Source organism: Lepidochelys olivacea (genome assembly GCF_965140295.1).
Source record: "Lepidochelys olivacea isolate rLepOli2 genome assembly, chromosome: 14".
Lineage (NCBI taxonomy): Eukaryota > Metazoa > Chordata > Testudines > Cheloniidae > Lepidochelys > Lepidochelys olivacea.
In genome coordinates this window covers 10741052-10811230 of record NC_140424.1, presented here as the reverse complement: position 1 = coordinate 10811230, position 70179 = coordinate 10741052, and the positions used below count along the sequence as shown (strand labels likewise).

At 41.7% G+C, this 70179-nt stretch overlaps 1 protein-coding gene across 3 annotated transcripts; it reads right to left on the bottom strand.

Annotated features, from left to right (window-relative positions):
- Positions 1-10963: 10963 nt before the first annotated feature.
- MMD (monocyte to macrophage differentiation associated) lies at positions 10964-41081 on the bottom strand. Of its 3 annotated transcripts, none has more exons than XM_084647111.1 (8): positions 40868-41081; positions 39695-39759; positions 24258-24339; positions 18981-19141; positions 17627-17701; positions 16723-16824; positions 15211-15280; positions 10964-13531 (listed from the first exon to the last, which is right to left on the bottom strand). In XM_084647111.1, the coding sequence occupies exons 1-8, from the start codon at positions 40982-40984 to the stop codon at positions 13331-13333; spliced, it is 873 nt and encodes a 290-aa protein (XP_084503237.1). In that variant the 5' UTR covers positions 40985-41081; the 3' UTR covers positions 10964-13330. The 3 variants fall into 3 exon arrangements, with proteins under 3 accessions (XP_084503237.1, XP_084503238.1, XP_084503239.1); XM_084647112.1 differs by lacking the exons at positions 39695-39759; positions 40868-41081 and adding exons at positions 26451-26530; positions 27158-27175; XM_084647113.1 differs by lacking the exon at positions 39695-39759 and having other exon boundaries at positions 40868-41053.
- Positions 41082-70179: the final 29098 nt, after the last annotated feature.

The window sequence follows — 70179 nt, the reverse complement described above, 5'->3', positions numbered from 1 at the left end:
GCTGCTTTTGTCCCTGTTCACCAACAGGAGTCAATAGTGAGTCAGCTCCCTACTTAAGGGCTTCAGGCCCCAGGAGTTACACATGGACAGCCAGTAGATTGCACTTGAACAAGATAGTAATGGCCCATAGCCAATCTGAATGCAGTGTAGTGACTGTATGGTGATGTCACAATAGCCCTATGCTCATTATGAAAATACCTCCACTCTGACTACTTGCTCACAGAACTCCCTAGCCACATGCCCACAATAGACAGGGCTCACTCCCCATTCCCTTCTAACTCTTTGACCATTTGCCAAATAGTGAGTCGTCGTCCCCATGTGCACACATGTCTGTTGCAGATAATAGTAGTTTACCTTAGTCTGGCATGAGTGAAGAGTGAGTGGGAGTCGAAGGGCTTGGCCCCTATATGAAGCCATTTGCCTCATGAAGTTTCTCTTTTTGTTTTCTAATATTCCTGGTAGTTGGTGCCCTCTTGTGGCAAATGGTGGCTCTGCTGTGATTATAATATATATCACTAACAGCAGTCTGGCCTGGGCTCTCCTTCAAGCTAGAGGGGATCAAGGTGAAGGAGGTTAGCCTTGGGGCTATTTCCCCATGACCGTTCTTTTATATGGTACTTCTCTAGCAGAACAGGCTGTTGGACCAACCACAACCCCTCGGGATCGTGCAGGGTAGGGAGGGGGGATGATAGATGAGCAGGGAGGCCACAGTTCTCCTACAGTGACCATACGTCCCAGTTTTACTGGAGCAGGCCCAGTTATTCATATAGCATGCCCAGAACTTCTTCTGGGACTCCTGGAGTATCCGGGGTTTTCATTTCATCAGTCAAACTGTTCTGGGTTTTTTGTACCTGCAAAATATTGATTCAAGACGTGTCACTATACAAGATGGTCAGGAAGGAAGCGTTGCCTCGGAGTTGGGGTACTAGCCTAGAGATGTGGGTTCAATTCCCTGCTCCACTGTGAGGTTCCGTGTGTGACCCTGGTCAAGTCACTCTGTGCCTCTGTCCACCATTGGTAAAATGAGGATAACAATATCTCACAGAGGTGTAGTAGGATTTAAATGCACTGGAGATTGTGAGGTGCTCAGAAACTACAGCAATTCGGACGCCAGGAGTACCTGGGTACCTAGGAACAAGCAGTCCATTAGAAGGCATGTTCAGGGTGCTGATCAGCCTTTGGGGTGAAGAGAAAAGTCAAATGAGCGCTGGTACGTTTTGGAGCTGTTCTTTCACTGTCAGTGAAGGTTACGGACACTTGTTTAGAGTTCTGTGATAGACGCAGTTACTGGAAGAAATCCCACACACTGAGAAACAGGCCCATGTTGCTGCTGAATCAGAAGCATGTTTAGGAAGAGGAGAGGGCTAGGGTAGCTGAAGGGGATGATGTCTAATGCCCATTTGTTAACTGTAGTGGTTGCTAGGGCCCAGTGGAAAGGAGCCAGATGTTCCCAAAGGCGCGAGCAGACTCCAGATGGGCTCCTGTGTGACTCCTGAGGCTCCATCAAATCGGCTGCCTCTGGCATACCCAAAGATGTGAATGATGGGCATCCCTTGGAGAACCTGGGCTTCTTTCTTTGAGAGTACTCTTGTTGTGAGCCTTGGGAGTAGGACAGTGTTCTCTCCTTGGGCTGATACTTGTGTGATTTTCTTAGCGGGCTGGTGTCTAAATCGCTTAGGACTTGAGGGGTATGGTACTGTCCTTGAGGGAAAAGCTTTGTCTGTCATCTGGCTGAAGAACTCAATTACCTCAAAGGGCAAGTCCACCAGTGCCCCTTGAGCATGTTGTCAGCTATTCTGAAAGCTTGGCAGCTGATTGCAGAACATTTCTGAATAAACACAACATTAGGCTTCCCATCTGCAATATAACTTCCCACAGCCCTTTTTCATTCTTTTATTCTTTCGTTTTTTCTTTCTACAGTGACTGACAATCCTGCTGTGCCGGACAGGATTCTTGCTACGTTTCAGAACTGCTGAGCTGAATTTTTACTAGAACTGGGAACCATAACTTCAGCTGTAGATGCCTGAGCACATTGGGGGATGTTAGTATTTGGATCCTTTGCTTCTTAAACTTCCCTTAAAAATCTGTGCCACCAACGGTATGGCTTTACCAGAATTTTGAGTGTACTAACAATGTTGCAGTGTCAGCCCTTTAATGTCCCAGAGGCAAAGTAATGAACTCTTAAGGCAGCGGGGGGGGGGGGGGATGTGCCTTAAAGAGGTCTGTATGGATTAAGGTGGGGGGACACTGATGCAATAGGGAGAGGAAGGTAGCAGTTACTCTGTTACGGCTGTTACTCTGAAACCTCAGGTAGCAGTGACGCTGCCCGAGCTGTACCTATTGTGTGGATTAAGCACTCGCACTGGAATAAAGGCCACTGCTCGTGTGTTTATGTATATAGACCTCAATCCTGTAAATGCTTAACAGAAGCTGTCAGATTCGAGCTGTCGGTCAAGCATTTTGCAGGAGTCCAGAACTGACTGAAAATGCACAAAATATAATGAAGGAATAAATGAATACTTTGGCATTGCATCCATCATCTCTGAAAGAAACATCGGGAAAAATCCTTCAGACAAGAGAACAGAGCTGTAAATCTCTGGAGAGGCTGATAGTGGCCTCATTCTTCCTTAATAAAGGATAACACACATTATTACAATCTTGGACCTGGTTATATTTATAGTTTAACTCCTGTTCTTATCAAGCCACACAATCATGCGTAGAGGAGTTCATTCATCCACTTGATTTATAACTGGAATATGAGCCATATTTTGGCACATGCCATTTTCCAGTTGTGAACTGCTTTGGTACAAGTCCATGAGCGCCATCACCTGGACAGGATCCAGCCAAACATCTGATATCCAGGAAGCTTGGAAATTCCAAAAAATAGTGCTAGAAATTCCCTGTCACACTCCTCCCCGCGCAGAAGAGATATACCCTCAGAATGTGTATAGGATATGGCCATTATTGATTGCGCCAACAGATTCCCCTCAATCCAAGGACATACTTTGCATACTCTGGCTGACTGACAGTTAGTCTTGCAAGCCCTTAGGAACATTTGAAAATCCTATGCGATAACATAGCTATGCGCTGAAGAGTGAGGAAGGACGTTGAAGGAGAACAAAATGGATTGGCACACTGGAAGGGCTCATGGTCATGAACAATGAAACAAACAAACAACCCAGGTAGAGCCCAAGTCTGTGTCTTTTCAAATATAAGTACATTAATGATGCTGGTGTTTCTTTCTTTTTTCTCGATGGGCAATTTTAGTCAAAGACACCGAACATGGGTCAAAAGTTAACTCTCTCTTTGGATTCTTATATGGCTCATTAGTCTAGTATCTGAGTGCACATTGTAACTAATGACTCTTTGCACTCATTTGTATTGTACACTCTGTGCACATATGGTTCATTGTTTGTATCATAGCTAGATGGATACTTGTATCTGTCTCATACATCAACCTTCTAAAACAAGGGATAATGTAAGAACTACTTAAATAAGTATCATCTGTGCATATATGTATAGTATGTATTTTTCTATTGATGTAGAGAGACTAATTAGAACCGTATCACAGTTTGAACACGTACAAAAGATTTCTACAGCACCTATTCATGACTGTGTTTTGGAACCTTATTCTTATCTATACATTGTAAATTTACACAGTACCTGCAGGACATGTGTTTTGCAAAATGGTACTTAAAATAGCACTTGCCTAACATCTTTTTGTTAGAAAGGAGGCTTGCTTTTATGGCTGGAACACAGGGTACCCATCTAAATTTCATATGTATAGTTCATGCTTTAAATGCTGCGTGATGTGTGTGAGAAATATGTGAGATTTATCCATCTCGCTGTCTGTCTATAATATGGGAACACACAAAGTTAGACGTTTACGTGTGTGAATGTGGGTACACTACAATCCATTTAGATAACTAGAGAGGAAGCTATACATAAATAAATACTGGTATACCTGCATAGATATATATGTAAACGTCTTTGTGTGTATAGATATATGGGTGGACTGACAGAGATGAGAGTTTCGTGTATATATCTCACCTCACATCAAAGTATTATATATGTATTTAGTGAGATTATCTCCAGTGATCTAACCCTGGCAGCAAACGTTTTCAAACACAAGGGGTCATACTAGAGCTAATAAGTATCATCTTGATCCTTCAGTTGAACATGTAACCTGTCACTCCCCCACCAATTATTATCGTATTAAGCTTCAGCAGGAAGGAAGACACGCAGAGAGGACGTTTTAGCTCAGATGTTCATGTTACTACTACAGGTGGTTGGACATGTGTGTTCGAAAACACTGAGACCACAGTATGGTGGCTGAGGAGACAACACCCGCCTAACTAATAACTCTGCAAAGCTTGCCAGGGTTGACAGCACAGCAGTTCAAGCAACGTAAAGACCAGGAGTGATATGATCTTTTGGAACAGATCAAGGTTTCCATTTCCCTTCTAACTACTTTACCGGCTTGTGCTATGGTATCACCGTGGATCTGCCGTGTTTAAATTCTTCAGTGCCCATGCAGGAGCAAAGAACATATTTGGCCTTGAGGGGCTAACGATCAGTTGGTTTGTATCCTGGTAGACAGTTTTAGTATGACTTGTTAAGGAAGGTGATAGCCAAAGCAATAGCCAAATTTAGCCCTGGATAGTTTCATTGACTTCAGCAGAGTTTCCCTAATGATGGATTTGCCCTTTTATCTGTAATTCAAACCCTATATAACAGCTACTTCACTGTCCTTAATCCACAGTAGTCTCAAGCCAGGTATTTTTATTGCATTATAATGGAGCACTCCATCACTCTCCATTGCTGATGGAACCTGGCTGATGCATTCTGGAACCTGACACAGCACCTACTCTTGAGAACAACAGTGGTACAATCTATCAAAACAAATCACTCTGAACCCATCTGCGGGAAATAGGTAAGCTCAGAGAAATCTGCATTTGTTCCATGAATCTGTATCTTAAAAACAGATCAAGGGGTATAAGCTGGGCACTCCCAAGAAGGTTATGTGGTACTGGAAAAGCTATAGTTGAATTAATTAAAACCGGTGTATTTGGAAAGTTAGCCTGATAGATTCCTGCTTCCAGACTATATGTTCCCACATGAAAAAGCTTCATGCGTTGTGAGTTCAGTTTGCTTGACTGCATATACCCCACCCCCTCCCCATGCAAATAATAAAAAGCAAGGGAAAAAGCAGTTGCTCACCAACCCATCCACACCCCACTCACCAGCAACCCTTCTCAACCTCAGCTCCCTCCCCTTCCACCATCCACAACCCACATATCTCCAACCTCCTCCTGAACAATTAGCATGACACCTTGACTCCAACCATGGTTGCTGGTTACATGGCCCCGAGATTCAGTAATTAATATGGACTTTTGCATGTTTCCCGATTACACAATAGGTGTTTTTGAACTGGTGGGTGTGAGGCATGATGTCAGATGGTATACGGTGATAATGCAATATAGATTCTGCTGTGTTCAGGAAAGGTCTCATAAATGGGTGATCTACATCAGGGATCATGCTCCCGGGGGTAGTAGTTTTTATTTACAGAGCAGAAATCGGCATGTGTGTGCTCACTGGTATTTCAAATCTATGGCTGAGGTCCAGCCAAATTGGGTCTATAGAGACAGGATGGTGTGGTGGTTAGAGCAGGGAGACCTGAGACCTGGGTTTTGTTGCTAACTCTGCCAGTGACTTACTGTATCACCTTGGGCGAGTCATTTAACTTTTCTGGCTGCAGGTTCCTCATCTGTAAACCAGGGCATTGATAGGACTTACACAGCTTTGTAAAAGGTTTCAAGATCCCTGGGGAAAAAGGGTAATTTGCACATTCTTCTTATTTGCACCTGGAAAATAAATCCCTTTGGTTGAGGGCTCCTTGAGCATGTGCAAAGGCAGGGATAGAGCCAAGCACATCAATCCCTTAATAAAAGACCTAGGATTAATCAATAAAAACAGTCAAGGAGTCAAAGTCCAACTCCCATTAGAATCTCTCCACTGACTTCAATGGGAGCTGGATTAGGCTCCTGAGGGTGCATTTTATTAAAGGTACTATTTCATGGTTTACAGAGAGAGTCAATGAATCCCTCCCAGGCATTACAAAATAGGACCATAGGGTACAATCAAATATAAAGGGGATAAAACAAACATATGACAGTGAAATGGGTTATTACAAACACACCAGAAGGCAACTCACCTTTTGATCGAAATAGAAAGGAGTGGTTTGACAAGCTTACCAAAGCCAAGACAATGACAGTTAATAACAACTGCAAGGCAGCCTATTGGAGACAACAAGATAGAAAGAGGCAATTCATGCACAGACAGATGGAACCATGGGAAACTGTCAGCATACATGCCCCTGGAAAGAAAGATGAATATTTCTGGAACTGACTGGGCTATACAATGCGGTAAGTGTGACTATTGAACTGTGACTCAGTGCCAGCTGCCAATTTCTCTCTTTAGAAAGAGAAACAATGCACTGCTTGTATCTGAAGCTAAGAGCCAGATCCCCTCTCCCTGCTGCATGAAATGACTGGCAAAGCTCCCACTGACTTTCTGGGTGCAGGATGTGACCCAAACTGGCACAGAATGGCAAGTATCTGCGTCAGTCGGTGCCTCTCTGTACCACTCTACATTAACTGCCAAAATCTCTCCCACTTTGAGTCACCAGGACAGAGATCCCAGGAGCCTGCAGATGCTCTTGTGCTGAAGAAGACTGACCTTATTTTTAAATGGAAGAAATTATCTTAGACTAATAGGAGATGAGTCCCAGTTTAAATCCATCTTGAAATGGATATTGGGATTGGATTTTGGCTGCAGCTGGCTTCCATATCAATCATGTATTTCTTTACATCTTGCCCCTCCACTTCCTTCCCTCTCACGTCATGGAAACATTTATAACTTTCAAGTCCAAATGCAAAGGATACATTTTAAGAAGGGGCCTTAATCTAGCCTCTAATTTTGCAGCTTTAATTAAATGTGGCCACAGATAGTAGCACTGAAGCAGCTCACTACCCGATTGCTCCCACAAATAGGAAATCTCTACCAGTTTTCACACAAAAATGTGTGAGAGAGAATCAGGCCACCAAGTTTGGCCTTGACTGAGATATAACTCATCTGAGAACAGGTCCAAAATGTTAGTGATAGTGTTTCTAGATTCAAGAGAAGCAATGTTAACATTTGCGAAGAGAGGATATGAAGATGATTGTATAGTCTTTCAGCAGATGGCTATAAAGCTACTGTACATTCTGTAAATACCAGCTGCCTATATTTTAACCCAAGTTTTCCTCAGCTAGACTCATGGATAGCAGAGAAAAAGATGAGACTCCAAACCCTATCCTCTCTCTCTCTCTCTCACACACACACCCACCCACCCACCCCTGGATTTCTGTGAAAGTCAGAATTAGGTTCATTAAATAAACTATGTCAAGCTCCTCAGAGTAATATTCCAAAATTCCCAGCCACTCTTCATAGGGTTAACACATCCAATCCTTTTACATCAGCACAAAGCATAATTATTTTATTTAAACACACATTAGGAGTCCATAGTTTGAAATTAATTTCCAAGCAGGCTGCTGTAAATATCAGGATGTAAGAAGTGGAGCGATGAGGGATTTTTGAAAATTAAATTTTGTCTGCATAAGAACATAAAATTGTGCGAGATCACAGTAAAGTTCAGTCCAACAGTTGCTAACAGCTGATGCTCAAGTGAAAGGTGAAATACTATAATTGCTTATTGACCTCTGCAAATATTAACGTACCCCATCAAACCTGAAATTTGATTATCCTTATCTTAATCCAGCCACAGTGCATGACACAATCTTATGTGGTGTTGAGTTCTACATACAGACACCATGCTAACCAAAGTACTGTTACTGTGTATTTAGATGCATATTGTCTTTATTAAGCTTGACTTAGTACGAGGACAACTTTCTAACACATCTGTTGACGGGGGAGAGAGACAGACACAGTGAACTTTTGCTCTGATTAGCAGTGATTATTTATGAGGTAATTTTATTTATGAAAAAAACCAGAACTCAGCCAAGCAACAACAAAAATGCCCATTTTGCAATATTAGTGAAACAGCTGACTTCAGAAAGGGGCACACATTTAAGGGCACTATTTTTTTTTTTTAAACAAAAGCTAATCTTACTTTATACGAAGGTTTTAGAGTAATAGAATATCAGGGTTAGAAGGGACCTCAGGAGGTCATCTAGTCCAACCCCCTGCTCAAAGCAGGACCAATCCCCAATTTTTGCCCCAGATCCCTAAATGGCCCCCTTAAGGATTGAACTCACAACCCTGGGTTTAGCAGGCCAATGCTCAAACCACTGAAATATTCAGTGAAAACCATGTCCCTGGATTTGTAACATTTCCCTGGAAGTTTGATAACACTAGCCCTTAGCCACTGCAAGGGAATCCAAAACTGAAACTGATCCAATTAATGTTGACTATGTTATTTTCATTTCTCAGGCTAAGTGAAGTGGGCCCCCCCCACCAAAATCCCTAGAAAGGATCATAGTGAAAAATACTATCTAATTTTAATACATATCTGTATTAGTAACATGTAAAGAATTTAGTTTTTGTAAGTTTGTGATTTTTAGTGGAATGACCTTTTAAACTTCCAGAGCAAGAAATTTCAGTAATTTAAGCTTGCACTGTATTACTCACTGTGCCCATGTAGTTTATGATACATTCTAAGATCATCACACTATTTAAAAGCAAGAAGCAGTGCATGATTGTTGGAATAAGCACCATTCTAAATGTTCTTGCTTTTGTGGGTTTGATTCTAGTGTCATTTTAACATCGTGTTGAATAAGCACAAACCTTTCTCCAGCCAAGCTTCCTGTGATCTGGTTTGAACTTCCTGTCTGATAGGAGGCTTGGCTGTCAGTTGACATTGGTAACACTGCTCACGTCAGGGAAGCTGCAAGAAGGTCAGCGTCTGTTATAACATTCTGGCAGATCAAGAGCTTTATACCCTGCCACCTAAACCTGTGCGTCATTGTTCTTAATATTGAACAGGATGCATAAGAAAGCAAGAACTCTTTTTCCAGGAACTAAAGCCTCAGTAATTTAGTGGACTAGAATCAATGGCTTTTTGTTTATATAAAAAAAACTAAGGGGGAGATTTGCAAATCTCTCCCACACAATTTAAGAGCACAAATCCTTTTAACCTGTCTCCTAATTCATTGAGGCACATGTGAAAAGTATTCCCGTAAGCGCATACAGCTCTAGGGTAAAGTCAATGGCAAATCTTCCATGGCTTCACTGGGGCCAGGATTTTACCCCTAAATTTTGTAAGAGGACTCTGGTTTCCTCTGGTTTATCCTTAGTCATCATAATAAGTGTCCTCATTTCACAAAAGAAATATGCAGCAATACTCTCTTGTATTCAAAATAAGCTGATGACAGAGATACATCGCTCAGAGAGAAAGCTAGTTTCTATGCCAATTATCTTGGCAAATACTACATTCAGGTGACTAATGGGAATATCAACTTTGTGCCTGCCTACTAGAGAATAACATCTCAATAGAAACTCAGAAAACTTTTAAAGAAACCACCACTTTCCAGTCTGAGCCCCTTTCCTGAGGCTAGGCCCACAAGACCTAATGTTTGGATTAGCTGACTAAGGTTCCAATCTTGTGAGGAGATGTGTCCTAAACCCGAGTGGAGTTGAGTGCTCATCACCTTGCAGCTCTGGGGCTTATAGGACCACTTAACTTCCCCTCCTAAACAAAAGGAGTGGTTGATTCCAGCTGTGGGAAAGAGAAATACATCGTGAAGTGGTTGCTGGGAGATGAGGGTGGTATGATAGGCCTGAATGTATTTCAAGTAATTGTATGGCATGAGTTACAAGTGATTCATATTTATGCAGTATATAATGTACTACGAATGAGTTACAAACTTATTTAAGATTTTACTGCATGAGGAGAGAGGTTCTTAATAGAGCTAAAGCTGGAACAGTTGCAGGTTAAGTGACCTGCTCCACCCTAAATGAGACTGAAACAGGGATTTAATAAAAAGGCTCCTATATCAAGTAGGAAGGCATTCATCCTGGGCATTCTTCTGGTAACAGGAAATTCTAACTATTTTTAGCTTTAATCTTACTGCACCTCTCACTACTAAAAGCAATTATCTAGCATAGACTAGCATCCTGTATTCCTTTAAAAATAGCAAAGCCGTGAGAAAAGTCGTAGTCAAGCACCTGATGTCAACATGACGGCCACAGTCACAGGATTCCTCTGGAGGTTAAAATAACCTGGACCTAAATAAAGAATCCTGGAGGTGACTCATAGAAAAATGTTCCATACAGAGGTAAAGTAAGACTCCTGTATGCAGCGGTGCCTGAAAAAAATATTAAACATTAATTTTAAACCAAAATTGTGCAAATATCCCCAGTAATTTCATTTAATTCAGTCACTGATTACTATGGTCAAAAAACTTCTAAAAAAAATGTAAAAAGAAAAGGAGTACTTGTGGCACCTTAGAGACTAACCAATTTATTTGAGCGAAAGCTCATGCTCAAATAAATTGGTTAGTCTCTAAGGTGCCACAAGTACTCCTTTTCTTTTTGCGAAGACAGACTAACACGACTGTTACTCTGAAACCTAAAAAAAATGTGTATTATAATTCAAGTACCAGCTTTCAGCATTCAAATTATTGGCTACAAAAAGCAATTTGGTTAATGAATCAAAATGCTGAATACAGAAGACAGTCCAAAGTAGATCCATGTAGCAGGATTATCCATCTGTTGTGTCTTGTCTTACATTGTAAGCTCCTTGGGGCAGGGATGGTCTTCGTACATTTTGGACTAGTGTTTTAGGGTATGTCTACACTACAACCAGAGATAGGATTGCGGCACAAGTTCGCATACCTGCACTGGGCTTTGGCACTCCATTTGGGTACAAAAAACAAAACAAAACAAAAAACCCCACACCATGAAGTTTCCAAATTCACAAAATATTTATTTATTTATTTTACAGTCTAGTACATTCAAATTCATGTAGACTAGAATACAGTAATTCAAAATAGTTTTGGCGAGTTCAAATATTTAAAAAACATTTTCACTATTAAACACTCCAAACAACTGGCCATGAAAATTAACTTAAAAGATAATGGAACAAATCCAAGCTAAAATTCCCATTTTTGACAAAAAAGCAAACTCTTACCTAGATTTTAGTGGTTTAACAGTGCTGCATTTGAACAGATGAACCCACAGAATTGAAAAACATGGAAACAGATGTTAAAAAAAAACACAGGCATCCACATGTTTAAGTCTCATACAAGGGAACGTCTGCCCAGATGTTCCATTTTTATGCTTTTTAGAGATTTGACTAGGGTGCTTTAGTGGTGCCGTTTTCCAGTCATCAGCTAACACTGTATGGCAACTCATTTCCATGTCTTGATTTTTTTTTTTTAAGTGTCCCTTCCTGGAAATTTTATAGAAATGTACAGATTTGATCATATGCGAACAACCCACTGGCAAGTTCAGATGAAATATTAAATAGTACCTTGAAAAACATCCCTATTGTGCTAGTCTATTGTTTGAAGACAGGCAATACCCAGAACAAAATCTGAAAAAGGCAACATGTTTGTTTTTTTTAGTTTTTAAAACACTGACATGAAAAACTGAGTAAATTAGAAAAAAGGATCGAGTCAATCTTAATATAAGACATTGATAATGTAGCGAGACAGATACTATAACTGGAAAACAGCATTACAGTGAGGCTTCTACATCTAGATATTTAATGCACATGTTCTACAATCATGTTTTGCTACATTTTGTTTTCCTGTATAGAAAATAGCAATATGATATGCCCAGTTTTGCTCTTTTTAAGGTCCCAAATTGATGAGAGATATTGTATCAAGTTCTTCAGGCTTTCTTCACTAAAAGGCCAAGTGTGTGAAGACCAGTAACTATAAAATACTCTAAGTTACCAGCAATTGCAATGTACCAGTTTCAGCTGGGATTCTGAAGGGGCCTAAGGGAGTTAGACATCCAACACCCACTCAAAGCCAGGGGTCACTGGTACCCAACTCCACTGAGATCCTTTTGATATCCCAGCCTTAATGTTTCAGCACCAATATATGTTAACTTTTCTGGACAATTACTGATGCTTCCTCATTGTAATTTGGATACTGGGATATTTAATAGCTGGTCACCTGCATTGATACTGCCAAGTTTTGAAAAGTCTGCTCTAATCAATTCAACTGTCTCTATAGATGGCATGTGTGGAGGTGTCTTAAAATGTTTGACTGGTATTAACTACTTGTCTGAAACACTTTGTTTCTTTCATTGATAAGCCAGATGGTAAAGTGGACTATGGGGATATGCTGAACATTAATTGGTTGATATAGACCCTGCTGGTGTGCACTAAAGGCTCCCTTGTGGACTTTAATGTAGTGCTATTTAAAACAGTATTATGTTAAAGTGCATTAGGGAGCCTGTCATGTGCAGCATCTGGGTCTATATGGACCAATTAACGTGTAGCATGTTAGTGCACTTTACAAATCGCACCCTGCAAGCTGAACTACTCCACTATGTAGACAAGCCCTAAGTAACTAAATATACTATAGTGAGCAGCATGTTTTCACGCCCAAGCTTGGCAGAACCACGTTTCGAAATTCATAATTTTTAAAAACTTGTACTTACAACCCCACTGGTAATAAAACTTTTGGAAGAGGTATAATGTTTGCTTATCAGTACAGTATATGGAATGTAACATTTTCTTGCAAGAGTTTGCAATATGAATAACTGCATAGATGACAGTTGTGTGTTTTCATTTCAATAAATGTACTTTTAAAATTTACAAAAAACAATTTAAAATTTCTATAAAAGTCATATTATGCCAAGATGACTGGTGGTAAAACTAGATCTATCCCTCCATGATTTATGTTTATTAAATGGCTAGTGGAAAAATGGTAGAAACCAATTTTAAAACAAAAGAAGTTACAGTTTTGCTATTGCACTGACTTTCACAATTTGAATCACTAATTTAGAAAAATTCATATAGTAAAAACTGTAAAATTAATCTAGAATACAAAAATTCTGGTTAGTAAACATCAGGAACCCAGTTCTACTAATGTGGAATGGACTATCAGTACTGTACTATAGTGCCTTGATTACTTACAGTGCTTACTGTATGAAGGGCAATTCCAGGACACATTATTTAACGTCAGTTCACAGTAAATGTACTCAGAGAACTATCGACTTCAGTGCGGTTTTTCCTGTGCAATTTTTCAATTCCCCAGAATTCCTTACATCAAATAATACTGTTATGGGGGCCTAGTGCAGATTATTTTTTTTTAAATCATAAGTGACGGATAATGTCTGCAGGGCTTCTGTAAAGGTACTTCCAAATGGCATAGTAATGAACTGCAGCTGCAATAGCTACGAACATGTGCCAGATGGCGTGGGCAAATGGAATGATTCCATCGCTCTTGAAGAACACCACTCCCATGCAATAAATTAAGCCTCCCCAGGCAACTTCTTGAAGTCCATCGGTGTTGTTCTGTTAATTAACAAGGAAACCAAAAAAAAGTTAGCCTTCAGAAATTAAAACTGGAACAGAGAGTTAATAAGTCTCTAGGTCTTGTTATTGGGGCTGGGAGAGGGGGTGGGACGGACGACTTATTTAATGACGTTTAAAAGGCCAGACAATATTATTCTGAGACATCACTTTGGAGTACATAGTATATTGATCCTAATTGTGGGTGAGTTTCTATAAACCTTTTCATGTGACAGCTAATATGAACAGAACAAACAGGGCAGCCAATCCTAAATGCTTACGGTTCAGCTTGGAGTTTCAACCTCAGTTTGTCTGAACACTGGCCTGGCCTTGTGATCATTGTAAGATGTTACGCCACACGTGTAAAGTTAGACTGTCACTGTTTCTGCTGCTATAGTTTTGTTTCCGATTCATCACTTCACAGTTCTAGCAGTCTGAACAAGCTGTAATGTACTTAAATGTATTTACAATATAATGGCTATTCTTGATTTTGTGTGTGGTGACATGTTCGACAGGTTACTATTATCAAAGCAATATCAGGTGACATGTTCAGAGTTGAGCAGGTCTGACATTCTACCCAGTTGAGAGTGGAGTACGCACATGGGAGATCACAAACACATAAGGATGAATGTAACGGGCAAAAGAGACATGATTGTATACAGCTTATCTCCGTGAGTTACGGACAACATTCAAGACGATAGAATTTGAAGGCATATTTTATGGCTTGTATTCAGGTTTGCTGCAGGAACAGTGATTATAGTTATGCATGCTGCAAAAAGTTGATAAGCAATTCTGAATATACTTTGACTATTGTGTCTATTGCTATTGTCAAGACATTTGAGCTGAGAATGGGCTATTTTGATCATTTTCAAACTATACTGAACAGACTAGGAGGATGTAATGATTTTTTAAAAAAATACATTTCCCAATGGCATGGTATAATGGTCACTAAATAATAAATTCTTGTAGAGAAGTTAATTAGTTCACTAGGGGTGGTTCTGAGTAGTGGCATCTGTGATTCAATCTTTAAATACATTATATCCATTAATCTGGAGATGCCTCTAATAGGAAGAGTCAGACTATTCTCCAGCCTTCTTCTAAGGCAAGTCCTTTTTAAAAGAGGGAAGGAGTAACCTATTTGTAGATTTTGGGCCAGAATGGGGTGGGGGGAAAACCAACCAAAAAAACCTTACAAACAGTCAGTGAATAAGCCAAACAGGACTACAGGAAGTCTTATGCCACATTTCTAAATTAAAAGCTTCCTTCTGAATGTCCAAGGGATAAGGAAGCAAGTATTAAACGGAGTCATAAATATTACAATTCAAACACTTTGCTTTGAAATACGTGGTGTTTGGATGTATGGAACTGAAATGCAATATTTGATTCTTTCTGGCTCTAGTGAAATAGAAGTACTATCCCTACATGATTCTTTTAAGCTTTTTTTTTTTTTTTTAAAGAAACTGAATCTACATAATGGATGGAATTTCATTGCCTTATCGCTTAAGGACCATTAAACCCAAACAGATGGCTAAACACTTTCAGTGCTTCTACAACTAGCATTTATAACAGTGTGTTGAACTGAAATTAACAGCTATACAGACAAAATGGAACTTCACTGGAACTCCCTTTTAAACTACTTAAAAAAGGAAAGGTATTTATTACATTAACAGCATATTCCTTACCATGGATATCACTACCAGAGCAGGAGAAAATCCCATTGCTAAATAGAAAAGGAGTTCAACAATCTTATACCTAAAGGAATAATTTAAGGAAAGGTACAAGATGAATTTTTAATGCACATTTAATATTTCCTTAAAAGACAAAACAGCTAATGCAGGGGTGGCCAACCTGAGCCTGAGAAGGAGCCAGAATTTACCAATGGACATTGCCAAAGAGCCACAGTAATACGTCAGCAGCCCCCCATCTGCTCCCCCACCCCAGCTCCCAGTGCCTCCTGCCCACCAGCAGCCCTGCCGATCAGCGCCTCCCCCTCCCTCCCTGCACCTCCCGATCAGCTGTTTCCTGGCATGCAGGAGGCTCTGGGGAGGAGCGAGGGCACGGCAGGCTGAGGGGAGGGGGCGGGAAGGGGTGGAGTGGGGGCAGGGCCTGTGGCAGAGCCAGGGCTTGAGCCGTGAGCCCCCCCCCGGCACAGTGGCAAGTTGGCACCGTAGCTCCAGCCCTGGAGTCGGTGCCTGTACCAGGAGCCGCAGATTAACGTCCGAAGAGCCGCAGGTTGGCCACCCCTGAGCTAATGTATGACCTTTTAAACTAACAGATGCACATCAACCACCTAAAGACTTTGTATACAGATAGATCACACTGAGGTTTTATTTACTTAACAGAGGGCTGATATTTTTCTAATTAAGGGAAAGAGGATGACACTATGCTAGAAACATTGCCGATACACTTTCTATATATGGCTAAATATATCAATTTTTCTCCATACTTTTGAGATGTACCTGTAACTACAACTGAGTCTCCCACCAAGTGGGTCAATGCATATGGTTTCAACCCTTCTTTCTTACTAGGTGGGGAAAGACTTATGAAGATTAGTCGCTCGCTCCTTGGGAATGAGGTATGCAATGAGAGGCAGTCACATAGGCTCAAGAAAACAGTAGCGTAAACTAAATAGACTGCCCTCTTCAAATAGCTCAACAGGGGTGTTGTAGAAATTTCCTGGGTTAGTAACCTCTCTATTTGCAACTTAATATTGCACTGTAATCCTATAAGGAATACTGTATCAATTAACTAGCATAGTATAATATGGAAGCAATGAAGACATCTTTATTATCCAGACATTTCCTTCAACTCCCATCAACAGATTTAATAGGACAGTAAAGACAAACTACTGAATGAAGTCAATAAAGATGATACTACTCTCCTTGCCTACTTTCCACCAGCAAGATTTATGTATTTATTGGGCTGTGTCTTAGTTTTCCACAGAAGACATATAATAGCATTTATAAATTTGTTCTAAATGTGAGCTATACAAGTTACTGTACATTTATGTGTGATAAAGTGGGTGCAAATATCTGTTCACAAGACATAAGCTTGCATCCTTCTATTTATGTATTTCTGCTATTTTGAAGTTCTTAAGTCAATATGCAAGACAAGCTGACATTTTATTACAGGAGTATTTAAAAAGCAGCAAGTTCAAATGCAGTTTAAAGTTTAATGCAAATTAGAATTCTTACTTTTCATGGTAGAGAAATACATAAATGGTTCCTCCAGCTGCCATTAGCCAGATAAACCAACGCATATGAGATGCCAGAGGTCCAAGCTCACGAAGATTTAACCTGAAAATGTGAAGATTACAATAGACAACAGAAGTGATGACTGAATGGAACTTACTGACATACAAAGATTTTTCTTTACTTTAAAACATGGGCTACACTTTATTTAGAACATGGGAAGGGGAAATAATCTTAGGACTTCTTGGAGAGGTAAGAAAACTTATTTGAGAACCTAAACTAAGTAGCGTCTAGGTGTGTTGGGACAGATGTGAGGAAGAGAGCGCGCTTTTTTCTATTTCCAAATCCTTTTCTAATATTATCCCTAAAAAGGGATGGTAAGAGTATTTTCCATAACAAGTCTAAGCTGAAGTATAGCATTTGGCTTATGACAGTAGAATAGTGAAAAAGACAACTGTAGTACTTGGATAACTTAGCAATTGCTCATTCAAAAGGAGTATCACTGTAACCTAGCTCCCTTTCTTCTTCAGTCCAAATTTTAAAACTTAAGGTAAAAATTAGGGGCCCTGTCACATTCCTTACATAACCTGATGTCCTACTGAAGTCAGTTTGAATTTTGGATAAGCAGGAATGAAGGTTATGGCCCATAATTTCTAGTCATGTAGCTCAGAATTCATTCAAAATTACAAAGAAAGTGACAAAACCAGTTTGTTCTTCTTGTAATACAAAAGAGGGAGGAGGCAGCATAGTTAAATCCCAGGGGGATTATGCCATATTTCATTTCCCAATTCAACAATGTTGTCAATCAACTACTTCCCAAAGCCTTTGAAAAAATTATTTGGGAATCATATTGATAATACAGTGTAGGAAGTTTTAATCCCTTGAAAATATACATTTGATTTCTTACCATGGTGCATATGATGCTGCAATAAAGACATAGATCACCATTCTGTCACACATGTGAAAACAATGCTCCATTGTCCTAACAAAGAAAAAACAAGCTGCTAAAATACAAGTTTTGGAAAAACTTCATGATTCCTCTCTGTCAAGAAAAATCAGAAGATTTGTGTTCAACGTGAAAGTTGCCCAATTTTAAATGCTTTCGCGTACACTAGCAAAGCTTCTCGGTGCTCCCTTATTTCAGGGCTGGCTAAGCCTTCAGCCTGCAGCAGCCTCCAGGCTGATCTGTGTTGGGCCAGTTGGCTCAGGCAATAGAGCACAGCAGTGCTCCTGTCCTGTCTTTTCCCCAGCCCTGACCCCATGCTCGGACAAGATAGAGCTTGTGTAGCAGCTCCATGCTACAGTACCCAAGGACAGGCACTATGCAGGGGGAATCCTTAAAGAGGCTGTTTAAGGCAGCTTTGTGACCTCAGAGGAATCATAGCAGGATCAAGAATCTAGCCCTAGTTCGGCTATCAGAGACTAACTTTGAAATAGAACCTTCACCTGGTCAACTGTGTATTAGATTGCAAGCCACTTGGCAGCTGTCTGTGTCTAGCTCAATGTATGGTAGAATGCGAAACATCCAGCCAGCAATCACATTTCTCTATTGAGATAAAATCCACCCCACTTTTAATCTAGCAATTTTTTTCTACAGAATAACGTTGAGTTGCTTATGACATCCATTAACTGCAACAGTTAACGCCAGCATAAATTGTGTGGTTTTGTTGCGTTGCTCTGTCCTGTATGTACATAGTTAAAGTGATTCAGAGTCTTGGGATGGAAGGCAGTATATGCTATTATTTTAATAAAGACATAATCAGGAACATTGAGTGATTCATTATGTTCCGACTATAGAAAGTGATCAGAAATAATGGTAGGTGTAAGATTAGCAGAAGACCAATTTATTTTTGGTTCAGTATCCTATTAAACACTGAGTTTTGTCTTCACAGAAGTCAACTCATATTTGAATATGCAATGCAGGCACACAGAAATGTGACAAAAAGCGACACTTTCTGCAGTATTCTGTGTACTTTAAATAATGCATCTAGTTTTCTCTGGAGTAATTCTTCCCAATGAACAGAGTATACTGTTACTTTAGTGACCCAACCTTGCAAACAAAGGGTCTGCAGTGACAGAATGAAGGTTTCCTGGAGAATCTATTACACAGCACACAAGGTACCCCTCACAATGCTCCGCAAAAGTGGGGGGGGGGGGGAGAGGAGGAAGTGTTCCCTGGTCTGCTTACTCAGGGTAATTGAATCTGACCACTTCAGAAGCAGCATGAAAAACATTACAGCAAGTGAGTGCTCTGTGGATACCTTAAGTGACTCTTTTTCCAGGAAACTATGTGAAACACTGTTGAAACAATGAAGAGTGCACAGAGGCCCATGCCATACATCCATGCAGTTATCTTTTCCCATCGATCATCAGAGAGCCGGTGGAGGAGGGCACTACCCACAATGGCTGGAAAAATGAGGAACTAAGGAAACAATAATAAGAACACTGATGTTATTCTCTATCCCCAGCCACTGTGTAGAATCACCCACCCATTCCTGTAACCAAAAGTAGTATTCTACTGGTCCTGACTATATATTTTTCAGGTGTTACTGGGGGGGAAAAAAAATTAATTTAACCAATGAAATCATGGGTACAGCCTGAAGTGGGAAAACACAGGTCTTTCATGATAAACACTGCATCCTGGAATTTGACAATGATTCACCTTTTAAAAACTCTGTCATGAAAAACAGAATTACAGGATGCAAAGTTCTTCCTTGATCTACACTGTAGATACACTGTACTTTATCCACATGCAAAACTCCCTGTAGCATAAATGGAAATTCTGAGCATGGAGACAATAGAGATCATTCAAGAAAAGTCTGCACTGTGGATTGAAAAAACAAACAGTTTGTAACTTGAAGACCAGAGTTCACAAACCAATTTAAAAGCACAGAACTGGTGCCTGTTTCAAAAAGGAGATAAAAATATAAATGTACTGGATCCTTAAAAACACACAAAGAATGCAACAATTGCATTTCTATAATGCCTTTGCCTTCCATCCACAGACCTCAAGGCCCTTTTACAAAGATTAGAATATGTAAGCTAACTGCATAGCTGTAAAAATATGTTGAGTACTACACTGTTAGTACCACAGCATATGGACCAATGCACGAGACAAAGCCCTGGCTGGGATGATTTAATTGGGGATTGGTCCTGCTTTGAGCAGGGGGTTGGACTAGATGACCTCCTGAGGTCCCTTCCAACCCTGATATTCTATGAGACATGTTTACCTTTTAATTTGAAGTTCACACTGAATGAAACTTAGTCTTCTCCTTTCCCTCCATCCTCAGATTTAATGGAATCCACATAAACCCAAAGAATACTTGAGCCTAGAGGTATACTACTCATAAAACACCTTAAGCACTGGTGGTCACCATTAAAAAGTAAACTTTTATATGAGTAAGAAACAGTGCATTTAAGATACGAGATATTTTTGACAAGGTGGTGTCTAACTTTTATAATGACCACCGTACTTCAAGTTATAGCAGGATGAAGCAAATCAGTTTGTTTTACCATCCCTTCCTTCATGCCTTTAAAGGAGGAATACAGATACAAATCAATGCAGAGCTGCAAGCTATCAAATGTAATTTTATTTCTGCCTTTTTCCTGGCTTTTATTCTGAGCTCCAAATAAAAAATTCCACTCCTGCTATGGAAGAACTACACAGTCTACATTTCTCTTTTCTTCTAAGTGGTCCATTTGCAAAATAGCATGCCTTACCTATATGCCATTAAGTGTATCATGAGAACAACTAACTAAACAAAAGGTGTTTTATTACTTCCAGGGTATTTATGTCAGACCAGAAGTGAAATTCTGCTGTCTGCTTACCTACTGGGAAACAAAATTTTCTACTACATTAATTACACTTGACACAATATAGGTTCTAATAAAAATAAGAGGTATGTATATAAAAATGGACTTCTCATCCATCTTTTAAACAGCAAGATATAGCTTTAGTCTTAGAGCAATGATAAGCAATACAAGTTTTCCACTCAAACTTTTCATAGATATAAAGATTTCCAGGCCAGAGGGGACCACCTATAACACAGGCCATACAACTTCCCCCAAATAATTCCTGGAGCAGATCTTTTAGAAATTTAAAACTTCAAAAATTATGCAACAAGAACAGATACATCTGTTTCAGTGCTTTCCCCTTTTGAGAACTGATACTTTGTGACAGTACCTTTAGGGTTGATATTTACTAACAAACCCAGGGAATGGATCTACTTCGACAGAATCATAGAAATGCTGAGTCATCACATTCTAATGGAACAGTGCTAAACTGCCAGACAATGTCCTATTCTTGGTATTCAAATTTGCTGAAATTTATACTTCGTTCATTGTGAAAGCAAAACTATATAAACAGGAGAGACTGTACCAGGGTGCTAATTCTGTGTGCCAAATCCACCACTTTATAAATAGCCCAACTGAAATAAAATCCAGCATTGAAGTAAATCAATTTAGAAAGTATTTCATTTCTTAGTTCAAGATCAGCAATTACTTTGAGCACCTTAGCCAAAGCATACTTGCTAAATTAGAGGAAGTGAGCACTGAGCTTTGGAGAGGCAAGGTGGGGTCGGGGAAGTGACAGAGTATTTTAGAGGAGATATAGCAGAATTGTTCTTTCAATTTTACTGAGATATTTTAGAATAAATTTGAGAACCTGGTCTGATAGAAAGTAAAGAAAATGACTCTCTGTTAAGGAAAGGACAGGAAGGAGTTAAGATTCATTAACAGCTTATGCAGCTTATTTTTATGGGCTGGGATTTTCAAATGAGCCTGTTGAATGAGGAGCTGAATGTCCATTGAAACTGGCTGGGATTTAGGTACCTAACTCTCTGTTAGACCCTTGGAAAAATCCCATTCATTCAGTTATGAGACAGTCACAGTCACTGCTGGTAGGAATACCTGTGGAAGGAACTGAAAGGTGGCAAATACACTGGGGAAAGTTAATAGCACTTTGCTATTACTACACATAACAGCAACTTTAACTAAGGCCCATAGCAGAATGAATGATGCAGAAATAATAATCCCTAAAGCTGACTGGAGAAGTTTTGATGGAATCATATGCCATTGGAACATGCAGAGCTGTTGAAATCTTGGCACTCTGTGAAATCCAGTCATGTCCCTGGAATTTCCTTTTGGAAGAAAACCAGAAGAAAATGTTTAACAGTGTCAGAGCATTCTGTTTGGACATTTTCAGAATAAAACATTTTGATTTTTTGTTCTGACCAACTTTCCCTTTGGAAGTTTTAAAATTTTGTACCATCTCATATTAGAATGCAAAATAAGCGCATCACAATCAAAACGAAATGTTGTTGAAACAAAACATTTTGATTAACCTGAAACAATTTTTTTAGAAGTTTCTTTCTCACAGCTTCAAATTTTTCAGTTGTTGTTTAAATTTAGAAGGAAGCCAAATTTTAAAAAAAACAAACAAACAAAAAAATCTTGAAATCCTTCGTGAAACATAATTACATCCTCCACACAATTCTAATAAGCTTCTTGCAGCACAAAATGAAACCCACACAACTTATACTTAAGGCAACCACTGAAATCTTCTATATTGCAACATCAACGTTCTGTCTGCTGTCAAACTACAGCAGCACAGTGTAAACTTCCCATCAATTTTCTCAGTTTACTAGGGTGGTATATAGACACTACTTTGCCTCAACTCCTTCCACATTTCACACTGTTTACGTAGCACCGTTTTGCTCTTTATACGGTAGCTACGTTAGAGCACTTTGGCTTATGCACGAAGTTACGCCAAGTTGTGTGTTAAGTTACTACCCTTTTTGTTGCACAGGCCACGGCAACATAATGTAAAGTTATTCTCTTGCCTAAGGTGTCCATGGGAGAGGCAAAAGTTTGCAAAACCCCAATGCTTGCTCTGTGTATGCAGACAAGTGGAAAGACAATGTAAAGCAGGAGGAACCATGTGGAACCCAAGTATTCACAGGGAAACATGCAGCAGTCCCGGCTTCAACAATGAAGATCTTGAGGCATTCGATTTGATTGCCTGCCCCTGTACATGGCTTTCAGAGATGACTTCTCCACTGGCAGTGCAGCATGATCAATGACAATGCTACATTGTTTACACACCGAACATTGTTTCTCTCCAGCCAACTGTTAGGGAGTACAGAGGGAAACAGGGCCCTCACTCCTTTAGTTCTTTCACAGCCTACACCTTTGAGGACCCTCCCTCTCATCCTCCAAGGAGCTGGCAAACTCTCCACTGCTCCCTTCTGGGAATACTTGCAGTCCTTTGCTCCCTACTGCATGATGCAGCATTGGGGCATATAGACCATGACTCATATTTTGAAATACAGAAAGAAGAGAGCCCCTTATATGAAAGCAAGAGGGAAGAGACTTTTTAAATTGTTGTAAAGACAAGTTGTTTACACTTTGTTAGTTTTACTTTACTATAGTACAGCACATGCTCTCTACACAGATATAAAAAACCTTGTATTTTGGATAGTTTCAGACTGACCCCTCCATCCCCATATGAAATGGAGTTTACTTTATAGCAATTTAACTGTAAATTCCTCCCAGCTTCACTCATCTGCACTGTTTCTTTTCCATTCCTGCAGCTACCTAAAGAGCAGTGCTGAGTGTTGCTATATTCATCCACTAGCTGCCCTTCCTGCATCTCACAGTTAGTGCACTCACCTGTGGAAGTGGCAGATCCAAATACAAGTCCCTGCTCCAAATCAAAAAGTGTGTGGCTTTGAACCTGGGCCTCCCACATCCCAGGTGAATGTACTAACTACTGGGCTAGAGGATTAAAGGGGGCTCCACCACCACCCGCAGGTTGAACAGCAATCAAGTTCCCTTGTAAATCCTGCCTGAACTTTTTTTTTTTTTTGGGCCAAAACTATTTGACAAATTAGTATCAAATTCATAAACAGTTTTAGTTGACCCGAGATTGCATTTTTTGGTGAATAAACTAGTCACTCAAAGTATTGTGTCCAGGGTAAGATGTGGATATTTATATATGATTGTTTAGAGTTTACACTCACCTTAATTATTAGTGTCTCTAAAAATGTCTAGACTCTAAGCAATTTAGAAAAAGAGAAGATTTATCATTGCAAAGCTGTTCAGTTTTATTTCTATCCTAAACGCAGCCCTGTATTTAAAGGCTCAAAAGTTTTTAAACAGTTAAATCTTCCTTGTTCTTCCTGTACTGAAAAATAATCCATCTAAAAGGATTATAGCAATCATCAGGCTAGCAGAGATCCATTTTCATGATGCTTTAGTCATCCTTTGATTGGGCAGAATGAAAATAGACGGGTCAAAACCTTTAACCTGCACGACATTTCCAAAATAGGACTCCTTGGATCCTTCTGCGCTCCCAGAACATAATGTTTATGATCACTACTTGTATTTACTACTACTTTCTAGTAGTTGTGTACTATAAGATTGATTTTAGAAGTTGCAAACATAATATACTGAGGAATTCAAAGCTAAAAATAAACTTAGGGTTCCAATACCATAAAGGGTTTCACTGAAAGAACTGGTAAAATAATGAATTTACTTACTGCATGTGTATAACAGTTAGCAGCATGTTCATAGCAAGTGGGTTTGTAGCGGCTGTTTGCTGGAGCTGGGTGGTTCATGAACCTGTTCAGATAATCATGGAATACTTTTAGAAAAATTAACACACTACCACACACAATAGCACCTAACTTAAATCTGTTAACATGTTAAAAATATAAGCAAAGTGATGTTTAAAATATCTGTAAGAAAAACAATCTTGAAGGTAGAATATACAATTGAAAGCTGACCTAATGAAGGAACTCATTAAATAATTTTTTTCTGTGTCTCAGTCTATAGAAGACCAATCCCCTACACATGGGGAACACTTAATTTAGTAGTAGTTGTATGCAAGATCAGACCTTTTTATTTAAACAAGCCATGGGAAAAATTTACTGTTTCTTTTCTGTTTTCTTTAAACATACACATGATGTGGCGGCTCTGAGGAATGGCCACGACTCAAGGGAATACATGTTAAAATAGGAGTAATCCTGTAACCAAGATTTCTTTTATCTAAAGTTGTAACAGTTTTCTCTAATTCTATGTAGATACAGGAGACTAACCCTTTGGATTAGGACAGCTGAGATACTGGTGTTTCTGTTCCTGTAAGGGGCCTCAGCATTTGCCTTGAGTGTGCCTAGTCTTTTAACCTAGTGTTTTAGCTAAGATCAAAACTTTGGGTCTGCCATCCAAGTCTAAGTGTATGTCTTCACTACCCGCCTGATCGGCGGGCAACGATATATCCAGCAGGGATCAATTTATTTCGTCTAGTCTAGACGTGATAAATTGACCCCCCGAGCGCTCTCCTGTCGACTCCTGTACTCCAGCGCCACAAGAGGTGCGGGCAGAGTGGAAGGGGAAGCAGCAACAGTCGACTCACCGTGGTGGAGACACCACGGTAAAATCGATCTAAGTACGTCGACTTCAGCTACGTTATTCACTTAGATCTACGCCCACCCCACCCCCCATGTAGACCAGGGCTAAGACTTTTTTTCTTTTTTGAATGACGGTTTCACCACAATCTCTTCCCCAGGCCATATGGACCCATAGTATTCAGAAGATCCTGGAGGAAAACTGGGTTTATTCCAAATTAAGATTAGATTAGGAGAAGGAGGAGCAGGGCTGAACTCTCTCAACTTTTCCCAAAAAGCATGTTACTTGAGAAGTAGCTTCAGAAAAGTGAGAGCCAAAGGGGATGTCAAAGTTCACACTGTTCATGAACTACTGTTCATCTAGTTCTGAGGAAAATTTTTCACCTTATTTTTTCCAGTCTAACTTCTAAGCAAAATGTGGCATTAGGACCCTAAAATAAATCATTCCCAACTGGTGTCTAAAACATGGCAATTTATACCATTTTTTAGACAGTCTAGATAATGGAGATGTTCAACTTGTCCTTCCTTGCTGCACTACATGTTTCAGCACCAAGCAATTAAAATAATATTTTGCTAGCTCTAGAGCGATAGGCATTATTTTAAAAGTCAAAAATTGCATCTATATTACAATGTACACATAGTTTTGAATACCAAGAAGGAGTTGTATTTTTGTAGCGCTAGATCTCTATATAGGCATCCTAATAAGGCCAATGAACCCATTTCTAAAGACTTTTCCTTTAAGACTATACACCAACTTCTGTCTGCTTAAGACTGACACTGAAACCACTGTGATCTGAATGCCAACATACATCTAGATACCATTTCACCAAGTTGTGGCAAATATTCTATTGTATATTTAGGAATTCCCAAGGATTGCATAGAGCAAGAATAGGTAGTCCTTTTGAAGTGGATGGGAGTATAAATCTAAAATAAATAATGCATTTTAATTCTGCTTGAACCAAGAGTCAATCACAAGAGGCTCGTGAATAGAATCAAATGAGAAAACTTAGGAGAATGTTAGACAAACTTGCCAACATAAGCTATATTCTTCTGAGAACAGCTAGTCTCTAAGGTGCCACTAGTACTCCTTTTCTTTTTGTGAATACAGACTAACACGGCTGCTACTCTGAAACCTAGAAAACCCTGTGTCACATAAAACTGCAGACATGGGCAACAAGACCAGAACCAATATGCAAATATTCCCTGTATCATTTTAAAACATTTTTTTAAAGCTATACACAAATAGGGAAATTTAATGCCCAAGAAGAAAAGCATTACTAACTTACTCTCCTGTCTGTCTATATCCGTCTCTTGTCTTATACTTACACTGTAAGTCCCTTGGGACAGGGATCATCTTTTTGTTCAGTACCTAGCACAGTGGGGTTCTGGTATAGGTCCCCTAGGCACTACAGTAACACAAATAATAAATAATAATAATAGTTAGTAGTAATTATTCCAAGTAGATCATTTCGAGGGGGGATTTGATAGCTGCTTTCAGCTACCTGAAAGGGGGTTCCAAAGAGGATGGATCTAGACTGTTCTCAGTGGTAGCAGATGACAGAACAAGAAGTAATGGTCTCAAGTTGCAGTAGGGGAGGTTTAGGTTGGATATTAGGAAAAACTTTTTCACTAGGAGGGTGGTGAAGCACTGAAATGGGTTACCTACGCTCTCCTTGCTTTGAGGTTTTTAAGGTCAGGCTTGACAAAGCCCTGGCTGGGGTGATTTAGTTGGAGATTGGTCCTGCTTGAGCAGGGGGTTGGACTAGATGACCTCCTGAGGTCCCTTCCAACCCTGATATTCTATGATTCTATGATTTCGTACCAGTAACCAGCAACACCCAAATGGGTTTCTCATAGATTTTCACTGGTACCCAGCAGGGAACAGAATCATGAATTCACAGGCTCCCCGCCCCCCACCCCAACAGGGGCTTATGTGTTCAGAGCTCAGAACTGCTTTATAACATAAGTCCTGTTTATACTGCAAGAACTTTTAAGAAACCTAACAAGAAAAACAAAGAGTCCTATTTTAATACCATCCACTTAGTGTCCTGTGACGTCAGACCAGGCCAATCTTAAGCAGCTGAAGTTGTGGCATTTGGAAGCGAATTCTTTTGACCAAATATAGAGTCCTATTTGTGAAACAGAAAATAGTGACAAATATTTTGATCCGTTCCTAACTGACAATCAGAGCAAGTTAACATTGATACTGTGGGTGCCAATGTTTTTTATTCATGTAAACTAAACTGATAAATAAGGAATCCTGCAAAGACTGATAAATTGAGCAAGATATCAAAATAAAACTCCCCTTCTAAACTGTTCCACTAACAAATACAATCTCTACATTAAATTGCATTTTCTGAGTTCCCTGCAGAGGCATGACAAAAGTGTAATGATTATTCACACACCAGTGAATACTGAACATTTATGCCTAATTGCAGTGCAAATTGTAAATGTTCACAACTACACTAAATCCTAAAACAATGAGGAATTTAGCAGACTTATACCTGTTCTTAATCTCTAAGACAACAGAAGGATTGTAATCAGAGGTAAACAGATTTCCAGGACATTTGGAAAATGGAATTAATGCTAGGTGCTTATCTTTATTTAGTCAACAACGGTTAAATATTATCTGAAAGTCGTCTACAGTTAGCCCAACAGTTCACTCAGTTTTCTTTCCAAGTTGGGAAAATCGTTAAAAATAAAGCAACTGTTAGGTTATTCTAGTGTTCATGATTAGATTACTCCTGCACAGTTAAGTGGATTCAAAACCACAGGAGACATCTTCCCATTGATTACATCTGGGATGATTTTATAAAATTTCTCCATGGACCACACTGGTACCTTTGAGGCCTTATTATACGTAGAAATAAAAAGGATAATTATATCTTGAGAGTAAACTTTAAAGCTTTGTGCATTTCAAGATTTGGAATGTTAACTACTTCAAAACAACCAAACTATTCATGATTTACAAGAGAAAGTTTAAGATGGTTAATGGGATACCCTATTGCAGCACAAGTTTAAATTAAATTATAGTTTTATATCTAAACGAAAAGAAAGATCATCATCTACACAGGAGACTGCATTGCCAGATCCTCTAAGGACTTAAATGACTTTAACAGGACTGGGTTAGATACAGACTTTCACTAAGGCCCCCCTCTCCAAGAGGGTTGGCTGGTATATCATACACCAGTGGAGACTAGCCTGGTATTGCTTATACCAGTGGGGAGACACCTTATAGCAGCAAAAGAGTTCATTTGTCAGTATAGCTTATACTAGTTTCCCAAATGAAATCAGCTATACCAGCAAACAACTTTTTTGCTGGTATAAACTGCATCTATATTAATGCTTCCTGCTGGTATGAATGTGTTGTAAAGAATCACACCCCTAACCAACATAATTACACTGGCTAAAAGCCTTATTGTAGAACTGGCCTCCAAGTTTGGAAATGTTCACAAACATGGAGTCTATTTCTTTAGACAAGATTCTAGAAGCTCGTTTGAAGATTTCTACTTGGTTAACACATTGACAGCACAGTAGAGAATTTCAGTGCATGTTAGCAAGAATCTTATTGGAAGAGCAGCATTACTGAGCTACTAAATGTGAACTGAGCCCTGCCCTTTTTCTACCATGGATGATTGTCCCACAGGATTGTGTTTTTAGGGAGGGGTTCATCCATATAGTGACAGAGATCCTAGTTTGTCTACAAACGCTTTGTTTAAACATCAAGGGAAACAAAGGTGTTTGGGGATAATAAACATGAGAGCTCCCCTTTGGATCTGGGAAAGGTTCTAAAAATTTGCACTTCTATTGTGCCTTTAATGGGACGATTTCAAAGCACTGTATCACCTGTCATCTTTTAGGTGTCACACACCCTCATGCCTCCTTTGTGAAAAAGGATCATACCTCAGTGACACCACAATAATTACTAGGTCACGCTGACTCCCATTCTAGCTTTCCAAGAAGACCAACATTTACAAGTGTTTCTTTACACTTATCAAACATAATAAAAAATACTCCAAGAAACACACAAATCAAATGTTAGTGTAAAGCTAATTTGAAGAAAATGGTGAAATAAGGAACACTAGGCAAGTACAGCAGCTAGTATAATTTTGTTTAATTATAATAATTTTGTATAATTAAGAAGGAATTAATGGGAAAGAGTCTCGTTTTTTTTATCTAGTATCTAGATCTAATGTTTTTAGAACATATGCAGGTCAGCCACTTCCCTTCATGACAAGAATCTCCTCCAACTCCCATCAAAGTGCAGTGACATGTGGTCACTTACTTATTGGGCAACCGTCTGTCTTGTATCCACAAGCATTTACAACTGTACGAAGTACAGGTATGCTCTACATTGATAACTGCATTTCTTAAACAACTAGTTTGTTGGTCCCTTAAGTGGTCATGCAAGACAGGTCTTGCTCTGCAGCAATTTTATTGTGACATATATGGCTTTTTTTTTTGTGCCCCCGTGAAGTGCTCATAATTATCCAACCTTGACCTGTGAGTTTGTTGCCTTGTCACAAGTTTCATTATGTGCTGAGAAAGTTCGGCTATTTATTCTGGTTCATGTAGGAAGAAACTGGGCTAAAGAGAGAACAGGTTACTTTTAAAGATTACATACTCCTCAAAAACGAACATGTGGTTTTGACATCTACTGTGAAAGACAAGCTCAGACAACTATTCCTGTACGTAAAAGTTAAACCTATACTGTAGCACTGAGACAGATAGATATTCCTGACCCAATATGCCATGTTCAAGATGACCTTGAGATGCCTGTTCCTTAAGCCAGTTGAGGCTGGGAACCTCACGCACAAGACTGCTCTGCTTCTCCTGTGGGAATGCGGCTGGTTTTTGTTACCTAAAATCATGAATGTTGCAAAGATGATCATGATACTGGTTTTCCTGCTAACCCAATCTTAGAGATAATGGGCCATTTATTCAGACTAAGTTGTATGTTAAAAAGTCAGGGTCGGGAGATTTGAATCTACAAATTTATACTTAGGAGAAACTTTCTTAGGCTATGTCTACACCGTGCACCTTACAGCAACACTGCTACAGCAGTGCCGCTGTAAGGTACGCAGCGTAACCGCTCTTTGTCGGCAGGAGAGAGAGCTCTGCTACCAACAAAATAACTCCTCCCCCATTCCCCAAACGAGGGGCGGTAGCTTTGTCGGCAGGAGAGCATCCCCCGTCGACATAGCGCTCTCCACACTGGTGCTTTTCGTCAGAAAAACTTTTGTTGGTCAGGGGTGTGGTTTTTTTCACACCAACGAGCCACGAACATTTTACTGACAAAAATGCAGTGTAGGCATAGCCTTAAGCTGAACGATTAGACTTCAAAATATAAATAAAAACCTCAAAATAAAAGTAATGAATATGCCAGGCAGATGAAAATCACCAAGGAGTGCACAGTAATAGCTTCCAAGAAAACCCAGCTAGTTTTAGTTATCTGTTACACCAAGAGACAATCCAGTAAATGTTTTCCAGTGTAAGACTCTTGAACAGTAAAGATACACGGTTCTTATATTAGTTCTTTCATTATTAGAGCCAATATAGAGAAGACTGTAAAACAAACAGTTTCCAGTATAGGGCACTGGGGCTCTGCTTAGACACACACACACATAAAGGGGTATCATTAGTGTTAAGGTTGTTTTGTTAACTAGACCCAGGGGGCCTAGTTACTGCAGAGCACAGAAGTCATATACACCGAGGGCATGTCTATGCTACAAAACTTTGGTTCACGCAAGTTATGCCAGTGTAAAGCCACCGCAGTTAAGATATGGCTTGTGCACGTCCCTACTGAGTTCCTGCACATACTCACCAGGAGCGCTTGTGTTGATACACAATCTTGTGCACCATGGGCCGATATCCCAGTGTGCTACAAACCATTGTGCAGCCTCTTTTGGGAAATTCAGGCACTGCATGGTGGGACAGAAATGAGTCACGCAAGGGGGTCTGGGAGTGAAGGGTCAAGTTCTGATCATGCAACTGTCTCCATCCCATTATGCCATTTCTATCCCATAACATTTGTGCCGTCTGTAAAAATCCCACAAACCCATGCAGTACCAGTCACAGTCCTCCATCTCTTACAGAAGCAGGGAGTCTGCATAGCTCTGCACAACTGTCATGAGTGTTGCAAACACAGAATGCACTATCCTCTAGTGTTTGCAGAGCCACAAAAAGAACCACAGCTGCGAGCAATGTGATAATTTCATGGAGGACAGCCTGCTGTGGGACTTAGCAAAAACCAATTCAAGGTTGCTGGTGGTGTTCCTGAAACAGCTACAGATGATTGAGTGTGGCTTCTGGACCTGAGAAACAAGTCTTCACTGGTAGGATTGAATCATAATGCAGGTTTGGGTTGACAAGTAGTGGCTGCAGAACTTTCAAGTTGTGAACGGCCACATTCCTGGATCTGTGTGCTGAGCTTACCCCGGCCCTCCAGCACAGGGACACCAGAATAAGAGGGGCACGGACAGTTGAGAAGTGAATGGCAATCACACTGGAGAAGCCTGCAATGTTGGATTGCTGCTGATACATGGGAAATCATTTTGGAGTTGGAAAATTCACCATGGCAGCTGATGTTATTCAAGTGTTCCATTTTGTGGTGCTTGTTGTACCTTTGTAATTACAGTGTTTGTTACTGATCCCATGAGTTCTGTTGCCCTGTACAATAACAAATAGTGGGTGCTTTCAGTTATGCTAAGCATTATGTTGCGAATTAATAAAAGATACATTATGTTCTCAGAAACAGATTTTATTGGGTACCAAAGCCAGTGCATAGAAATTATATGCAATTAAAAAAACCCACAAACATTTTTTTAAATTAAATTAAAAGGAACAAAAAATTAAACACAGATAAAGAACGTTCATCTCCATTTCAGCTACACAGACAATAATCATGGCTCCCACAGGCCAGGATGTGAAACTGTGGTTGTCCTTACTGTCTCCCAGTGTGGAGTGGCAGGGGTAGGGACGCAGCCCTAATGCCATGTGGAACATTGGAGAGCAGGGGGGTGTATGAGAACTCCATTTTAGCACCTCCCATTCACTGAAAAGAGAGGCAAGTCCAGGCTGGTTGATCCTGCAGGTCCACCAGAGTTTGCAGCATCTGTGTTTTGTGCTGAAGAAGCCTCACTATGTCCTGGTGCATCTGCCTCTCCTTTTCCTGATGGGCCTTTCTCCTGTCCACTCTTTCCTTCTCCACAGAGTCTCTTCTTTCTCTTCCTTATCTAGCTCAAGCACTCCACAGATAGGGAGGGGGACCCCCTGAAGGCCACAATGGCAGCAGCTACAGCTAACACAGACAAAGGTATCATTGTAAGTATAGTCAAAACGGAAAGTTTACGTTTAGTTTCAGAACTCCCTTCCATTGCTGCCCTAATGTTTTAAACAAGACACACTTATTGACACTTCAGCATGCTTGGGCACAGCCCCACCCTCCAATTCCAGCCAGCGTGAGTGTGGCCTGCCAGAGGCAGGGGGAAGAGAAATGAGGAGGGAATTGTTTGGTTGCATGAAACAATACGAAGTATAGGGCAATGGCAGTAAATACGGCCACTATTTTCCACAGGCAGTGGTGACTTTAGCTGAACTCTCTCCCGAGGGTAACAATAGGCACAGAGCACAGCTGCAGATGGTGACCCAAAACCACCAGGGCCTATATGCTGCTAGCTGTCAACTCCAACGACGCCTGCTAAAGTGATCGCAGAGTGGAGTGGGAATGTGTCCTACCACAGAGGAAGAAATAGAAACCTAGAAACCTGCAGGAGAGGTTTGCAGAGTGCCTCCATGAATGTTCCATCAAGGTCTCTCAGGACGATCCAAAGGACATCCGTTTGTACCTAAACAAACTACTCCACAGGTCCCCTACCCTCTGCCTATCTCTAGTGGGGAATGAAAAGCAGATCACTACCTCTTTTTGTTGTACCACTACCTCTCCTAGCATGAGTAAATTAATAAGTCAATAGATTGGTCCTGCTATATTGGGGTCAGGCACCATCAGTACATTTAAAAATTGTACAGGTGAGTCGCATCATACACTTATTTAACTTACGCGAATTCAACTATATGTGCTCGGAAAAAAAAAAGAAAAAGAAAAACAACAACAAGATAACTGTAAATAGTGTGGGTGATTCCGCCCACTATTCCACTCAATGAGCCTATGCCCCAGAGTGAGCGTGAGATGGGAGATGTGAATCTGCTGTTCCCTCAGTCGGTCTTGGTTCCCGCGTGCCTCTCATAGCGTGAGCATCTTGCCACGCTGAGTGTGATTCTAGAGTTTAAAGATACTGTATGTATTTTTCGTACAACATGGCCCCTAAACACAAGCCAACTACCTCATCTGGTGCTCAACCGAAGAAACAGCGATCTGTTCCAACGCTGGAGGAAAAACTGGCTGTGTTGGACTTATCGAGAGACGGCATGTCGGTCTCCAATGTGGCATGTAAATATGGCCGCAACGAATCTAGCATCTGTGCCATCAAGATTCGAGAGAGAGAAATTCGTCAAGCCGTGGCATCAAGTGCTCCAATAACTGCTAAGATGACGAGCCAGGTGCATGATAAGACTTTAGTGAAGACTGAAAAGGCTTTAAACTTACGGCTGGAAGACATGAACCGTAAAAGTGTGTCTGTCGATGGCAACACATTGAGAGAAAAGGCTCCTAGCCTCTACGTGCTGTTCAAACCTCCCGCCGAAGAGGGAGAGCCTTCTGAGGAGAAGGAATTCAAAGCCAGCCAAGGTTGGCTTAACAGTTTTAGGAACTGCTTCAACCTCAAAAACGTGCAGACTACTGGTGAAGCTGCATCTGCCAGCGAAGAGGCAGCAAAAGCCTACCCCGAACAATTAAAGAAAATCACAGAAGAAAAGGGCTATCTTGCAGAACAAGTTTTTAATGCCGACGAGACTGGGCTTGTCTGGAAAAAAATGCCCAACCGCACTTACACTTCAAAATCAGAAAGACAAGCCCCTGGCTTCAAAGCAGCTAAAGACCGTGTGACTGTGTTGTTTTCTGGCAATGCGGCTGGGCATTTAATGAAGCCGGGTTTGCTTGACAGGGCTGCAAATCCCCGTGCCCTAAAAGGCAAGAACAAAAAATATCCTGCCTGTGTTCTGGCAACCAAATAAAAAGGCTTGGGTGACACCAGCATTATTTCTGGATTGGCTCCCCTGTGTTTTATTCCAGAGGCCAAGTGGTACCTCGGAGATAAAGGACTGGACTTTAAAGTGTTGCTGGTCATAGACAATGGTCCTGGCCACCCTGCGGCACTCCGGTTTGCGCAGGATGACGTTGAAGTGGTCTTGCTCCCCCGCACTAATACCACCTCCATCCTCTCGACCAAGGCGTGATTCGCTGTTTCAAGGCCACATACACAAGGCTTATGTTCTCACGGATAAGTAGCACTATGGATGCTGATCCCAATCTTAACGTGATGGAGTGTATACTGTACTTTATGGGCGATTTAAGGGATTTTCAAGGGTAATTTTGACTATAGGCGATTTTCGCCTTACACGCTGACTTTAGAACCTAACCCCTGTGTAAGATGCGACTCCACTGTACTGGGAAATGCATTCACACACTTACCCTGCAGCAGGCTCCCCTGTGCTTGACTGGAAAGTGCGGGCCCCTTACTGAATGAGGGAGGCAACCTAGTGACAGAGGATGTGGAAAAAGCTAATGTACTCAATGCTTTTTTTGCCTCTGTCTTCATGAACAAGGTCAGGTCCCAGACTGCTGCACTGGGCAGCACAGCATGGGGAGGAGGTGACCAGCCCTCTGTGGAGAAAGAAGTGGTTTGGGACTATTTAGAAAAGCTGGACGAGCACAAGTCCATGGGGCCAGATGCGCTGCATCCGAGAGTGCTAAAGGAGTTGGCGGATGTGATTGCAGAGCCATTGGCCATTATCTTTGAAAACTCATGGCAATCAGGGGAGGTCCCGGACGACTGGAAAAAGGCTAATGTAGTGCCCATCTTTAGAAAAGGGAAGAAGGAGGATCCTGGGAACTACAGGCTAGACAGCCTCACCTCAGTCCCTGGAAAATCATGGAGCAGGTCCTCAAGGAATCAATTCTGAAGTACTTAGAGGAGAGGAAAGTGATCAGGAACAGTCAGCATGGATTCACGAAGGGCAAGTCATGCCTGACTAATCTAATTGCCTTCTATGACAAGATAACTGGTTCTGTGGATGAGGGGAAAGCAGTGGACGTGTTGTTCCTTGACTTTAGCAAAGCTTTTGACAAGGTCTCCACAGTATTCTTGCCAGCAAGTTAAAGAAGTATGGGCTGGATGAATGGACAATACGGTGGATAGAAAGTTGGCTAGATTGTTGGGCTCAATGGGTAGTGATCAATGGCTCGATGTCTAGTTGGCAGCCGGTATCAAGTGGAGTGCCCCAAGGGTTGGTCCTCGGGCTGGTTTTGTTCAATATCTTCATTAATGATCTGGAGGATGGTGTGGATTGCACCCTCAGCAAGTTTGCAGATGACACTAAACTGGGAGGAGAGGTAGATATGCTGGTGGGTAGGGATAGGATACAGAGGGGCCTAGACAAATTAGAGGACTGGGCCAAAAGAAATCTGATGAGGTTCAACAAGGACCAGTGCAGAGTCCTGCACTTAGGACAGAAGAATCCCATGCACCGCTACAGACTAGGGACCGAATGGCTAGGCAGCAGTTCTGCAGAAAAGGACCTAGGGGTTACAGTGGACGAGAAGCTAGATATGAGTCAACAGTGTGCCCTTGTTGCCAAGAAGGCCAGTGGCATTTTAGAATGTATAAGTAGGGGCATTGCCAGCAGATCGAGGGACGTGATCGTTCCCCTCTATTCGACATTGGTGAGGCCTCATCTGGAGTACTGTGTCCAGTTTTGGGCCCCACACCATAAGAAGGATATGGATAAACTGGAAAACGTGCAGCGGAGGGCAACAAAAATAATTAGGGGTCTGGAACACATGACTTATGAGGAGAGGCTGAGGGAACTGGGATTGTTTAGTCTGCAGAAGAGAAGAATGAGGGGGGATTTGATAGCTGCTTTCAACTACCTGAGAGGTGGTTCCAAAGAGGATGGTTCTAGACTATTCTCAGTGGTAGCAGATGACAGAACAAGGAGTAATGGTCTCAAGTTGCAGTGGGGGAGGTTTAGATTGGATATTAGGAAAAACTTTTTCACTAAGAGGGTGGTGAAACACTGGAATGCGTTACCTAGGGAGGTAGTGGAATCTCCTTCCTTAAAAGTTTTTAAGGTCAGGCTTGACAAAGCCCTGGCTGGGATGATTTAGTTGGGGATTGGTCCTGCTTTGAGCAGGGGGGTGGACTAGACGACCTCCTGAGGTCCCTTCCAACCCTGATATTCTATGATTCTATGACTGCCTGGACTGTGGAGAAGTCTCAAACAGGTCCTGGCTTTCAGCACGGCTGGACTCCTCAGTCACATGTTACCTATCCTCCTCCTCCTGCTGCTACTCCTCCTCCTGGCTGTTCATCCAGAGGTCTGTGTGTCAAGCTCCTTGAAGGTACCCACGGTGCTCTGTGGGGTGCTGGTAGGGCATCCGCAGAAAGTATGGCATGCAGGTCATTTTAAAAGCGGTATGTCTGTGGCTCAGCACTGGATTGATTGCCGGCCTCCCAGTATGCCTGCTGTTGTTCCTTCACCATCACACGGCTCTGTTGTTCCCCTTCACCCACATCCCCTGTGCAATCTGCTCGCAGATGATGATATTTCTATGACTGCTGCATAACTGTGCCTGCACGGCCTCTTTTCCCAATGAGCCCAGGAAATCCATTATCTCCCATCTACGCCAGGCAACAGCATATCTAGAGCGTGTAGACAGTGCGGTCAGTTGCACCCAAGCTGCTAGCTGGGCTCACCAAGCCGGGCAATCAGGAAAAGGTATTTCAAAATGCTGAAGGGTTTTTAAGGCGGGGGGGGGGGAGGGGGCGCGTGGCTTCTGCTGTCTGCGGACCCTTGGGAAGCGGAGTTCACAATTGTGACCAAAGCGGTCAGTGTCAGGCGTCGCAGGGCAGCTGCTGGCGGACTGTTATGGTCGACATAACTCACACAGCATCTACACTGATACTGCACAGATCTCAGTACACTTATCATAGCTCAGCGCTGTTCGAGAAGACAGTGTAACAGGGTGTTTACATTGGCTAGAGACAAAATTCAAATGTAGACATGCAACTAGGCAGCTTACGTTGACTTAACTTTGTAGCATAGACCAAGCCCAAGTCATTCAAGTCCATCAGGTAAACACATGGACTTCAAAAGGAGTTGCAGGAGAGAATTTGTACCATGTTTATATGATCAACGCTAACTGCTATTGTAGGGATTTTACAGCCCAGTTAGGAAAAAGACACAGAGTTCCTGGTTTTCTTGATTTTTTGGTGTACTAGACTTTACTGTTTATGAAAGTAATGGACTACTAATGCTAATTAGAAACAGACACTGTGCAGATTGGGCTAGGGAAGCTTCCTCCAGTTAGCGCGGCTGAAGGAAATCAATTTTGACATGAGACTCCCTTAGATATGTTACCAGTCAACTGTATCAATCAAGGCAATATGAAAGCATTACAATATGTATAAACTATGTTTGAATGCAACCAAGCTTTAAAATGAAGTATTCGTCAAACTAAAATGGCCTTGGACCAAAGGCAAACCAAGTCCTTTACATCTTCAATGCAGAATCCTACATGAGGGCAAGCATCTTCATTTTACAGACAGGGAAAGTAATGAACTGGGGGCAAGTGGCTTGTGCAATTCATACTAACGTCTTCATCTTAAGGTTTTCATACACACACGTGCATGTTTAAATCACTTGAACTTTGGGCCTAAAGTATCTGACAGTCTTTTAAATAAAAAACAGAGTAACCTATTAGATTAGTAAAAGGACAGAACTGATGTAAAGTTTTTAATGTAAATTCTTGTTCATTTCCCATAAGACTGCCATGTACATTGTGATGGTAGGTGAATTATACAGAATTAAATAGTCCTATGTTAAGGGAAAGATTTATTTATTTATTTATTTATTTTAACTGTACCATGAACCACAATGAGTTTGGAAGACAGTATGAGCGCTGTTGTAGCTAAGACACTACTTCATGATTCATTTTTATTTTTTCTGTAATCAGACCAATGGCCCATCTAATTGTACACTCAATATTGTGTTGAACACTGGGTTACATCCAAAACTGTAGTAAGAAAAACATCCACAAGAAACCTGCCCATTTTGCAATATATTCTTGACTTCATCTAGTGATCAATGTAAGCTATGAAACATGAATAGATAGCCCTTGTAGTTCTCATCTTAGTGAATTAACTGTGTATGCCGTTATTCACACAATGGTCAATATTTTGCAGTATTTAGTTTCATACACTAAGTTACTTTAAGCATCACGTATTTCCTTTCATCCATTTTAAATGTGTTGCCTTTTTGTTTTACTTGGTGCCCTTCTGTTCTTGTATAACTGGAAAACCCAAGTAGGAGATCTGAATGGCCTTTTATAAAAGAAAATAAATCCATGATTGACAGAGTATGAGAAAATACACTGGCAGGAAAAAAACAGCATTAGCAGGGGAATGGATTAAATGGAATTCCACATTTAGATACGAAGGTAATAGGTATAAGGAACCAAAGAGTCACTAGACAACCCAAGAGGGGTAAGGAAAAGTAACTTCCATTGTTCCATTCATGGTTTTATTTTTCTCTAAATAAAAAGGTATTAAATACAATTTTTACATTTAAAAAAAAAAATCAGTTCTGCATCAAGCTCGATGTTCATAGTCTACCGGGCAGCTATGTCTACTTCTTTCCATCCTTTCCCAGAATAAAGAGAATAAATGAAAACCCTTCACAAAATAAAACCACCACATTGTTTTAAAGCATAATTAATCAGCATTGATAACTGCTTGAGATGTTATCGACTACTACACAGAATTATTTTAGAGGCAATAGAATTCAAAATGCTTCAAATCATGTGTCAGCACAGAATTAGATTGCTTTCATTTGTCACATTCAACATTAGATTAAAGAAATAACACCATTCACAAGTGGTATGAACTCCGAAGCCAACATAACATGGCCGCAGAGTCTTCTTGAAATATGCAAATGCTGAAAGTTAATCCAAGCCCACAATCTCCATTATAAAAATAGAGGCCTGCTGTTTTATAGTTCCCTATAGCCTAATCTAAAATTCATTACGACATGCGCCTCAGTAACCCTAGATTTCTGGAAATTGCGAAGTAAAGGCATGTTAAGGTGGCAGAGCTCAAAATGAGAAGAAAACAACGTGGAGCAGCCGGGAAAGAACAGACGACCCTCATGTAATGCTGCAGCACACGTCTGAGCTGGGGGGCGGAACAAAACAAGTATATCAAAACAGGCATTGGGCAATGTAGACAAGCTCAAATGAATCTTTCCCCTCATGTGTACTTTAGGTTTTATTTGTTTGATCTTTCAATCTTTGCCTTTTGGTTTTCTTACTCAAAAGTAAAAAGCTATTTAATTTTGCAAGAGACTGAGACGGTGTACCTCCTTGGGGGGGAAAATACACCAGAGGTCCTACTCACTTGGGAGGCTCACGGTCATTCAAAACTTCATCTTCACTGTACCTGATGTTAGAATAATGAAGCACCTGAAAGCCCAAATACTTATGTAAGTACCCGGGTTCTATTGTTCCTTGAACTGACCCATTTTTGGAAGGGAGGGGACAAGAACTAGGAATGAGACCAGCATTCTAATTCTGTCTGCTAAGGGACATCTCATTGTTGTATGCAGTGTCATTGTACCTGTGCTGGTCCCAGGATATTAGAGACACAATGAGGATGAGGCCATTTCTTTTCTTGGACCAACGTCTGTCGGTGAGAGATACAAGATTTTGAGCCACCCTATATCTTCTTCAGGTATAAGCGACTAGTGGGGGCTCAACAACTTGTCTCTCTCACCAACAGATGTCGATCCAGTAAAAGATATTACCTCACCCTCCCTGTTTCTCTAAGAGACCTCTAAAGAAGCCTGCATGGATTGAAAATATCCCCATATATTTAAGGCTCCTCAACCACATCAGAACACAAAAGACAGCACTCTTTGCTTGTCCCTTGCCAACCCTTCTCCTCCCACCAACCGCTCTCCATCATAAAGCGGCCAAAACAAACTGCCAGACATCATAATCCCCAAGCGCCCTATACTCTACAGACCCCATGGCCAGCCATTCACGAGAACAGATCATTTATAGGCTGGAAATTCCCCTGCCAGCGCTTGCACAGGCAGGGAGAGCTGGCGGCGCCCAACCAAAGATGAACCTGTGGCAAATCATCCCACCGGATGCGTGACCCTTCACCCACTTAAAAGGGATGAGAAAAAAAACATCTCATCCCTGCCTGCGATCCATTGCCTCTCTGGAGACACGCTGGCTCCTCATCTCTCCTCCCAGCCGGCACAGCCCAGGGCCCTTCCCCAGGAGGGACCGGACTGGCTCCCCAGTGACAGACGCAGCCCATGGGGAGGCTGGCGGGGCTTTGCAGGCAGCTGGGGGGGGGTTCCTAGCCCCAGAATTTACCCCCCCCAAGACTTCAGCAATGGGCCCCTCGCCCCACCCAGGCTCCAGTATTTGGGGGTGGGGGAGGCAGGTGCCAGACCCCCAGGAGGGGCGCCCAGACTCGGGGAGGGTGGGCGGGGGGAGCCCCGGGTCCCGCCTGGGGGGTGTCTCCCCCCCGGGGATGGGCGCTGGGCCCCTGGCTCACCTCCGCAGTCTCTCCTGGAGCAGCCGCATGGGTCCTGGGCGCCGGGCGGGCGGGGGGTCGGGCCGGGGGGCTGCGGGCGGCTCCTGCGGCGGCGAGGGCCGGGGTCCGGGCCCTCATTGGCTTGCGAGCCCCGCGGCCCGGAGCGCCGGCAGCGGCGTGTGCAGGAGAGACGGAGCCGGCGGCACCGGGTAAGGGGGGCAGGCGCTCGGGGCGGCCGCTTTATCCGGCCCCTCGGCCCGGGCTTCCCTCCGCCCCATCCCCGCCCATAGCGCCGGCGCCGGCCCGCCCCTGTCGGCGCTGGGCCAGGGCGGGAGCGGCGGTGGAGGCGGAGACTCTGCCCCGGCGGGGGGACCCTGGCCTGGGTCCAGCGCCTGTCCGCGGGGCCGGATCGCCCGGGCTCCGCGGGGGCTGCAGCCAGGTGCAGCGGCGGCCCTCGCTCGCCCTTCGTGCCCGACACAAGCTCTGGGCCGGGGGGGATTCATAAAGGGCTCCCCGCAGAGCCTGAGCCTGCCTGGGGCGCCTTGCGTGGTACAATGGAAACCCCAAGCTGCGGCCAGCGAGAGTCCCCTGGCCGATGTTTGAAAATCAGACCCCATTTTATTCCAGCGGGACGCTGCTTTGTAACACGAACGAGCACATCCTGGTAGCAAGCTAGAGATTTCCTTTTTAAGAATGAAAGAAGAAGAAGATGAAAACCCTTGTCCTGGTGGATTCCCTTCGTACACACACACACACGATGTTCAAAAGAAAGCCAGGCTGGAACTGAGCACAATTTTTTCTTAGGTGAGGAGAGAAGCAGGGGTGCTGGAACTAGGGGTACTGCGGCACCCCCTGGCTTAAAGTGTTTTCCATCATGTAGAGGATTTAGTTTTGTTCAATGGCTCTCTGCATCCCCGCTATACAATTGGTTTTAGTGCCACGTTGGAGAAGGGGCAGAGTAAAAGGAGGGGAAAATGTAAGATAGGAGACTTTCAGATACAGGGGTGCTGGACTAAGAGCCTAAAGAGAATAGTTGTGAGGGTGGATGAAAGAATTGTAGGGGAGAGTGAAAAAGGAGAGCTAGGACAGGCAGCTGAAAAAGAGGACAGGGCTGAATCAGAAAGGATGGTGGTTTCAGTCCCTTTGTTTTAATGTAGTTGCCCCAGGAAGCAGTGAGCTTAAAATGATGAATCTTCTTGACTCTTAAGAACAATGTACTTGTCTATAAAAAGGTTAGATACCATAACAGAAACAATGGAGAGAGAGCATGGCCTTGGGCATGGTGCACTGGATGCTGTGCCCAGAGCAGCTTGGCTTCTGTTCCCAGCTCTGCTACAGGTCAGGTTGCTTCACTTCTCTGTACCTCTGTTTTCCCTCCCACTATATGTCTTGTCTATTGTGACGATAGCCTTTTCCAAGCAGGAACTGCCTCTAAATATGTCTGTACACTACTTAGTATGTTGGAGATAGTAGACAATGCTGTAATAGAAAACACAATATTCCATTTATGGTGTGCCAAATACCAGAGCTTGAAGTGGGATGATGTACCACCTCTCAGAAGCTCCCATCTTCCATTAAAGAATCTAAGGCCTTGTTTAGGCTTGGGATTGCATGGAAAGTGATCAAGGCAACCACTGGACAACTAGGCTATGATTTGTGTTGATGCACTTTACCCTACTTTCAGGCTGGAGTGAGCTGCAGTGGTGCAGATCACACCTTTCTCATTTACAGCGAGGGTTTTCATCAGGGCAGGTACACAAATCCCCAGTGTGGATGGACAACACCTAAGCTTTCATTAAAAAAAGGGGAAGGGAGAGGAATGTCAAGTTTTCCCCCCATAGTTGAAAATAAAACCTTCAAATTGCCAAGTGGGTTTAGCCACTGCAGATACATTTTCCTGTGTTTACAGAGAGCCTAAAATAATTTCAAGATATGTGAATGGCCCCTATTAATCTCAGGTTTTAACAATTTTGACATTTAATTTTGACATGAATTAACTATTTCACTGCAAATCAAAGCACATCAGAAAAGAGATCGAGGTTCGAGGTATGAAAATCTACCCAGTTAACATGTGTGACACTGGGCAAGTTGCTTCACTTTTCTGTACCTCTGTTTTCCCTCCCAACTTCTCTTTCTACTAATCAAAAAGGAGCAAAAGCGAAGGAGCGTAGCAAGGCATATTTTGAATACCTGCACAGTCTAAGAGTAAAAACAAAAGGAGGACTTGTGGCACCTTAGAGACTAACCAATTTGTTTGAGCATAAGCTTTCGTGAGCTACAGCTCACTTCATCGGATGCATTCAGTGGAAAATACAGTGGGCAGATTTATATACACAGAGAACATGAAACAATGGGTGTTACCATACACACTGTAAGGAGAGTGATCACTTAAGATGAGCTAATACCAGCAGGAGAGCGGGGGAGAGAGTAGCAGCACTGCCATCCCCCACAACACACTACTGTCTGTGGTTGTTTTTCCTCTGTTGCTTCAATATGCTACTTGCTATGGGAAGTATGAAGAAAGTAGAGAAAACTGTCAGGACACTGCTGCATCATCAGACTGTGGCTGTGAGCAGAGCACACGCTGTGTGGAGCCCAAGGAGGGCAAAGCAGAAAGCATGTGTGAACGGTATAAAATGTATCCAGTCAGACCCTCAAATCCCTCTTGGTACGTCAGTCATGCTAGTCTGCCCACATCCTCTTTATTCCTTTTTCTTCTTAGCTGCTGCTTCTTTTATCATCTCCTCTTATAGTCTCTACTTCATCTCTTTCCCTGCTGCCTCCTTATATTTGAACTAGCCTTCTGCCCTCCCCATGTGGCACCCAGACTTCCTGTCTTTCTTCAAGTTTCTCAAAACTGATTTCTCCCACAAAGTGTTGTAGCACCCACAGCCTCCTTATTCCATGTTGGCCTTATTATTTACTGCAGCACAACCACAGCCCAATCCTCTGGGTGCCAAACACTGAGCACACACAGACCTTGAAGAGCATACAGTTTAAGGAGACCAATGACTTGTGAAGGGTGGAGAACAGTGGCCTAGGGAGAGGTAAACCACCAAATATAAACATTTTAAATGTATGTTATCTATTTGTAGTTAAAAATTGCCATAAAGTGCTAACTATCCCCATGAACTTCAACCTTTGATTGCCTGATTTGTGTATTGCAGATGCACTGGAGTTTTTGTATAATTTTATACCAATTCATTACTTTCATTGATAATCTCTGTATGGGAGAAACGTCCATCCTGCAAAGATTTACTCTTGTGCTTAATTGTATGTTACATGTATAGAGCCATTGAATTAAGTAAAGCTAACAGTGCACAAAAAGTAAGTAATGTACATAAGTCTTTGCAGGATTTATGCATGCACATGTGTCTTCATTCAGTACATTCTAGCTATTTCACAGTGCATAGTACACTTACCATTAAAAATCATGTAGTGTAGCAGATTTCCATGATACAACATACATTTAATTCGGTCAAATTTTAACACAAGACCCTCAGGGAGTATTTGTAGAATGCAGCTATTATAATACAATATTTCAATATTGCCCACCCTGAACAGTCAAAACAAACTAATAAATAAAAAAAAAATCATGAATCAGGCTCTCAAAAATCACAAGAATGGCTTAAAATAATGAGATTTTTAAAAATAAAATTTTGGGTTCCTTTTATTTGCCTTCTGCTGCATGAGCACTGGGGATTCACATTTTCAAGTTTTTCTTTCAAATCATGAGGATTAGAAACTTACTTCTGTGTTTTAATGAAAAGCTGACATGCTCAGAGAATAACCTGATTGCAGCATCTGGGGCATTAAGAAAAGGGAAAAAAATATCACACGACTTGTGATAAAAATCGTAAGATTTTGTGATGCTGATGTTGAGTCAAATATGTATATTTCTTTTTGAAATGAAAGTAAGTTATTCAGCATTCACATTTAAGAGCCTGATCCTGAACAATACCATACTTAGCACTTGCCACTCCCACGGAAAACACATATCTAATTGCATTTCATGTTTTAATGACTCAGACATTTTATTGTATTTTGTAAATATCAGAAGGGCTCAGACCTTATTTTGGTTGCAGGACCTACAAATTAATTTAAAAAACTGGCATCATGCACAAAACTGCAGAAACCAAATCCCCCAAGTCTTCCAAACGCCACTATTTTTATTACACTCTTATACTTTACAAATTAAAAAAACCTAAGATGCTATTTCATTGCTTTATTACAAAGTGCTCCTGGCACTAGAAACATGTTGCTTGCCTTGCTTTAGCTAGGAGTGCATTTTTCGATGTGTCGGGTTTGCTTAAACAAAATTGCCAGTGGTTTCTTAAGGAATGAAACCCTAGCTGCTACAATGTCTTTGTCCTCCTAGAAACAAAATGGCTGCATGCTGATGATGGATGGCCCGGGGACTGCTAATAAGATACAGAAGCTTTCACCGCTAGTTTGGCGGATTGAATACACCTCTGCTCAACAATAATGGAAATTTGTTAGATGGGGGATGTGAAATGAACTTGATAGTTTCAGTCTAGTTCCTAATAGGCAGGTGTCCACACAGCAAACCTGCTGCTAATTGCCATGCTTAGTGGCAGGCTCATCACAGAGAACAAAGAGTGGATGGGCCACATGGAGTGACCTCTTCTTTCATTGCTATTTCAGGTTTGACACATGGGAGGAGCTGGGGGACATGCAAAGCTTGCACAGCAACTGCTCTGTGGATAGAGAACTTCATTCTCCCCGGCTGTTCATTAATCATTTTTCATGAGCTAAGTTCACACAGATACATCATTTCTTCTTTTTGGCACAGACATCAAGCACCATAGTGAGATTATACTAACAGTGACAGAAAGATGGGATCTTTGTGACAAGCTGCCATTTTCGCTCTGCCTCACAGCACATGCAGAACCTACATATGATGATTGGCATAGGGAAAACACACACCACAGCCAAGCCTAAATTGTAGGGTCCCACAAGAAGTCTGTGTAAACGTCTTACTAACAAAATTAAATCTCTCAGATAGAAGCTGAATCTCTTCTTGTCACTTTGACAACATAGGAATTATTGTCTTTAATATAGGTTTCAGAGTAACAGCCGTGTTAGTCTGTATTCGCAAAAAGAAAAGGAGTACTTGTGGCACCTTAGAGACTAACCAATTTATTTGAGCATGAGCTTTCGTGAGCTACAGCTCACTTCATCGGATGTATGTCAGACATACACGATGTACCCAGTCTTGTCATTTGTCAAACAGATCAAGAGAATAACAAACATTTAGAATAAGGAACTGCAATTGTTTCTGGGGTGTGTTTTGGTAGTCACCAAACTCTTACACAATGAAAGCTAATGTTTTCCTTACTGACTGATTTACATTCATGGATACTTGTCTGAGTCTTCAGTGGTCACAGGTACACAGCTAAGGTGGCCAGTTTCCTTCTATGACTCTTGGAGCCATCATCCATTTTAACATAGCAGAAAATAGCTTAGGTCTTTTTATGAGGCAAGAAGAGACAATTTTGACTCGTGTAACTCCTTTGCTCTCCAGGTATTGGTGAGTTGGACTTATCAGGAGGGGTGGGGTAAGTCAGGATGAAAAAAAGGACCATTGGCATGCCAATAGAATCCAGTCTTCCAGTAGAGGAGGAGCTAGATGACTGCTCTGGTAGGAGGGAATAATTTGGCCTGTTGCTTAGGCAGACAAACCAGCAACACTGAAACTGTGCTGCTAACATGAAGAGATAAAGTGAAGGATTCATGAGAATGGGAGGGAGTGTGGATAGCTGACCTTGGCTCTGGGTTTCTGTGAATTTCTTGTTGGAAGCTGCTTTGCTGATAAGAAGAAATTATGAGTTCTTTGCTGTTGCTAGGGAAATTGTTGACCCATTAGAGGTTATGTGCTTTGTATTGAGCTATCTGTAAAAGAGATTTATTAGAGTGTGCACTTTGGAGAAGTTTTGGAGTGGATTTCAATGAGCTAAAGGGCTGACACCAAACTCCCCAGTGGGTAGGAGAAAGGCTGGCCACTGGAGCCCTGCTACTGACTACTCGATACATCTCAGGCTTTGGGTAACTATATCTGGGGTTCTCTAGATGAGACTATTGCTATTTTAGATGTGTGCTTTGTACTTAATAAAAACAAGGATTTTGGGGTCAAAGCACTCTTGTGTGTTCCAATTGTTTATCAGATGGAGGTGTTGTGTTCCCCACTGATTTATTTCCTGTCACCACCTGGAAAACAGAGACTAGTTACCATGGTTTGGGGTTCAGAAAACCTCAGGTAATACAGTGATTTAGAGGGCCAAACCCTCTGTACTGGGATGCATTTAACCAAATGTAGTAAGTACAATTCATACTGCATGATGTTTTAGGTTGTATTCTGCCTCAAGGAAGTCTCCATTAGTGGATAAAGAACCATCACTTCTTGGGTTAATAACAATACATACTATAATTAGCTCAACAGACTCTTCCTGAGTCTGAGTCTACTGCCCTCTCCTCCTCTCTTGCTGATTGCTTTCAGTCTTATCCTGCTATGAAGGAGACATTCACTATTAACACCTCCCCCAAAAGGAGACTGCTGACAGAAAAATAGTCACCATTAGCTGATTTGAGGTGTTGGATTCTTGAATGAGCAAGAAATAGAGTTTGTGGGAGGATGTGGAGTCAGAACCTCAGCTGAGGCCATGGAATGCTCAGCACATCAAGGGGGTGCAAAGGTGGGTTTTATGCTCTCCCGAACATGGGCTCTTGTCTGCTGGCCTGTGCCCATAACACAGATTAGAAGAACCCGAACCCTCTATTCCCACTAGTCATTAGGACCTATTAAAAAAATCCACAATTTTCCTGACTTCTATCGTCTTGTACACTCATATACTATAGTTTAAATAACATGACATTTGAAAGCCACGCCACTTTCTACTTAAAAATACAGTGTTTCACAGATCAGATGCTCAGCTTGTTAGTTGTCTGGATGGTCATCAGGGCACTGATTATCTCTACAGTCTGTAGCATCTCTGGAGCTGGATGGTTCCCAGATAAATTGGGACAACTCAATAATCTGCCCTAATGTACAACATTATACAGATAAAGGGGCAGGTTATAATACCCTTACACTGAGTGGTGTCTTACTCCACTTACACATGGTGTAAAGTGCTATTCAGTGTGAATAAAGATATCACAGTCTGGCCCAAGATACCAATCAGTTCTCTCCTCTGCAGAGCAGAAAGGTCCTTCCAAGCCAGGGTTGATGGTTCTGACACTGCAGCATGGGAGAATGACCATGCAGAGAAAAAAGTAGCTGGTGTAATGCATGAGAAAGCTGATAACTTCAGTTGTCAATATGACGAGTCCTTAATTCTTCAGCCCATTAAGTGTAGGCTTTTCACAAGATTCTGTAGCTTTTCTTGGCAATGTGACATTCACTCAGAACATCTCATTCTCCTTGGCACTGATATTTGAGCAATATTTTACCTTCTATATCATCAAAAAACAAGTATGGGATTTTTACATTTGTGCCAGCATCCATTATATAATTAATACACCTGCAAATCCCTCTTCAGTAACAAAACAGAACTAGTCTGGATTGGTAAAGCAGACACCTACATGTAAAGACTTCTCTCTCACTTCCTCCCAAATATCAGATTTTTTCCCTTTGAAAAACACATCGATGATGAGCCAGATTCTGCCATCCTTATTCATAATAAGGAATACCTTCCTTTGACATTGCAATGAATGGGACTACTTAGTGGACTAAGGTAAATGGGTCTGATCTAAAGCATGATCTATTGTCGAGAAAAGAATAGAAAGACTACCCCCATTGAATCCAATGGGCTGTGGATCAGGCCTGCAGTAAATAAAGGTCACAGAATCTGGCCCTTTATATTTACAGATTTTAATACACGTTGTTACCTAACTGAAGGAAAAAAAATTTTAGTTTCCCAATATATGGTTAAGCATGGCAGAGGTTTTATTCCAAGCCGGTACTGTCCAGTTTTAGGAATTTGTAATTTTTATATGATTGTATTTTTAAAATACAAAGATATCTAAAGCCCTTTTGTTATACTTTCTTTATAAAGAGAAATAAACAGAAAATAGATAAATAAAAATGTCAGGCCATATTCTTCTCTCACATCTAGTGATGTAAATCAAGAGGAATTCCACTGGAGTTTATGGAATCAAAATGGTATAAGTGTGTTTACATGACAAGTTATCTCTTGTTTAGTACTGGGACCAGACCCAGGATTTGCTTAGAGCTGAGGAGTCATTCATTTAAAATCACAGACCACTCTGACAGCATTATGCTAGTTATTTGTTAAAATGCTTTTCATTAGGTTGTTTGAATAATAAATTTGGAATTGGAGAACCCAAATATAGACTGAGATGCACACTTTCAAACTTGAAATAAACATCTCAGTTCTTTTACTTTTGACTAATAGATTTTAGTAAAGTACAACTTAAGAATCAAGGGCTCCTCCAGCCCTGTGTTAATGGCAAAAGTCACGGAGAAGTGAAGTGAAGCTATCATATATAAATAGAAATCCAAAGTAGAGAGAACTCACCAGTTACTGTTTTTATCATGTGTGTTGGAAACAAGAACTCCTGATAGGGAAATATTTTAGAACATGTGAATCTATGGATGAGCCATCTTATTATTTGTATTATAGTAGCACCTAGAGGTCCCAAATGAGATCAGGGCCCCACTGTGCGAGGCTCTGTAGAAACACTTAATAAGAGAGTCCCTATCCCAAATTGCTTATTGATATATAGAATGAAGTCAGAGAGATTTGAAGGTGCACATCACCTTCCAGGACTGGCTCCATAGATATGTTTCATTGTGAAAAAGGCAGTTTCATGGCTTTAGGAACATGGCATTTCTTTTTCCAATTGGTCCCTCTCAACTGTTTTCACTAGATTTGTATTAATTATCTGTATTGTGGTAGCACTGCGGAGTCTCAGTCATGGACCGGGATCCTATTGTACAGGGCACTGTACAAACTCAGAACGAACAGGAAGTTCCTGCATACAATCTAAGTATCATTTAACTTTAAAATAAAATATTACCAACATTGGAAGTGGGGAGGAAGGGAATGGCCAGGCAAAAGAACAGTCATGATGTAATCATCTGATGTCAATACTGATGAGGTAGCTCTCTCCACTCAGCCTACAGGAACAATTCGTGGCACTCAGCAGGAACCTGGGCACTGGGACAAAATAATAATCATACTTGATGCTTTTATAGTGCTTGTCATCTGAATTAATTGATCCTTGCAACATCCCCTCAGCAAGGTAGCAAAGCATTGTTACATGCAATTTACTGAAGAGCAAACTGAATCATTTGAGAGGTTACGTGACTTGCCAAAGGTCACACAGTCAGTGGCAAAGAGATATCAGGAGACCAATTGCCTGTCTCACTGTTCTAATTAGTAGACAAACACTGAGTGACTCCCAGACAGATGCTACTACTATTAATAATGACACTTACCAGCACTTCTTATCTTTGCCATCTAGTTAAGTCTCACAACAGCCTTGCCAGGGCAGTATTACCTAACCGTCATCTTTTATAGATGAAGAAACTAGGGGGAAAAAGAGGGTAAGGGGTAAGTTTTCAGAAAGACTGAGGCCTGGCTTCCCTTTATGTGGATTTAGCTCACACCTGGGGAATAAACTGAAGCAGAAATCTGAATACCTGTGCCTCACTGACTGCCTGATTTGTACCCACAACTGGATCCAGGGGCCAGATCCTCAGCTGGTTTAAATCACTGTGGTTCTGTTGACTTCAGTTGGACTGCATTGGTATAAATTCCAGGAATAACGGTTCCACCCACACGGTTCTTATTTGGAGGATTGAGGCTTTACACTGCAAAGTCTCTTTCTCAGGACTGAATCTTGAGGTTAGGGAGAGGTGCTTACAACAAGATAAAATCATTCAACATAAAAAGAAAATAAACTGACAGACAAACTCCCTAGAGGAAGGTTCAGGCCAGTTGTATGATACCTGGGTGTGGACTGAGCAAAGCCATTGACACTTTCTCTCTTACTTCTACAGCACTTTCCTCTGGTTGCCTGAGGAAGGGCATAGAGAAGCTGATCAGGAGTTACCTGGTCCCCAGTGAATTGGGAATTAGTTTCCTTGCACTCTGTGACTTGTGGATGCAAAAGATGCAGCTACATTTTGGGGAGTGCAACTTGCAGCCTCAGAACTGAGCCCACTCTTTGAAAATGTGCTTCTCAGTGACTTTCTCACAGCCCAGAGATAATCAGTACTGGAGCTAGATCAGACTTCAAGAATTCCTGCCTCTGATTTTAACCACACCTCCAGGGTTTAGGCCACACCTTTCTCTTTCTTCTGTTTGTTTTAGCATCATCTCTCTAATAAAATATAATTTTATTTACAGTATATAGCATAAATATTTCAATCGCCCTTACATTTAATGCTGGTTTCTGCAGTATTGCCAACTCTTGCAATGTTAGAGTGAGTCTTGTGATATTTGGTATTTTTCTTAAACTCTCAGTTTTCATTACAAAACAAAACCCAACACTAAGATTCTAGCCGTCTTGGTTTTGGATAAATGTTGAAAAATTTGAACCCTAATGGTACAAAAGCTAGATGGCAAATAAAAAAAGACTCCAAATGAATTATTTTAAAATCTCATGATTTTTAAAGACAGCCTCATGATTTTGGGTTCTGTTTCACGAGTTCTGAATTCTTTGGATTGGCAATACTGTGTTTGTTGAATGTACTCTAAATCGGTTTCATGATAATCCAAAGCACCAACGTGATGGGATACTGTTACTATGAATAATTTATTTCTGGAAGTCTCAGGGTATGTTTACGCTGCAATGTAAGCCCAGGGTAAGTAGAAGTCAAATCAGCAGCTCCTGGGTTTGTTAGGGCTAGAGCATGTACATTTATTTGTAACCCTAGGTTAGGAATAGTTGAATCCTGGGTCCCAATGTGGGGCTCCAGTGTCTACACTGCATTATGCAGGCTTGAGTCAAAGCACCCACATCCCAGGCTTCCTAGCACCCTCCCAAAATGTGGCTGCTGTAGCCTTTTGTTTGTGGTATAGATGGGAAAACTTGACAGTTCAGCAAACATGACTGTCCAGAGAACAAAGAAAGTCAGCCTGTAGGATCGTGGGATACTAGTGGCAGACTGGCAGAGTATGTCTACACTGCAATAAAAATGTGTGAGTTGACCCAGGCCTGCAGGGCTCAGGCTGGGGGCTATAAAACTGCAGTGTAGACATTCAGGCTCCAGCTGGAGCCCAGGTTCTGGCAGCCCAGGAATGGGGAGGTTCCCAGAGCTCTAGCCTGATCCCAAATGTCTATGCTGCTATTTTATAGCTATGCAGCATGAGCCCCACAAGCCAAAGTCAGCTGACCCAGGCTGGCTAGCCACAGGTATTTTATTGCAGTGTAGACATACCCCCATAACACGAGTCCAGTGGGTCTACGTCTACCCTGAAAATCAGTGACTCTGGTTCGGACCCTGCACCCGCGTGGAGTCTGGGGACACTGTGTGTGAACCCTGGGTTAGTGCAATGTGTGTGTAGATGAGAAGGGGGTTAGGCATGAGCCCAAGTTTGCACCCTGGGTTTACATTGCAGTGTAGACATACCCGTAGTGGTTTAGGTATGAAGATATTATGGGCCTAATCTTGAGTTGTTGTAAATTGGAAGAATTTACCTAGTCACATGGTGGATCCTCACTCACATGATATTGAATATCTTTCTAAAAGAGATGCTATTGCTCAGAAAGAAGTTATGGGTTAGATGCTGGGTGAGGTTCAGTAGCCCATGGTATGCACAGTTTAGATGACTGTAATACTTTAGTCTAATCCAGGCTTTTGGTCTCATTAAAGGGAAATAGTAGTCTGTGATGTTCAGAAGGTCAAACAAAATGAGCTGGTGATCCCTTCTGGCCTTAAAATCTATTAAGTTGATTGATATCCATGGAGCTTCCCCCATTTACATCAGCTGAGGGCCTATGAATCCTCCTTTACACTAGCCAGCGAGTAACTAGCCTACTGGTAAATAAGATCTCAGATGGACACAGGCAGCTGATTAGAACTGAGCTTTGTCTAACACAACTCTTTGTAGAAGCTCCTGAAATTGAAACTAAGACAAAGGAATTATTGATGTGGCCTGGAACAAATGGATACATTAAACCCATAAGGCTGTTCATAATCTGTCAGAGTCAATTGACTAAGGAGAAGCCAGACTAACCACAGCACTTAAATTTATACCCCTACTTAGTAGGTCTTCAATTCAGTGTCAGAGCAGTCTCAAGGAATAATAGGAGAGTATAGGAGAATAAAAGGAGACCCTTTCCTTAAAGTGGGTTTAGACTTGCACTGGAGTGTTCTTTGTGACTGTCCCACACTATTTTTCCCCTTAAAGAAAGAATACTTAGAAATTGTCTTTCAGTTAAGGGGCTGAAAAGACTTTCTTCACAGGGAAGTCGTAAAAAAGCCCCATCATTTTACATATTGAAGACACGAATGGAGAAACAGGAGAAAACATATTGTAGGAAATATATTGTAGTGTTGCCCGGAATGGACAACCTTTTTGGACCGGAATGGCTAGTCCAAAATATTGGCTGAAAAACAATTTTTTTTGTCTAAAACCCCAAAATTTCAGTTCAGATATGCCACCATGGTGCCTAATGGGACTTGTAGTTTAGGTGCTTCAGGCTCCCCTCCTCCTCTATGGACTGGGATCCCTGTTTGGACTACATCTCCCATGATGCATCATGAGCTCTCCGCGTGGTGAGCCACCATGGAAGTCGTAGGGCTGTGGTGCATCATGGGAGATATTCCAGCTGAAGAGTCTGGTTTATAGAGGAGAATTGGAGCCTGGGGAACTGACTCCTTTGGTGCCATTTCCAAACTGAAGTTTTTGACCAAACATTTTCTGGTTTTGACCCAAAACTAAAAACTTTTCAGATATTTGATTTTTTAACAAAAAACTAACTTGTCTGTGGAAAGCAGACATTTTTTGTGAAAACTTCTGAGTCAGAACTCCAATTTTCTACTGAAAAACAGTTCTGATGGAAAATTTCCAAGCAGTCCTATTGATCACAGTTTTGGAAATCTCTAGGTATCTCTCCATCCACACAGCAAGAAGACATTTCCTGGTGTTAGACAGAGGAGTATTAGACTCTAGGGGTCTGCTTCATTACTGAACCACACTTTTTGTAATAATTTACACTAATGCAAAGTGATGTGACAGTTTACTCCTACCTCCTACTTACTTTGCATTAGTGTAAATTTCCTATTCACATTGCATTAGTGCAAATCACTACCCAAAGTGCAGGGCAATAGTATACCAGGTCTCATAACCTCATTCCCATTCTTGAAAAATAAAGAAAGCTAAAGTAAAAAGTCCCAGGAACACTGGGCACTGATGTACAGTTTGTGCTGCTCTTTGTCATGAACCATCACTGCTATTTAAGGGTGACTGATCCTCTTAAAGCTCCAGATTATACATGCTATAAGCATAACTTGCCTCTGTTTGAGATTTCATGCTACAATGCAGACGCCTCCACAATTAAATATCCTCTTGAACCTTCTGTCTCCAGCTAAATAGACAGTAATGAGGAAGTTATTAAAAATAATTAGGTAACTTTACTTGGGATCTCAGAAATCTTCTTGTACTTAAGACTCAAAGTTAATAGTAAACTACATTAAAGATACTGGTCTGATATGTAGCCAGAAATGGAAAGTAAGGCTAAAATCCGAGCTCAGGGTGTGCTTTTACCTCACACATGACTAGATAACCATCAAGGGCGTCACTCAAGTATATTGTTATTATTTGTATTATAGTAGCTCATTAAGCCCCCAACCAAGATCAGGGCCTCATTTTGCTCAGGTCATACAATAGATATAATCACACACAAGAAATGACAGTAAAAGAACATGGTTAATGTTGCAAAACGTCCAGCACTCAAAAGTTAGGAAATGCCAGGATTATGGTTGCCCAAGGAACCTTAATTCAGCCTCCTTGTGCATATACATCATGATACAGTCTTTAATACATAACCACATTCTATTTTTTCTACACAACCCCTGCCTTATTCAGTGCCCAGGATGGATGGTGCTCACTTAATTAGCAGCTACTCAGTACTGTGTTTTCTCATCATGGTTCAATGGGTGGCCCTCGGATTTATTTTCCACACACTATTCAAACTCACCTCTAAAGATGGAGTTATTCATTTCCGCCTGGGCTTTTCTATGATGCTCTTTGCTAGAGCATCTGAGTGCTTTGCAAATATGAGGTGAGGGGGTGTCATTATCCACATTTTACAGATGGGGACCTGAAGCACAGAGATTAAAGTCAAAAGTTTCCACTAATTTTGGGTGTCCAATCGGAAACCACTCAGACCTGATTTTTCAGAGTATTTAGCATTATGTAGCACTTTATATGTTCAAAGCACAGCTCCCTTTGACTTCAGTTGCCAATGAGAGTGCACAGCACTTCTGCAAGTCAGACCCCAGGGTATCAAGTTGGGCATCCAGAAAATGAGGAACACAGAGTTTGATTTAAGTGACTTGCTCAGCATCACATAGGAGCTCTGTGGGAGAGACAGAATCCTGTTTTCCAGGGTGATATTCCACTGCCTTAACCACTTAATGCTTTCTATTCCTGCAGTCCCCTGCTCATTCACTACATACCTTCCACGTATTAAGAGACAGTCCCTGCTCCAAAGAGCTTACCATTTAAACAAGATAATGTGAGAGGAAGAGACACAGGTCACGCAGCAGAGCTGGGAACAGAATTCAGGTCTCACAATGCTCAATCCAGCAGCCAATGCACTGGACTACACTCTCTCTCCTTTGATGCTATGGCCATTTTTGAAGTGACCAACTAGAAGGCCTTAAAGGTCCCATTCCAATGCAGTGCTTGTGCACAAAATCCTAATCAAGTCACAGCCCATTCTCCCACCTGCACTGACCAGCAGAGGTGGATTGTTATGGGGAGGAGCACATGCTGCTCTCTTTCAAAGACGTGGCTAGTCAGACTCAAACCTACTCTACTGCAGGCTGCTGTTCAGAGCCCCAGTGAAGCCTTGTAAGCAAAGTGAAGCGTATATAGAATCACTGGGGAATAACAAATCAAGGGCCCTAAATCCTGCAGATGGACTTTGGCCCCGGGGGTCTGCTCTTAGGCTCCAGCATCTACCCATGCAGATTTGACTGCAGGGTTGGAGGCCATGAATCCTCAATGGTGCCATTCAGATTTGGAAAACCTGACCTGTGCAGAAAGGTTAAAACAACTGGGCACATTTAGCCTGGAGAAAAGACCAGTGAGGGGGGACCTGATAGTCTTCAAATAGGTTAAGGGCTGCTCTAAAGAGGATGGTGAGCAGTTGTTCACCAGGTCCATGAAAGATAGGACAAGTAGTAATCAGCTTAATCTGCAGCAATGGAGATTTAGGTTAGATATTAGGAAAAAAATGATCTAACTCTAGGGGTAGTTAAACTCTGGAACAGGCTTCCAAGGGAGGTTGTGGAATCCCCTTCATTGGAAGTTTTCAAGAACAGGTTAGGCAAAAACCTATCAGGGACAGTCTAGGTTTACTTGGTCCTGCCTCAGTGCAGGGGGCTAGACTAGGTAACCTCTCAAGGTCCCTTTGTGCCCTATATTTCTATGATTCTTTACAGTCACTGGCTGGAGAACAACTGCACTTTACATAGAAGGAAAGATCTTGCTAAAACTGGTTAGCGAAAATATTTGAATAAGAAGAAAGAAAAAGCTCGTGCTTTGCACAGCTAAGGGTATAGTTTCCATTGTTCAGATATGACTGTTATAGAACTGTAGCGAAAGAACTGTGACTGGCATTGGTTTCTGAGCCACTGCTTTTAAAGTATTACATAATCCTTGTTCCTGCAGAAAGCAAAACAGGAGGTCTGTAATGAAAGCAAAATTGGCTTGAATTGATGAGCTTTTGTAACTAGTGAGTGGAACCTTAAATGGAGCTCTTGATCATACTCATCCCTTTGCTGCTAAGGAGCAGAGTGCAAATATTTATACAACAATGTGTTTGTATCCAGTTCCCATAAAACCTCCTCTCCAATCTACAATGAAAGGTTGCCAAAAAGGTTTAGTGCCTGTTAAACTTTGCTGCATGCGAGAAGGTTCCCATTAAATATGCCCCGTTAAAAGGTACTTGCACTATCGAACCAAATCCAGCAGGAAAGAGAGAAAACTCATTTATCTTAACTTAGTGAGGCAGCTGGTATAAACGGACACTGCTGACTTCAATGGAGCTGTGACAATTTACACCAGCTGAGGATCTGCCCCAGGTGTACCGCTGAAATATGCTTTTTACTCTATTTTTTTTTAAATGGGACAGATTCTCTACTGCAGCCAAGATCCAACCAATGCAACTGGGGCTTAGGGTGCAGATGGGGCTGGGGAGGGGGGACTAGAGTTGGGAGAGCAGCAGGGAGCTAGTTACATATATCTTTCTTTCTACCCAGCCCTACCCTAATCTTAGCTCTGGCATAGGTTAGAGCAGCCTGGATAGTGCTCTAAACTATGCATCTGATAACAGGGCCCAAGGGAGTTTGGTGCCGTACAGCCATGCCCCCAGTAAGCTTCCCCCACCTTAATGCCAATCCTTATGCCAAGGCTGCTGCAACAGGAGCTGGTGAAGGGGTTGGCTCTATGTCCGCTCTAGGCTCGCTGTGCTGCCTATACAAACGGTGTAGTGAATCTGCTGCTGCTGTACATGTGTGTGAATGTCAACAGGCATGGCAATGGGGGACTTGCAGCGAGACTTGAGCCAAGCACATCAGAATGCAGGCAGCCACTATGCATGCTTCCGTGACAGGGTTCTGCCAATTCACCTTCAGCCCCAAGCTGTCTGAAACTCCCCCGTTCCCATACCCACTGTCAGGTATGTCAAAGTCTATCGTGGTTCTGTAACCTGGACAGGGGGAAATCACAGTCTCTTTTTTTTTTTTTGGGGGGGGGGGGGGGGAATGTAGGCCAGGAGGCAAAGAATAAACGTGGTGGTCTAGATTTTCTGATCTGAGGAGCGCAAACAAGTGGCCCTAAAGCTGTTTAACAAACCTAGTGGAGAATTCTGCTCCGGGTAGGAGAATCTATGAGGGAGGCAGAGACTCTGTTGTGGCTTCTGTGTCACCCATGTTCTGGAACATAGTACAGTGCAGGCCTGGAAAGAAATCTCTCCACCCTGGGAACCCTCTAACAGCTGCTCTGTGCAGGTTTTAGCAGTGGTCTCTGAAATGCTGATGGACATTGTTTCTCTTTGGCTCCATTTGCAGCTAAATTGGGTTCAGTAACCTCCATTCTCTCTTGAAGCTCTGTTTTTATTCTATATTCAGAGCGACTCCCTCTTTTTTTAACTTCATATATTTGTGCAGATAAACTCTGGTAATAGACATATGGAACATATGTCTTGTGCACATACTTGTCACTTCTGAAACAGAATAAACGGCCTTTCCTAGAGATTCACAGTAACACATCAGCTTTCATTATCACCCATCTAACATGAACACAAGAAGGCAAAAGTTTGCAATGACAGCCTTTTGCAAACCCAGCTCTTTCCCAAGCTTTGTGTTTTGCATTTGAATCAATATGTATGCAAGATAAAGTACACAGATACTGCTACAGAAGGCCATTATTTACATAAAGTCCAAACCAATAACAAATTCTGATGTATTAGAATTGTTCCACACAACAAACATTTCCATAAGTCATAGGATCAAGGTGCACCCTCCATACTACCTCCTGTTTTAATTTTTTAAAAAGATCAATAGAATATTTGTGCAAAAAAGCATCCATGCTGTAGACTATTAGAGTATGGGATAGAAATGACACGGTCAGTCACAATTACTTTATTTCTGGAGGTAAACATTTATCCAAGCCCAACATAGGTTATATAGTAAGAGAGTTTTCAAAGGCACAGAAGGCAGTTAGGGGCCAAACTCCCATTGGAAGTCAATGAGAATTAGGTGCCTAGCTCTCATTAATGCCTTTGAACATCTATGCTAAAAATCAGCTGAGTTTTCGGTCACTAAGAAATGTATTACTTTCTTTTACAAACTCATACACCTGGAGACCCAGCATAATGTGACAAAGTTCCTTCTCTGCCTTGGTGGGTCCTGCACTTATTGGCAGATTTGCTCGCCTCAGAGGTTCACAGCATCCCTCAGTTTGCCCACTTTCACGGCTCAAATCTGCCATTCACTCAGTTAGCCTCATCACTGGCCAGCATGGGGAAAAGGAAGAACAATCCCCGCAGTCTCTGCTAATCCACCTAGTGGATCAGGGAACAGGCCAGAAACCTTCCCCTCTGGTGGAACCCACAGTCCAGGTCAACTCCTCCGGTATCAAGTAAGGAGTTGGGGGATGAGGGATAGGGGGAACCCGGGCCCACCCTCTACTCCGGGTTCCAGCCCAGGGCCCTATGGATTGCAGCTGTCTACAGTGGCTCCTGTAACAGCTGCGTGACAGCTACAACTCCCTGGGCTACTTCCCCATGGCCTCCTCCCAACACCGGCTTTATTCTCACCACAGGACCTTCATCCTGATGTCTGATAATGCTTGTACTTCTCAGGCTTCCAATAGTACGCCTTCTCACTGTCAGGTTCTTGTGCCTCTTGCTCCCAGCTCCTCGAATGCACACCACAAACGGAAATGAGCTCCTTTTTAAACCCAGGTGCCCTGATTAGCCTGTCTTCATTGATTCTGGCAGCTTCTTGATTGGCTGCAGGTGTTCTAATCAACCTGTCTGCCTTAATTGTTTCCAGAAAGTTCCTGATTGTTCTGGAACCTTCCCTGTTACCTTACCCAGGAAAGGGGACCTACTTAACCTGGGGCTAATATATCTTCCTTCTATCATTCTCCTGTAGCCATCTGGCCTGTCCCTGTCACAGTAACTAGTGAATACTCCTTCAAAGATAGCCATTCATCTGTTTTGAAGGAATTGGCCATTCTGGACTGCAAACCTAAGTGAGGTATAAGGTGGTATAACTTAGAATCGTGCATACTCATGCAGACTCTCCTTAACCTCCTTACATCTGCTCTACACATATGTCTTTAAGTGGGGGCTTGTCTACACTTGAAATGTTACAGCAGCATTGCTATAGAACTTCAGTGTAAACATTACCTACTCCAATAGGAAGGGTTCTCCAGTGGGTATAGGTAATCCACCTCCCTGAGAGGTGGTAGGTAGGTCTACAGAAGAATTCTTCCATTAATATAGCTCTATCTACACCAGAGGTTTGGTCAGCTTAACTACGTTGCTCAGGGGTGTGGATTTTTCACACTCCTGAGCAATGCAGCTATGCTGATATAAGTTCCCAGTGTAGACCAGCCCTGAGTTGGTTTAAACTTACACGCCTAAGAATCAGAACAAATTACAAGTTCAAGTAAGGTGAGGGTTACTGAAGGTTCATCTTCTTATTCCTGTTGGGTCCTGAGCAAATTTCCACTGATTTCAACATGCATTGGATCAGGCCTCATTTGGGATAAACCATCTTAGGTCTGGTCTACACCTAAAATTTAGATTGACCTAGTTATGTTGCTCAGGTGTGTGAAAAATTCACACCACTGAGAAACAAAGTTAAACCAACCTAAGTCCTACTGTAGACAGTGCTAGGTTGATAGAAGATGTCAAAACAATGAGAACAGGTCCTATTGACTTCAACTGGAGAAGCAGATACAAAAGAGTCTATGTGTCAGGGAAAGGAGGCCTAAGTTAGCGTGAGCAGGGTCTAACAACACCAGCTCCTGTATGACTTCTGAATTTGTCTCTCACCACACTGACCTGGGTTAATTTTGCCTCTGTGTTCTTGTAATTTAATAACAATTAATATATATGCACATAACACCATTTTTATTAAATGATATATTTTGAAAAGTTCCTTTCCCTTATTTTAAATATAATTATTCCCCGCTGAATTTTTTGGTACTAGCACTGACTTGTTTTACACAGCTGGCAGGACCTGTTAGTGTTGGTCCCAAATTCTTTTTGAAACAATAGCCAATTCCTAATTACTGCTGATCATAAAGAACATGCCGTGTGGTGAACCCAAAGGGCTGTAGCTGAGCCCCGACAGACACTGTGCACCACCCAGATTTCCACATCACTGAAATGGAAAGAAAAACAATAATGTAGGTCATCAAGGGAGTGGCAGATATAGTCTTCTTGTTTATCTGCTTCTGATGACTGCATGTAGTAAATTTCTAATTCCTTGCATGTATCTTCTGGTTTTATAATAGGTGCAGGGGAGTTGTGGGAGGAGATGGCTTGCTTCTTGCCAGTCTTTTTATTATTATGACGTTTGCCTGATGGCCAGCTGTTATGAGCCTTTTCTGTGTAGTAAGCTTGCCTGGCTCTTTCTTTGAATACAGAATTCTATTTGGAAGGTTGAGAGGCAGTTGAGATGGTATTCGGTTGTTTTGTCATTCTAAGGGGATGAGTTAGTAGGGTTCATACGTGAGGTCCCCCCTCCCGCCCCCCCGTTTATTCTTCTTTCCATCTGTATCACTCAACAAACACCACATGAGTTATTCCATTTGGCATTGAATTCACAGCAGATTCACAGGGCCAGCCAGAGCCCATACCCTCTCTCAGAGCACTTAATTTCCTTTCTGTTGCATCCACAACAACATCTGAATACAGTGGACACATAAGACACCAGACAAAAGAATACTGATTGATGCCAGCTTGAATTCATATGTTATTGACACTGCTAGAGTACATGGTTCTGGATCCACCATCAATAGTGTGCTCTGACTCCAGGCTTCACTTTTTAGGTTTGCATATTAGATTTCAACATACAAATTTCTGTAGTATGGCTGAGTCACAAATTTGGATTCAGAGTGTCAATTATCCAAATACCTTGCATTTATCTTCTGATTTTATAACAGATCCAGAGTCATTCATAACCCAGATTTTGGTCTAGACTTGTCCCAAATACATGCGTGTAGTTTTCTCGGTCTGGATTTTTTAAAGCACTCCTATAACTCTGAAATGCTACTGCCTAAATACATGTAGTACTGTTTCTTGAAAGAACTTTAAAAGAGCATAGAAAGTTATTCTCCAGGCACAGAACTACAGCTGGGAGCCTCCTGAAGTTTTCATGTTGATTTAGTCATTGATCTCTGAAGAGAAGAATTCATTGATGTAGTACTCTGCAAGAGTTGTTATCCCTAATGCCAAGAATACAGAGATGCTAGCCAGGGCTTAGGAACTTCTAAACAAGGAAAGCTGCTGTGATAACAGAAACCTACTTTAAAAATGCCCAGGCTGTTTCTTGCTCCCCAGCTTGGCAGACGTTCAAGGTGCTGGGTAGGGGTTCATTCCCGGCCCTCAGCTGAAGAGGGAGTGTATTCTGCAATTCAGAAATTATGCCACCGGCCAACTAACTCTCCCGGTGACGTAGTGGATTCTGAAAGGGGCTGCAAGCATGGCACAGATGCAGCACAGAACTTCAGCGCTAGAGAAACGAAGCGTGTGGGGTTTAGGAAATAGGGCCCTCCTGACCATCCCAACATGCAGGTGGAAGATCCTGTATCCTGTAATAGCATAGCTAACCTGACAGGTAAGCACCCAAACTGAGTGAGAGCAGCAAAAATCTTTAAGGGCCTGGAAGGTGGTGTTAGGCATTGCACGATACTAGAAGGCACCTGGGGAGGCACTGTGACTAAGAGGTACCCCACCTGAGACATAATTCCCTCCCTGCTCCCCGTTTGCCCTGCTGAGGGAGTAAGTGAGGCCTGGAGAAGGTGCGGCTTGCTTATCCTCTTCTATTTGGCCAGAGAGTGGCTGAGGAGGAACTAGGGCGCAGCTCTGTCCCCACTCACTTGCTCGCAGTAGGAAGTATCTGCAGAGCAAGGGCTGTGCTCCATACCAGAGCCAGATGCAAGGTTCACATTACACTTGCTTGGGAGGGACGGGGGAAAAGGACACACTTTGCATAAAAATTCACAAAATACGTATCCCTGTTTTCACAGAAAAATTAACAATTTGACATTTGCCAATCAGCTCTTGTTCAGGTGGGTCTGAGCTGGATGCACATGGAGATAGAGAAAGGCGTTCCTCTTCTGGTTGGCCAAATAAGTAAAGGGCACAATCTAGCCCTAGGTGATATTGTTTCATTCTTTCATCTAATCTTCCCTTCCATAGACATTGTCCTTTGCTCAGCACAAACTGTTCAGTACCTGTGAAAGTGGAATTGGACCGGCCTTTACAACCTTTGTTTGTTACTTTTCTCACTAGGGTTACCCTGTACACTTTCCAGCAAATGGAGCACAGAAAAACCACAGTTACAGAACCCATCCTCCCAGTCCATGCAGCTATTAAAATGAAGGAAGAAGAAGAAATGGAGGTTCTAAACTGTGACCCCTGTTTTGAAGTTCTGCTTTTGTAGGATGTGCTTAAGTAGGTTTTTATAGGCAAGACTTGATCCATCTTCTATTGGAACCCTTTTCTGACCTTCTTGTGGAGAGATTGTCATTTCTTCTATCATTCTCTCTTCTATCATTTTGGAGTCTGTATATGTAGGTTTTCAAAATGCCCTGCACACTTTACTGTCTATGTCTTATGTTTTACAATGCTCTCTACTCTGAAACCTATAAAGAAGTGAAATAAAAATAGGAGTTCACTTTGCCAGAAATTGACTCGAGCATAGAATGTAGACAATTTTTTTTTCCATAAAGGGGATGAAGGGAGATGCAAACCCATCTTTACTACCTACACTCAATAATAAGTCCAGTGATACCATCTTAGACCTTCCCAATGATCGGTTTAACTATTGCAACTGGAGCTGATTGGAAAATGTCTCTCAGCCTCTGGAAAATTTCTATCATTTGTTTTTCTTCATCTTCAGCAGATAACTGTCTTTTAATTGATTTTTTTTCCCTTTCAGTTTTTGGGTGTTCAGTTTTCTGATGAAAAATAAATTTTTAAAAAAGAAAACAGACAGATACTTTCCATGAACATTTTGGGTTTTTTGAAAACCAAAATTTATGTCCTCCTCAAAAAAAGTTTAGACAGAAATATTCCAACCAGTTCTAACCACAGCCCCGCCTTTCCTCATACATATGGTATATGTCACATACACCGAGTGACATGTTACTGACCCCAGGATTTATGTCACCTCCTAATTCACCCCAACACATTTAAAATAGACTAAGGGCTAGATTCGGATACGCTTACTCATTTTGAATAGTACCTCATGCCTGAAGGACCACTTTGGGTCTATTCTAGTCGTGAGGTACTCACTCTGAGTAAGGGCATCAGAGTCTGGCTCTCTGACGTAGGGGTGTTGGAACAATTTGTATAGTGGGGGTGCTGAGAGCCATTGAACCAAACTGTAAACCCTGTATATGATGGAAGCCACTTCAAGCCAGGGGATGCGGCAGCACCCCCTGCACCCCTAGTTCCAGCCCCTATGTCTCTGTTTGATTTTTGAACTGGTAACATGGATGTTTGAACAGGTGCACTTGCAACGTGCGGGGAAACCTGATACTTTAGGGTGTTGCAAATATGAGGAAACAGAATTACCATGTACAAAGGAATCCCTTGTCTTTACAGGTTTAAAGAAAGAATGATACAATATCACTGTGTGCCTGTGCAGGCAAGGTAATAATGCCAAGACAAAATTATGTGGGGATAAAATAAATCCACAAAAGAAACTTAACAATGGCAAGACAAAATATTTCTTCCCAGGTCAGTTTGTGGCCCTGATTCTGCAAGCAATTCCTTGCAGGAGGTCTGGCCTGTAGCAGTCATACAAAATCATAAGCCCTGATCCTTCTAAGAGATCCCTGAATGCAGGCTCTGACTAGCTTAGAGTCTCACTGACATCATGTCAACATTTCACAACTCCGATTTATTTTTTTACCCCAATCCAGAATGAGTTATAGTTCCCTTAGAACTCCTGGCTTTCTCCTGGAAAGACTTGACTAACCAATTTATTTGAGCATGAGCTTTCGTGAGCTACAGCTCAATTTATTGGATGTATTTTCCACTTTATGCATCCGATGAAGTGAGCTGTAGCTCACGAAAGCTCATGCTCAAATAAATTGGTTAGTCTCTAAGGTGCCACAAGTCCTCCTTTTCTTTTTGCGGATACAGACTAACACGGCTGCTACTCTGAAAAGAATTTTTTGGAGGCCAGTCTGAGACTGGAATGAACTCCCACAAGAACTAAGCGCCATCGCAAACCTCATCTTCTTCCACTCCAGGTGCAAAGTGCTTTCCTTTTGGCCTTGCCTCCCCTAACACAAACTCATAGCGATGTGTATGTTAAAAGCAAACAACCTTACCAAAACAAGATATCTCACTGCATATACTTCTTCACCTGGGGACAGGATGAAAGAACAACCATCACACTACAGATATCAGTCACATTGCTTAATACACTACTGGAAATGATCAGATACTATGGTGATGAGCACGATATAAGAACTTATATAGAATTGAATATAAATCAGCTGCAATAAGCCCTGTTAATATTCATCCATCAAATACTACCTATCTTTATCTGGCTGCCCTTTGGGTTAAGTGGGAAATCAGATATTCTTTAAGAATACTGCATGTAGAGACATTTAGATAATTTGTTATGTTGCTACAGATGGATTCTTTTTTTTCCAACAAAGAAGCTATTATACTAATGTTTATTACGTTTGATTTCTCTAACATTATGAATATCCAAACATCAATAGCAGTTTGGAGGTAACTCATTCATTCTTCAATGGCATGAAAATTGCTTGAGTTACGTTATTTGGAAGAACACATATCTGGGGACATTATGAAATCAGATTCTAATGCTTCCTTAAAAAAGAAAAGGAGGACTTGTGACACCTTAGAGGCTAACCAATTTATTTGAGCATAAGCTTTCGTGAGCTACAGCTCACTTCATCGAATGCATGCTTCCTTATCTTTCTCAATAAACATTTACTGTCCAGATGCTTATGCCAAGAATGTCTTTGTTGGCTTTGTTTTTAAATTTAACTCCACTCAATTTTTCCAGTTCTAATTCAAAACAATATCACCAATAGAAGTTGTGATGGGTATTGATCCTCTCTTTCTTGCACGCTTGAAACGCCCACTGAATTAATGACACTGGGTTCAGTGAGATTTTTGGGTGCACTAGGGATATATGATCCGACACAATAAGTTGCTACATTACAGAACTCAGTTTTAAAAGGTGGGTGCCTAAATAGGACATCCAAATCCCACTTCAGGGCATGAAATGGACACGAATAAATAATCACAGTAATCATTAATACCTTGTGCTTCTATAGTTCCTCACACACAAGATATCTCAAATCACTTTATAAATATTAAGCATCACAACATCCCAAGGATATAAGCATTATTATCACCATTTAACAGATTGAGACATGGGGGTGCAGATTGGTCACCAGCACACATCATCTGTTGCAGGGTTGGGAACAGATTGACACACCCACAGGCTGGGCTGAATGATCAAATGCTGGATTTAGATACCCTATTAAGGTATCTGCATCTGAAAACTTGTTTCCCCTCCACCCCCCCCCCCCCCGAGTCAGATTGGTATGGAAATGCCTCTTTGAAAGGTTCATGTTAAATACTGGAACTATAAGGGGGTGGAATTCAGGGAGGGACAGGTCTGGGGAAACTAATACATGCGAGAAAGCACAAAGCAAGAAGCCAAGAAAAGATTAAAATAAGACAATAAGAGTTGATGACAGTTACGGTTTCCAAATTTTGGACATTGATGCTATATTTGTGTTTCAGTAAATTAGTAGTACCAGCTCTTTACTCTTCAGTAGCACCTTTCAGCTGAGAATCTCAACACGATTTACCAACAGCTCATTTAGCTGCACACCACTCATCTGGTAGGGAAGAAATATGAAGGGATCACATCATCCACCACTGAAATGCAGCTATGTGTATTCTCTAGCGGCACAGCTAATGGTGGGACTGAGTCAGAGAGGTGCTGAGTGCCTGCAATTGACATTGACTTCAGGACAACACTGCAAAACCAGTTTAGGACATGTAGTGTAAAATGTTGCGGGGGGAGGTGGGGGTGGTGTCGGAATGTAATGACTTGCACTGGAATATGTCCAGGAGACCAGAGTTAACACCATTATTCTTACAAGAAGTCCCACTATATCTTTACCACACGTGGTCCTAATCTCGGTTTTATATCTTGCCCAAAAGATGGTACCTCCAGCAGTGCAGCGCCCCTTAGTGCCATGAAAGAGGACTGGGTCAATAATCAGAAGAAAGAGAGCCTCTCACTAAATAACCAACATCATTTTTACTACCTCGGTAGTTTAGAAAAGGCCATGCAACTATCGTAGTGGTTCTATGACGCTTGCTGTGTCTTTGTCAGCTCAGTTGCATGAGTGAGTGATACATGCAGAGATAGAGATTTCCAAGGCTATGGCTAGATGGCAGAAATCCTCATTCAAGTATTGCTCTAAACTTATGCTGCTTGTTTTGTGAGAGTTGAACAGCTCCCAGCACAAGGTGAGGTGATGGTAGGTATTTTCCACAGTATGCATCCGATGAAGTGAGCTGTAGCGCATGAAAGCTCATGCTCAAATAAATTGGTTAGTCTCTAAGGTGCCACAAGTACTCCTTTTCTTTTTGCGAATACAGACTAACACGGCTGCTACTCTGAAACTAGGCAATGGAAGTAATTCTCCCATGCTAGTTACAGATACCTTCTCACAACCAGGGACTTTTGTCTTGGATGAATCTATGTTTCTATATTTAGAAATATCAACAGATGATGATCTGCTGTAAGAGAACAGTGCACTAATAAAAATTAGCAAAGACACAGCACATTCAAAATTGCAAAGTTCAAAACACTAATTCTGTGGGCTGGGATTCTGCTGCTTTTGTGAGGGAGGTTTAGTCCATCTGGACTAATCCTATATTCATATATAGCAGCTTATCAGGGATTTTAGAAAATCTTATGGCTTTACATTAGCATTGGCACATGGTAAAGCTATATTTCCTTGCCATAGTGAGTTTAACTACACATTTGATTTGAATTAATGTAAAAATCTAGCAAGTGAAATGCTAACGCTTTTTTGTTGGTGTTTCTATGGAAACCCTGGAATAAAGGCTTCTCAGCAGGCAATAATATGTAGCTTTAAAAAAGGTAATACAGCCTAATAAACAGGAGTTGGTACAGAGTGACGTGCTACCCCAGTTCAGAACAAATTCCTATCCCCCATACATCACCTTTCAAAACACACCCACAAAATGCTAGATAGCCATTATGAATGTCAGCCCATTTAAGGAAGTTTTCAAAAAGGGCTTTTAGAGCCCGTGATTGCCACGTATTTACAATAGTTTGTTCTTTTATCCTCCTGCTCTCCCCTTTTAAATGCTTTTAAAACACCGAGGGGTGTGTTTGTTTTTTGAGTCAATTGACAACTTCTGTGCAGTTCATTAAGGGTGAAATTCACTTTAGCTCAGAGGACCCCTCTCAGGCCAAGTGTACTACTTAAGCATATACATTATTTATACCAGAGTGGTGCTCAGGGTTTCCAGCCAGGCTCAGGACCCCATTGTGCACTGTACAAACACACTGTAAGAGAGAATCTTTCTCCCCCGTGGGGTGCCTTCGGTCTAAATAGACAAAACGCATGGGAATGAGAAACAGAGTCACTTCCTCAAGGTCATGCAGCGAGTCGGTGGCAGAGCTAGAAACAGAACACTGGTCTCCCCATCATCTATCCCCCATCTACTTCTCTATCCCCTGGACCACCTTGCCACGCCAAACTGCACTGCCTCCCAATCAGGGTTAAATGATGCAGTTTTTACTCAGACCTTTGTTCACAAAGGGCACTTACTGCCATTGCTAAGTATCAAGATGAGGGCTTAAAACACTGCTGAAGCTGTTATGTAACAAACATACCCCAAGAGTAGCCACAGCTGGGACTTTGCAAGACACATACCCATTATCAACAGGGTAGCAATTTGAAAGCAAGATAAGTGTAGTACATGCAAAGAGCAACATGGCTGTTACTGTATTGTTATAGATCTCTGGGCCATTGTGGTCTGTTTCTTTCCCACGGGAATAGGGAGAATAGCATCAGAACAAACTCCCCCACTCCACTAACTTGTTAAAGGGCATAACTCCAGGAAAATAAGAGCTCATCCTAAAAGGTTTATTCAGTCTTTGGCTCTCCGGCTGGTAGATTCAGTTGAGAAACCAATGAGCACCAGATGAAATGGGGGATTATGGGTGAAGCAGGCAGCTGCCCACTGAGAACTGGATGGAAGTCACAACTTGGAATGTACAGAGAATATTTAAAAGGAAGTTATCAAGGTATTTTACATCATCTTCAAAAATTCCATAAGTGCTTCTATTTTGTTTAATCCTCAGTAGCAATAAGGAAGGCCCATTTCACAACCTGTTACCAATTGAACTGTTTAAGTGAGAGGTGTGTTTCACACATTCAGCTCAGCCAATGGGACATTGCACAAAGAAAGCTCACCTTGATTTTACAGCAGAAAATTGATATTTAACTCAAGATGGCCACAACATAAAACAATAATCCTTTGTCGGTCCAACCAAAAAGTGTGGTCAGAGTTAGGCCCCTGACCAAGCCAGGTTTCTTGGGTTAAGACAGGATGAAATCCTTCCTCCCCCTGCCCCGGCTTCATCCAGAACTGGTCTCTGAAAGAAGCAGCGGCAACCAGCCTTGTTATCTTGCCTGTTGGGCCCTGATTGGTTTCTGCCTACTCCCACCCCTTTTAGCTGCTGGAGGACCAATTCTTGTTGGTTCCATCAGCAGCCAATCCTGTGTAACCTCTCTAGGCAGCTCCTGGAGGTCTGAGTTTGCTGCTTTTTTTTCCAGAAGGACATCTTCTTTGGACAGACGGAACCCAGAGGGCAGGGCCTCTATCAGCAGGCAGCAAATGCCTGGCACACCTCATCAGAGTATGATTTTAAATCTGTGAACCCTTAGTGTGGGCTGGTCAGACTCATATAAAGACATTCATATTAGTGTAGCTTATTCCCTTCCCATATGGGAATAGCTATATTGGTATTAGCACCATCATACCAGTATAACTGCATCCATACTAGGGGATTTATACTGCTTTAATTATACTGGTATAATTGTCCATGCTAGATAGTTGTACTGCTTTAACTATACTGGTAGAGATAAAGCAGTAGAGATCAATATAGTACTGGACCATTTACTAGTATAGTTAAAGCAGTACAACTTTCTAGCACAGACAAGCACTAGGAAATTTTTCATTGGCCCTGGGGGAATGGAAACATTGATACTCATTTAATCTTTCATTTACTGTAAGCAGAACTGTGCATAGTTTTTAGGAAA

Coding starts and splice junctions, on each gene's coding strand:
- MMD (XM_084647111.1), bottom strand. CDS start 40,984: ATGAGGGCCCGGACCCCGGCCCTCGCCGCCGCAGGAGCCGCCCGCAGC. Junction 16,825..17,626: donor GCAGCATCATATGCACCATG/GTAAGAAATCAA, acceptor TCACATTTTCAG/GTTAAATCTTCGTGAGCTTG. Junction 13,532..15,210: donor CTCTGGTAGTGATATCCATG/GTAAGGAATATG, acceptor GTTAATTAACAG/AACAACACCGATGGACTTCA.